This window comes from Larimichthys crocea, chromosome XIII (assembly GCF_000972845.2).
Source record: "Larimichthys crocea isolate SSNF chromosome XIII, L_crocea_2.0, whole genome shotgun sequence".
NCBI lineage: Eukaryota > Metazoa > Chordata > Actinopteri > Sciaenidae > Larimichthys > Larimichthys crocea.
Window position 1 is genome coordinate 1,613,705 of NC_040023.1, and position 72,089 is coordinate 1,685,793.

At 40.4% G+C, this 72,089-nt stretch overlaps 2 protein-coding genes across 10 annotated transcripts in view; both read left to right on the forward strand.

The window, feature by feature from the left end:
- Nucleotides 1–8,916: 8,916 nt before the first annotated feature.
- tshz1 (teashirt zinc finger homeobox 1) lies at nucleotides 8,917–38,950 on the forward strand. Of its 3 annotated transcripts, XM_019254834.2 has the most exons (4): nucleotides 8,917–9,405; nucleotides 9,572–10,240; nucleotides 11,488–11,505; nucleotides 34,339–38,950. In XM_019254834.2, exons 2-4 carry the CDS (start codon nucleotides 10,201–10,203, stop codon nucleotides 37,680–37,682), a joined length of 3,402 nt encoding a protein of 1,133 aa, XP_019110379.1. In that variant the 5' UTR covers nucleotides 8,917–9,405; nucleotides 9,572–10,200; the 3' UTR covers nucleotides 37,683–38,950. The 3 variants fall into 3 exon arrangements, with proteins under 3 accessions (XP_019110379.1, XP_010729818.2, XP_019110381.1); XM_010731516.3 differs by lacking the exon at nucleotides 11,488–11,505; XM_019254836.2 differs by lacking the exon at nucleotides 8,917–9,405 and having other exon boundaries at nucleotides 9,431–10,240.
- A 26,428-nt stretch (nucleotides 38,951–65,378) lies between these two features.
- Nucleotides 65,379–72,089, forward strand: part of LOC104931635 (relaxin-3 receptor 1) — a 75,383-nt gene continuing 68,672 nt past the window's right edge. For 6 of the 7 annotated variants that reach the window (XR_003463559.1, XR_003463558.1, XR_003463560.1 and 3 more), the window contains exons 1-2: nucleotides 65,379–65,427; nucleotides 65,527–65,598. The gene's annotated coding sequence lies outside the window, so the exon portion shown is untranslated. The other variant, XM_010746681.3, reaches the window with a different exon arrangement.

The window sequence follows — 72,089 nt, forward strand, 5'->3', positions numbered from 1 at the left end:
GGATGATATCTGGCGGAGGGGAACGAGTAGTTAAAGGCACATGTTTAACAAGCTTCTCCAGCATTTCCCAAAATTGTCACATAAAGACTTTCCATTATTATTCTGAACAAAGACAGAGTCGTTTTCTATCCCTCAGATCTGTCTTTTGTCAACTCATCCTCACGGGCAGATTACTATTCTTAAGAAACAGCTTTTCCTGGATCAGACGAAACATTACTCTCAGACAGAAACAAGGCCACATGCTACACTTTGAGGTAGGAATTAGCCCCTATTTAGTTAAAGTGTCTTAATAATGGTTGAGTTAAACCATTTCTATAACTATCAGATGCACGGTTTTGTCCTTGTTCCTTTAAGACAATGCCAACATGCTGAAAAAAAAAAGCAGGAAGACCCGAGCCTCCAATAAAACTAACATTAATGGCATTGCGATATGCAAAGCTATGCTAATTTTATGCATACTGTCAACCTACATAGTGGCCGTTCTTCGTTCATTTCAAAAGATATGACTGCAATTAGACGACAATTGATTGAAATCATTTGCGTTTTATGATTCGGTTACTTTTTAGAGCTGACAGGGTGTTGTACAATTTGGTGACAGTATATTTTCACTGCACGAGGAGATTAACTGCTATTATTGACCCTGATGCAAACCAACGGGTAATACATTTCAAACAAACTACTCACTATCTCGCTGATTTGCATGTGGTGTGTCATTTACCATATTCCCTGATTACCTAATGATTTATGCTTTAATATAATGCACAGGGGCCTTTCAAAGCAATACGCGTACCTTACCTTTACAGTGACTTAACATGTCGGAGACAGAGAAAAATTGAAATGATAGTTTAAGGGCTGCGGGGAAAAGAGAAGTCTTATCAGTTAAGACTTGCTTTGTATGTAGGATTTTTTTCCCTTCTCTCCTTGGAAGGCAGGGGTGCAGTTGATGAATTCTTAAGCAGATCTCACTGATAATTGTATTTCATAACTGTCATGCGGAGAGGGACTGTCCGCTGAGAAGCTATTTGTGTCACTGCATCTCTCTCCCTCTCCGTCTCTCCCTCTCTCTCTGCAGCCTCTTCAATAAAACTCAAATCACGACAGAGATTGTTAAGTCTACCTCCAAGATTATTAAATCCAAATGGAGAATTTATGGGTGACACTTCATAACAATTAATCTGAGATGCTTGATTAATAAAGTCCCCCCCCTCGTCTCTCTCTCGTTCTCTTCTCTCTTCACCCTCCCCATCACTAAAGTTGTCCTGTTTGAGTGGGATGAAGGAGGAGGGGAACAGACAGGATGGTTGTCAGGGACGACATGAGTGTCATTCTTTTTGATTAATGGAGCATTGTGACCCCGCCCCTAACCCTCCTTCTTTCCCAGCATGCCCACTCACCTCTGCAAAGCCCCCCCACCCCACTCCCTCCTCCCCCCAATAACAGGTAAAAATAGATGTGGGCCAAGTTATGCTCTCCATTTGGATTCAAGGTAGACACCATCTGATGGGAGACGAGGTAAGGAAGTAAGAAAAATAAGGAAAAAAGAAATGTGGAAAGAGGGAAGGAGAGGAAGTAAGTAAGAAATGCAGCAAAAGCTGCAGAAAAAATGAGGAGGAATGGAACGAAAGAAAGCTGGAAGTAAAGGAAGAAGAACAGAAAGAAAGTTGGAAAAAAAGAATTGATTAAAAAAGAAACGGAGAGAATCTGAGAGGTAAAAAAAATTACAAACCAGGGAAATGAATGAGAGAGGCTAGAAAGAGAAAAGAGAGAGAGAGAGAGGAGGCAGAAAGACAGATTTTTGGAGAATGTCACCTACCTAACCTTGTCACCATGTTAAGTCAGCTGTGATTAATTAGTTGAGTGAGACTGAGCAATTAGGTCAGGAGTTTGCGTGGGTGTGTGTGTGTGAGAGAGTACAAATGTGTGTCTGTGTGTGTTCATGCACAACTTTTTTTGATCAAGATCCTTTCATTAACAAACAACAGTACATACAACATATTAAACAAATGTTCCTTTTTGTTTCCTGTAGCCACAAGGACGAGAACAATTCAGCCAGACAAGGAGACAAACAACGGTTAAAATATATATTTATAATAATAAATACGTAATGAGTAAAAGAAGATGAAGACGAGACAAAATAGCAGCAAAAATAATCGTCAATAAATACATACATAAAAATAAAAAGTGTGTTGGAGGCCAGTTTATCTGCTTCAAAGGTTAAAATGGCTGCCAGACATCATAGGTTTCAGGACTGATCCTTTAATGAAATCCTGAATCTTCCTGAATGGAATTTATATCATGACCTCCTTAATCTAATGTGTGCATATACTGGTGGCTCCTTACACTCGGATCAGAATAATCCTCCAAGCACGTGGTGAACACAACTCTCATATTGACCCACAATGTGAACATCCCATGGGGCAACAGCAAACAGAGCAACAACAGTGTAATTGATGATTGTTCTTCTAGTTTTCGCACATTTTCCAGAGAGCGTTAAAGATGGCTTCGCCAACGTCGTGTGGCTGTTTCCTGTCTGGTTCAGTCACATGTCCATGCACTTTAATCTTACACAAACCTGATGAAGACGATGCACATTTTTGAGCTGAACGTCTGCATATTTTAGACAGGTTGTGGATGAGCAGACTGCGTGCATCATTTAAGGCCTAAACTCATCGGAGAGCTGTTCATTTATATCGTCCTCACATTTATTTTGAAGCTGTACGCAACTTTTTTCTTTTCTTTTTTTTAACTCCTAATGTACAACCAGTATGCGACTTGCAATTTGAATGCCACGTCAAATCTGAATTTAAAACCAAATGCAAATTTATAAAACCGTATATTTGCAGTTTTTGCTTGGCTTGCAATAAAGAAAACCAAGAGATGTGAAATGAAGCATTTTTTAAAAAAGGACCCTGTGGTGTATTATCGCAGAAATGTGGCTCTAGATTCCTCTGAAAGAATTTGAGGATAAGAAACCCTTAGACAAATCCTTGAACCAGTAAAGGCTTACAAAAGATCATATTTAACAATGATGGCTATATATTTTCCTTTTTGCAATTAAAGAGTCCCTCTGTGTAATTTAATGCTTCTTTTCAAGTGTCGGGTCCCCTGAGACTTGGCCTGTAGCTATGCCATCGCTCTTGGTGATTATCATTAATGAATGTCGGCGAGGACCATCCCTCAATGTGACTAGGGAGGAAACACAAGCCCTAATTAAAGGTTCCTATTCATAAATATATGCCTCAAACTGCATGGACCGACATGCGCTGTGCACACAAGTCATTTTAATGTCAGAAAAGCACCTTTTTAAGAACGTTTTCTTCCTTAATGTACAGCACAGCAGCAGCAATGACAGATTTTTGCAGCCAAAGCCCGCAGCAAGGGATCTGTGTAATTTAAGATTTGCAGATTTAAATTTAGAAATAAAGCAGAGATTAGGATGCACTAATTTGACATGATAACAAAATAGCTCAGCTGTAAGTTTCACTGTATAACTGAACGTTAGGAGACCGTTTTTTGCATGTAATCCTCGAGAGACTGTTGTGTGTTTTATCGCAAAAGGTTATAGGGAGCTCCTCGTGTTGAGAAGTCATATTGTGCATGGAAACGCATTCCTCCATCTGCGAAATGGAAATATTTACAAAATGAAAATGTTTAACTGATTACAGGATGTCACCGAGGAAGAAAATAATCCTCATTGCTCGTGTTCTCATGAAAAGTAATTTTAATCATTTTAATTGCTTCAAATGCAGACTGACAACGGCTCTCATAAACGCCAGCGGTTGCATTGTCACATCAGTTTCCCAGACAAAGCTACTGGTAATTGTTATGTGAAGAAGATCATGTTAACATTGAGGATAATATTGAGTCTGTCTGAATGTTTTTTTTCACAGGGGCTCAAAGAGTCTTGTCGGGGGGGAAAAAAGGAGCTCGGTGAGACAAACATTTGGCTGCGTCTCTCTCCTCCTTAATGGCTGAAAAATGCTAATTGGAGTGCACGTGTCAAAGAAAACAAAAGGCAAGGGAGGAGGAGAGGGAAGGAGTGTGCATGTCAGAAAGGCTGGTATTTTGAAACGTGAAATGTGTCACTTTCTTTAGCCCGAGTTGGTAAGGATTTTTTAGCAAGGTTGTTCCAAGAAAGCAGAAAATCTCAGATAGAGTTCTGCCTGTGGTGGTAATGTGATGTAGCTCGTGGTTAAAAGAAGAAAAGAAAACAGCAGAAATGCATTCTGATACTGTATGTATTATGCTGAACAATTATTTCATAGTTCATGTAAACAAGTTTCCTCTCCTCTCTCTTGTTGCTATAAAATAACACGTCGACTCCCTGTAAGACTCCAATCCTTTAATAAACTTGCATCTGTCACCGCTGCACACCATTTCATCACATCCGTCGTCCGAGCTGACAAAATCAAAAAAAGCTCTGATGGGGATTACAAACCTTTAATTGCATTGTCAGAACTACAGCAACATATTGTTCTTAAAGTCCACACATTAAACAAGTCATGGAAAAGTAAATCTCTATAAAATATCAAAACCCTGCTCGCTCGCTCTCTCTCCACACTCACACTTGGCATTTTAATTATGCAGTCTTATCTGATAGATGTGGAGATATAGCTCATGTCAAAGTTAGAGCCTCTTCTTTATTAATTTTTTATTATATATTCTTATATTCAGGCTGTCAATGAGTGTCTGGAATCTGATAGGAACCCATCATTGATTGAAGATTACTCAAGATTATGAAGAGAGGCATTATCATAAGCTGTAAGCCTTCATCATTCCAAATGTTAACTTATTTGAATGACACTAAGGGAGAAGATTACGCTCTATATCAGTCTACAAGGATAAGTTTAGAAGTCCGGCGCTGTGGCAGATCTCTACACAACTAACACTAAAATATATAAGAGGTTTGTCAGAAAGCTTATCACGGAGACGTTAAACACCACAGACCTCTGACAGCAAATTTGTGGTGCACTTCTCGCACTCGAGGAGCCCATACCTTTTGACATCAGAGGTTTATGGCAGCAAAATCGCTCGTGTGGTTAGCCACAGGCCAAAATTGCCAACACAACATTAATTATTTATGAATATTAAGAGGTGGGGATTAAATTCTCGGTTTATGCCATCATAATTTTTGTCGATTTATATTTTGCCATGAGCATAATAATACAAAATGTATCCTTAGACTGAAATGTGTCAGTTTACAACAACTTTAAAGGATCGTCTGGCACAACTTCTCTTTGCTGCAGAGCAAACAGTTCCACTGAAACTACTTTTCAGCTTGTTAACCGCTGTCGAACACGAATAACTGAATTTAATCATGCTACTGTGAGGCTCTGACACAGATTTTATATCGTTTTAGTTTGTCTCAAAAAGTAAAAGGATCATGTGATGCTCTCTGTGGTGATGATGGGGATAAAACTAGAGGAGGAGAAAGATAGAAAAGAGTTAGAAACAGAGAAGGAGACTAAAGTAGTAATTATGATATTATAGTAATGTGTTCAGATGCTTTTAAAGCTGCATATTTTTGTGTTTCATGTTTGACCAGCAGGTAACACACCATGACCCGTGTAAGAATTTCAACAAAATGTGAACACACAAAGCTCGTCATGATTTTGGCTTCATTTATTTATTTTTTAAAAACTGCTCATTAGATTTTACAAATAATTTCCAGAATAGTCAGGAGGCATACAGATAAAAATGTAGCTCAGTAGGAATTGTAATGTAATTGTAAAACATGTGATACAATTACTGTGAACAACATTTATATTTTACATGTACATATTATGAATGGTGTTACTCACTCACTATAAAACTTAGAGCATATAAATCTGATTAAATATCTCAGAATAAATGTAGATTGGTGGCCTATCATTCACAATATTTTGTTGTATTCCTATATGTGAACCACAAAATGTTATTCAAAGTTGAAAATGAGTATTATTTGGTCTGATTCGGTCTCATGACTTTAAAAGTATGGACTTTTTCAAACGAGGTCCCTCACCTGATTTGACAACCCGCAGCACTCTTTTGCAGCCTCTCTGTAGGCGATAATGTCAGACCTAGAAAAAAAAAATAGAGACAAAGGAAAAGTAGAGGATGTATGTAAATACACACTACATGGATGTTCTCACTCGCTCTGAGGGGAGTTTCATCACACAGTAGAGAAGGAAACAGGACGACATGTCAGCACGCTGTCACAGTGCCACAGTATGTGGAAGAGGGGCGTCGTGTATACAAGTTGGGGGTTGGTGGGGAACAACTGTGTATGTGTGTGTGTGTGTGTGTGTGTGTGTGTGTGTGTGTGTGTTCGGCTTTTGTCATACACGCGCATGGGCACGGGTGGTTGCATCAAGCGTGGTGTAAATACTGTAGCAAGCAATTTGGATCATAGAGTCCTGATCGAATGTGGCTGGTTGTATTTAAAGTCACTGCACATCAAATATATTGTAAGTACAGTATATAATATTAGGTCATAGGTTTAAAGCAGGGTGTAAATTCCCAAACAGTGTGTTTCTTATCTCAGCAGTAGTTGACGTGGTGTGTGTGTGTGTGTGTGTGTTTTAAAAGACTGCTACAATTTAAATATAAAAAAAATATATAAAAGTACACACATTAAAAGTACACACATTATATGTGTGTGTACTTTTAATGTAGTTGTGTGTACACTATAAAAAAGGAGAACAGAAAATTGCTCATAACAAACAAACCTTATTATTTTAAGATGATTTGAGCATTTGTGATCATTTGTGCTCGTTCTGTAGAAGTCCTGATCATGCACAGATATTCCAATGCACAGACGGTTACTACCCCTGCCTCGTGGACCACATGTCCCCCCCTGCTGGCCTAGGATCAGATCCTGCACAAGCTTGTCTGCTATGTCTGTGTCCCCTAAAAACCTTCAACCTCTAGAGACAGAACTGATTCCTAACTCACTGAACTAACACCAAAATATAACTATACTGCTACACCAATGTAGTTTAGTTTCTGTTGCATATTTGTGACAGACGGTGGCTTCATTGTATTTGTAGTACAATGTATGTATATTTGTAGTTTTTAGTCACTGACCTTTACAATTTTCTGAATAAAAGTATGATTTCATTCTTGTTTTTCTTTCTGTTCTGAATCAATCAGAAACTGCGTATTAAAAAATGTTCTTCTGAGGCTGTGGAGCATCCATGGTGTAATTACAGCCAACCTTTGTATGTTTTTGTTTCTGTTTTGTGCATGAGACACTGCAGTAATAACTACCTTTCTGAACACAGTTCTCTGCTGTACAGTCATCCTGGAGTTACCTCACACAAAAGCACTTCATATCCAGCCACTAAGTGAGACAGCAGGCTGCAACACGAAAGTTACAGCAAAACCTCATGTTAGACCTACTGTTAGTTTAATATTTTAAGAAATTAAAGCTACGCATGATCAGCCTGCATACGCAGATATACATTTTAAATGTTGTATAAAGCGTCTCAAAGACAAGCAGCAATCATTTGTGAGCTGCAGCTCTCCTCCCTGTCTGTCTGTCTGTCTGTCTGCAGAAAATATTAGTGACGTAAGTCGGTTCCATCAATCAGCGGGCAGGCCGCTTTGACGGACAGGGACAGACAGATGTTGGGGCGGTACTTGGTATTTCTTTTAACACATAATAGGCGACCTCAGACACCTTCTCTGCGCAGATCTCTTTTTTTTTTTTTTTTTTTGAGCAGACAGGCAGTGTCTCAAAAATACCGAGCGTAAAGACGCACGGCTCTTCTGATGAGCTTCACTGCTGTGCGTAATGAGGAAGGAGACGCGTCTTCTTTTCTATTAGCTGTTCAACTGTTGGAAACGTGAAGCTGGATGGGGGTAAATTCAGAAACTCACCAGAATCACTTCAAACCAGGAGAGGCTGGACGGGTTTTGCAGAAAGTTTGTAATCCAGTTTCTTGTAAATGATCCGGTCGTAGCTGGAGCTGGAGCTGGAGCCCGGTGCAGCTCGGTGTCCTTAAGAAAAGCGCATCCAGCCTGAACCGAACCACTTCTAATGCCATCCAAGTTATATTGTGATTACCACCGCACCCTCTTATCACTAAAAAACAAAACAAACTTTAGACTTTTTATCCTCCCCTCGTCTTCACTCTCCTCTCCAGCAGCTTGTGCAGTAAACGGATATATCATGCTGTCTCATTTGAGATAACATTAGCCTAGTTGTGTGCCCTTTATAAACACTTTATGGTGGATAATAGTTAGGATGGAGTGTAGGCTATTAATGGAGCCTCTTGTGGATTCAGAGCCCCTCCCCTTCACCAGAAGCCTCGCTAAAAAGGTGTAACGAATCGATCTGCAGCCTCCTTTGTCCCGCTAAAGAGGTCACCGAAAAATATCCACGTTTGAGTAAACTTTGAAACAGAACGAGGAGCTGATCTGCACCGCACACATCAGACTGTCTCATCAACTCTTTATTTCTCTTCTTATTTTCTGCTGGAGTGAGAGGGGGGGGGAGAAAATGAGCAAGGGGGTGTTTAAAAATGATGTTTTATCCAAGGTAAACTTGTGACAACAATCAAAATATTAAGCCTACATGAATTATTGGTGATTTATGTTTCAGGGTGTAATCCCAAATAATCAGCCGAGCCTGGTTTTATGTGCTTGTAGCAAAGATTATCCTCCCTGTGTGGGATCAACAAAGTCTAATAGGTTTATTAGTTGATTTGAGCGATTTTATATGCAGATCTGTTTTGTTTTTTTATTCATTTATTTGCATATATTGGAGCATTTTATTGTCTATGGAGAAATGTGACTGCAAACAGCAGACCCTCACTGACTTTCTGTGACTGTGAAACGCTGTAGAAGCGACTATTGAACCACATCTCATTTCAGAAACCTCTCTCTCACACGCACGTAGGCTGCACGTCAACTTTTTTTTCCTTCTTCTTCTCATTCTGTTGTTTTAGTGCAAGTTTACAAATCGGCCACTCGTTACGTTTCACGCACGGGACGCGCCTCTCCTGTATGTATGTATGTGTGTGTGTGTATGTGTGTGCGGGGGAGGACAGGACGGCGTTGAAATGAAAGCCATCCCAGTGAACAATTAGAGCAGCAGATTGACAGGTGGGCTTTGACTGTCAGGGTGACGCTTGTGGAGGGGTGGAGTAAAGGAGAGGCCGGAAAGGCAGCTGGATGTGTCTGTCTATCAGTGGGAGCTGTCTGAACGCACCGCGCATCACCAATGTGCGCACATTTCACTGCGGAGAATATCCAGGGACGCTCGATGCGCTCGTTAGAATAAATACCAATAAACACAAAAAGCAGGGAAACAACCAGACACAGTCTGCGGCTCAGAGGGCGGGTCTGCTCGCTGTGTTTTCTGATGACTTTCTGAGGAATTCGTCAAGTGTCCATGTTGACAATCGGACGGACAGCGTATATGTGAGTATTTCATTATCCACGGGGGTGTTTTCAGGGGACAGACGGGGTGTGAGCGGATTGCTGCGGGCTTTCTCCGCGCACACACTTGACTGATTGACACACACACCCAGCCCGGCTAACGTGTCACTCTTTCCTCTCCTTCCCCCCCCCTGATTTCCTCCTAAAGATCGTAGCCGGAGGTTGGAGACCGGGAGCTGGCACCTGGACGGACGGACGGGAGGGAAGAGAAAACACTAGAGCGGCGCAGTTTGGACTCGTCTCCAGAAAACGCAAGAAGAACAGAAGGAGCTCCGTTTTCTCCACTTTTACCCGTGAACAGAGGTATGAAACAGTCCTGTGAGGGGGTGTAAACCGATTTTGATGGAAGCGCGGCGAGGCGAGGGGCTCCGGCTGCTGTCCACAAACACCCCTCGATAGACTGAGATCGGAGCTTTTCCGACAGTTTTTCACCCACCCAGCCCGCGATGAGTTTCTGTGATCGGCAGAAGTTAACGGACGAGCCCCCAGTTTGCTTTTAAATAATCTGTAATCTACATTTTCTCAGCGGACATATCGAGTCTGAAATGATCAGCAGAGATTAAACCTCCACTTGCATCGATTAGAAAAGACTTCTTTACCCCTGCGAGGGATCTACACTTTGATTCAGTCATCCCGCTGAAGAAGAACCGAGGAAACGCTGCTGGCTGTTTAATTTTTTTTTTTTATTATCTCCTCCCGTTGCACCGGTTTCCTCTCCCAGCTTGTCCGCTATTTTGATCTCTGCATGAAAAGTCAAGCGGAAAGTCTTACAGCAGCATGCCGAGGAGAAAGCAGCAAGCACCGCGGCGGTCAGCAGGTAAGCCCCGGCTCTTCCAACAAACACCCCCCCTCCTCCTCCTCCTCCACCCCCTCCATCAGAAACACACACACACACACACACTTTACCACCACCACCACCACCACCAGCAGCAGCACCATAAACAGGCAGGAATCACACTCACATATGCTGACAAGTTTCCACAGCGGTGCACAGGCCGGATGCAGACACAATACAAGGACAACAGGAGCTCTCATAGACGCTCAGTGTGTGGAGCAGAGCGTGCGTCAGGTTCATTCAGCCTGTGCGGCCTGTGCACACTTTACAAACAGCCCCACAATAAGTTGATTTCAGCTCATCCGAGGCTGGTTTGACTGGCAAACTGCATTGTTTCATTTACGCAGAGACGCTTCCGTGCCAATTCTTTTCCTCTCGAGAAACGAATGCGCTCAGCTGCGCTTCACTTTCAACGCTTTAAAGCTGATCCCCCCCCCTCTCTCACTGGTTTGCCAGCATCCAAGTTCTCCAAACAAAGCTCATCTTATCTCGTTTTTACAGGCTAACGTGTTTGATGTGTTTGGTGCCAGTAAGAGAAAAAGCAAGAAGGAAAAAAAAAAAAGTGGCATATTTTCAGCTTGTGTTCCGCTCTGGGATTGCCATCCTTGATTTGATGCTTGATTGATCGCCTGTCATGCGACTGCCTTTGATCTATTCATTCCTGATCAACATCAGTAAATCATTCACCATAGAGACACGCATGCGCCCGGCAGCTGGACTCCCTCAAAGGATAACTTTTTGCCCCCACCGAGGAGCAAAGAAAAGACAAATTGAAAGAAAAGTTCTCAAGCGGGATAAATACTTTGCGATTAATACCCGAGGGGGAGGGAACAAGGGAGGGGGAGGAGGAGGAGGGGGGTGCTGGGGCGTAGCGAGATCACAGAGGAGCATCTCACACAGAAATAGCCCTAAAACACTGCAGGGTCAAGAGGATGGGGGGGTTACCTCTAATGGTCACTTAAAGCTGTTGACCTGACCTCTGTGTTCATCCTGTAGAAACAGGAAGCGAATGATCAGTGTTTGCATCTCTAACAGCAAACATGAATATAAGAGTGAGAAGAGGAGATGGTGTAAAATCACCTTCAACAAATCATATAAAAATCCAGCTTGGCAACTTTCTGCGATCACAAAGCTGTTAATTAATCATGTGAATGATGTCAATTTAAATATTCAGATGTGTTTCAGAACCAGATATCTTTTTAATGGCCACTTTCTTTTGTGTTTTTCAGAGCAAGACCTCAGCAACAGTAAATAAATCCATATTTTCAGAGCTACATTTTCCATCCCCACCTCCACATTTTGCCTTTTTGACAGTCGTGCTTACATGTCGCCGTTAAGCTGACCAGATGTGTACTGTTGTGAGAGAGCATCGCATGTTTGCCTGAATTCATTTGATGTCCCTGTGCGATGTGTGTGATTGACATCCATTTTCAAATGACGAGGAAGGAGAAGAAGAAAAAAAAAGAGCAGCCTTTGAAGTTAGTGCAGTAATGACCAAAGCCGAATAAAACAGCTGTAGAATGTTAAGCAGGCGGTGGAAATGTGAGGTTAAGCAGACTTAATCAAGGTTGTGACAGAAAGACTTTGAACTCGGTGGGGCTGTAATTTCTAATTGACGTGAGGCTTTAGTGATGGATAGAGAGAAATGTGTTTGAAGAGGCTGAACGGTGAAAATGAATAGTGCCGGTTTATACCTCTGCCACAAACAGTGGTGAAATCCCCAAAAGACGGCGTGTTGGTTTTCTTGTTTTCCAGCCTTTTCTGGTCGTTGAGCCGAGCTCTGAAGTGGCCCCAATCCGCTTCAGCTTTTGAATATTGATTTAATTGTCTGTTTTTGTGACAGACACATGCATCACAGGCAGTAATGGTCAATCCCAGCTTGGCAGGCTTTGTCTCTGTATTATTTCCAGTGCATGACATATGGACAATTCACAAACTTTAACACCTCTACTGATGTGTGTGTGTGTGTGTTTCTGTGAAATGGTGCACACACCTATAAAGCTATTTTTTACAATGCATTACCAGATATTTCCACAACCTCCATTTGTCACTTTGTAGTTGCACTAAAACAAAATGTTGCATACGCTCCTCAGAGAGAGAGAGAGAGGCTTCAATGGCTCTTTGTATGCCATTTCAAATGGGCTCTGTTTCATCAGTCACAGTGATGATTTTAGACCCTGTAATGGCGCTGTACCCTATCTAGTTTATGACCAGTGACAATACATCAGTGTTCTTTCATTTGGAACCGCATTACTGCATCTGTTAGTTTTGGCAGTTGAGTTCAGTGCAGTGCAATTTGAGCAGCAGAGACTTTTGCTGCAGTCATTTGTCGTCATTTTCAGGTTGTTGAGGGTTTTTTTTTTTTGTCTCCTCACTGAAGTGCGGTTGTGTCGAGGTATTTCTCACAGGACCTCAAGTAATAAACGAAAGGTACACAAGGCAGGAATATCAGATCATTATGATGATAATGATAATGCATGGGGAGGTTACATTTAAAATAACAGTGCTGGGATAGCCACTGAATATTTTTGTTTCTCTCTTTCTGTCCTGAATTTGATGTATAACAGCAAAGTGTAAAGCTAATGTCATCGTGCCAGTGTTGCATCTGAGCTGGTGCAAGTTAGCTCTAAAACGATTAGTCGATCCACGGACAATTGTCAGTTGTTGACATCAATATTTATTCTTATTTTCTGCTGCTACCCTCTCACATGTGAGGATTTGCTGTTTCTCTGAGTGATATTATCGTAAATTTAATATTTCTCGTTTTTTTGGATCATTGGTCGGAATGGAAAGTTTTAAAAAGCATTTTTCAATATTTTCTGCACAGACTTTACACCTATAGAAAGTTTGACAGTAACTGCAGTAATCAGCACCACTCAGACTGACATCAGACTGTTTGCATTAGTATTACCATTATAGTTTAAATATGGCAACATGCTTTGCATATTATAGCTAGATAAGTAGTAATTAGTTTAATTAGTGGATGTGAGATATTGTATAGAAGATGTACAAAGAAGCTATAATTCTGTATTTTCCTTCATGCAGAGGTCACACTTTGATCGCTGCTGGGAAATTAATGGTGTTGCAGCACGTCTGCTCGTGCTTTTAGTTTGCAGCCGCAATATCTTAAATCAAACACTGTCACTCTAAGTAATGAATCTGTCAACTAATCATTCAACATGTCAGTGTGATTACAGTGTGACACTGTGTCATATTTATTCCACAGAAAGAAAATATCATTTTTTATTACCTGTCCTGACCAAAAAAAAAAAAAAAAACATTTAGTGTTTTACTGAGACAGAGGAAGAGGCGGAGCAACCCACAGTGGGATGCACCAGGATACAAGTGCATCGGATTAACATCTTTAACACTCGTGTGCTGTTGTTAGGTTGGATCAGGCAGAGAATCTGAAATCTTTTCACTCTCAGAAGTAAAAGTTTAGAAACATTTGATCCTGAGTTGGATTCTTATCTCCACTGACAGCCCAGAGAGAGAGAGAGAGAGCAGATTCTGGACTGACAGAATTAGTGCAGGTCATGAAGGGAGAGAAAGTGACATGCTGTGATGCTGTCAAACGTGACCGTGTGGAAATGTGTTCCTCCATAGCTGAAGACGGTAATTAGTTCGCCTTTGTCTGCTCTCTTGATAAAAACGTTAGGAAACTCTCTGGGTCTGGCCACTCACACACTTGATGCCACTAATTAAAAAGTTTAGCACTCGAAACATAAATCAAGCATCCAGGTTACAGTGAGAGATGTTGTTAATTTCTTTAATATGTATGATTCAGTGTCTCCAATAAATGAACTTCAGAGCTACGTTTTAATGATCTGTCTGTATAGCTTAGCTCAGCACATGTTTAATTAAAGCGCCCTGCAACGTGTCCATGTTGAAGCCACAATGAGCCACACACTGATTGAACAGGATGCACAGACAGTGCCTTGCCTTGCCTCACGAGCTTCTCCACTGACATCAGCGGCTGCCTTTGCCTCCTCCTAAACAGATATACCACCGCTATTCATGCCTCAATGCAAAAAAAAAAAAAAAAAAAAGGAGTCTCTTAATTATGACTTGAGGGTGGGCGGGTGGGGGAGAAGTTGAGCTTCCCTTCTTCCCGACGGCATCGTTAGCCGTGGTCCCTAATTATCCAGGTAGCTGACGGATCAGTGACAGGGCCCCACCGATTAATGCTTACAAATTCAGCAAGGTGTCAAGTCTGCAAGCTGCCTTGATATAATCAACTCTTCTCATATACGCACCCCCAGTTGTTCCAGCGTAAAGTCAACAGCAGAGGTTGCATGCGGTGTGATAAATGTGACGACAACAGCGTACTGGACACAAACACCCCTGTAATGAGGTTACACGTTTGGATGTACGGTTATGCTCAGGACACGAGCTCTCAGTGGAAACAGTCAGAGAGCGTACGCACTGCAGGTAGTTTTTTAATAGTTAAAGCATAGCTGAATAGATGTTGCTTCCAATGAATAGGAAAGATTTTCTCAATACGTTCCCTCTGATCTTTCTGGTAACAGCTTTTTGGTTTGTTTGACAGAACAGGAACAAAGTTCTAAGCTGAGCAGCATTAATATATTTTGTTGTTGTTACTCTGCATTGTGTTTCCTCTGGAGAAATTTAGCTCACGGCACCTGTCAGCAAAGAAGCCAACACCTTGAAAAACTTGTGTTGGTTTTTATCAGGATGCTTCTGATAAAGTATTTAATGACATTTGTCAGGTGCTGTGAGAAGAAAAAATATGAGAATGAATTATGTGAAGTATAGATGAGAACAGAGTAGGTCGGTGTGTGTGTGTGCATGAGTGTGCATCACCGAGCAATCCTGCATGTGTGTGTGTGAAATATTCAGATCCCGTGATAAGGCAGTGTATGTAAAGTGTCATTAACAGGTGACATTGACTGAAGGAGTCAGTGGATATATTTGCTATCCCACACTCCGCTACACCCGCAGTTTCATTTGCATGTGGTGTCAGAGTCAGTAGGCCTCCAGGAAATCAAAGACACACACTAATACACACACTCGCACAACTAACGCTCTCTGTCCTCATCTTCGTGGAGGTTAAGTGACAAATGAAGATCGATGACTGCTCTTATGGAAAAGAGAGGGTCGAATAGAAAATATGTGGGAATTAGGCTCGCCAGCAGGGTGACGATGTAAAGGCATTCAGCGCTGCGTCCGCGAGGTAAAACTATCCCAGAGCTTAATGAGGTTCAGAGGAAGCAGGAAAACCTGGATTTTCACTCAAGCACAACACGAGGAGCCTTGACAAAGAAGTAAAGAAAACATTTTTACAGGAATGAAGCTCACGAGCATCCGCGCTCCTAAATACATCCTGCTTGTATTTATTTATTTAAAAAAAAATTTTGTGAAAAAGTGTCTGTTTTCCATTCACAAAGATATTTTGGCTTCGATTCAAAACAGCTGCACAACAAAAGCCACAATGTACAGTGGGGATGTAAAATAATAACAGGAATAATAACAAGAATGAAATCATCCACATGAATGTCCTTGAGGGGTTTAGGGAGCTGGCTGCTGATTATTGTTAAGCATACACACTGTATTGGCAAAGTTCTCCTGCTGATTGAGTCAAACAGGCAGTTGGGTGTGAGGAGTGTGAGATCACATGCAGAGGTTTATTAAATAAATTAAATTGATTGATTTATATGTATACACATGATTAAAATGTATTATTCATCCTTGTATCCAACATAAACATGGATTTGACAAAGCACCATGGATTTACAGGTAGTGCGCCAACTAACAATTATTTCATTATTGTTATTTCTCAATTATTTGATAATTCTGTCCATAGGATGTCAGAAAATAGTGAAAAATGATTTTTATTGTTTTGTTTTGTCCGACCAACAATCCAAAATAGATATTCAGTTCACCATCATGTTTGACCTCACATTTGACTACTACTACAATTATTAGTACTACAATTATTTGATTTAAAAAAAAATGTTTCCAATTCATTTCTGTATAATCGATTAATCAACTAAGCGTTGCAGCTTTATTTAGGGGTTAAACATAATCCATTCTTTACTTTATGCATGTTAACAAACTGGCAGTTCAAGTTATTTAAACTCAACTGTAGGCAACTGAAACAAACGCTAGAAGCTGCACACTTTGGCATATTCTCACTATTTATTTAGGCTCTAGCAAAGCAGAAAAGAATTGTGGGCAATTAGACTCCAAAAGTGGGCCAACTGCATTTGTTTCTTCACACACACACACACACACACACACACACACACACACACACACACACACACACACACACACACTGGACTGACAGTTTCTCTAATAATTCAAGCAGTTTAAGAATTGGAAAAAGAAAGACAAAGTGGCTAAGTGACGAGAGAGAAGAGAAAGATGCAGGAAAAAATTCATGCAATTCATGATTTAAGGCAAGAAGACGGGAGGTCCAGAGTACACTCAGAGGTCAGTGTGTACTCAGGAGAGCTCCTGTCTCGACCGCCTCCAGTCTAGAGTGTGTTTTCTGTGTGTGTTATGTTGCTTTGTCGTAATTTCTTTTTCTCCTTTGACGTACAGCGGTCTTGTATGTCTGTCGTCTAAGTATGTTAGCATAAATGCACTTTAAGTTTTTAGTTACCAGTTCCAGTGTAATGTTACATCAGTGCGTCTGTGTGTCGGTGGATGATTGAAGCACCGTACACCAGACAGACGCCACTGCCTTTTTCGAATTTGTCCGAAGCCAAGAAGACGCTGCTCTGATTCGGATATTTTGTTTCTGCATTTTCCTCGGGTGACCGCAGTAATAATTATTCAGTATCCATTTTTTTTCAGTGCCACACTTGATGTATTAGAAATTGCCACTGAGGCGGCGCTTGTTGCAGTAATCACGGTGATCATGCTAGAGATAAAGCTTGGAGATACATGGCCACCAAAGCAGAGTGAAGTTTAAGTTTTCTCGCTCTCTCAATTCACCGCTACTCGAGTCAAGAGCTCAGTCAGGTGAACTTAGACTGAAAAACCGCCTTTGATCAGCAAAGTAAACGGTGTTGAGGTGAGTGCGTCGCCATTAGAGGCCCTGTGCGACCCAGCCCTGAAGTTGTGTTGTGTCTGTTAACCGGCCTTGAACATCTGGATCGAAGCAGGGTGGGTAAAGAGAAGGTGTGGGTGAGGGGAGGAAGGCAACACAGGGGGCTGTGAAGAAAAGGTATTAAAAGTGACAGATGAACAGGACTTGGGTAGACGTTCTCCTGCAGCAGCTGTGACTGCTGCCATTGCTCTGACAGGTGTCAATTAAGAATTACTGCCGAGGCCCTGTAGTCATTTTTTCCTGCCCAGCTGTCTGTCTACGTGCCTTTTTGAGAAATAACACTTTACCCTTGTCACTGCTTTAGTGCTTAGCCGCGGTCACCCTAGAAAATGAGTGCATGGCGGGCACGCTAATCGATAACCAGTGTATTAGCAATTATTTTGCCCATTGATTTACGGTGGGGCAGCGACTCCCACTGTGTTGTTATTAGCCACTGATTATATGTGACTGTGCTGCACTGCAGACACGCACACCAGCACATACGCGTGCTTTGCTGTTACCAGGTAGATAGTATATTTTTATGTAATAGTATATTTTATATTTAGAGCTAAATGCACATGCAGGGACAAAAAGAAAGACATATTATATTATATTTACTTTAGTCCTTGAACTTGAGTTCCCCAGATAATAAAAGCACTATAAGCACTATAAGTCAAATTTCTCGTGTTTGAAATCACACCAAGTCTGGTTTGTCCTTGGCCGTGTCACAAAATGAAACATTCACTCATGAAATGATTTCCAACCATTACTTTCCAAAAATTACTCTAAAGGCTGTTAAATAAAAAGGTGTTGTCCAGTCCATCCATCCATTGTCTGTAACCACTTATCCTCATCAGAGTCACGGTGGGGCTGGAGCCTATCCTAGCTGACTTTGGACAAGAGGCGGGGTACACCGTGGACAAGTCGCCAGTTGATCACAGGGCTGAGTTAAAGTCACGTCAGCAATTCTCAGCGTCATGTTACATCACATAAAATTAATTACATGCAATATGATATAGACGTATAAATGAAATTTAAAAAAATGGAATGGCAGATATCCAGTTCTATCAGAACTGTATCTCAAGAAAGAACAAGTTGGGTCGGTGCATCCACAGTTTCATCAACCTCAACTTTCAATGTACTTTTCAATTCTTTAACAAACAAACCGGAACGCTCCTATTGATCTCAAAAGGGAACACTGACATGATAACAATATCTACGATTTGCAGGACGGCTTATAACAGTTGTAGCAACTGTCTAGTGAAGAGAAATAAGAGTCACTTCAAGGCACTGAATGCTGCAGTACTTTTTTTTGGGCTGAATGTTGTGTCTCAGCAGAAATTCCATTTAAGTTCAGAGCAGGAAAATTAAAACTTTGTAATGGAGACCTGCATCAATTCTTCACGCCAAACTATAAAGCAACCCTAACACTGCCGGAGGCGTAAAAATAGAATTAGTGCATTTTGTTTTTGTTTTGTTTTTTTTGTGTGGCTGGATATGGTATATATGATAACTGCACACTGTTGGTGTTTGAATATAATCCCCCTGTAAATATCAGGAGAACATTAACATTAATTAAACGTATGTAAACTAAGCAGCAGCTTGTGCTGAAGTTTTCCCTTCACAGCCCTAAAGAGAGAGCCTCATTGTGATTGTGCTGCATGCAGAGTGAGAACCAGTGCTGTATATCATGAGAAGAAAGGCATTTGTTTTTATTACATCAAGACTGATAAAAGCTGGCCTCAGCATCTCCAAACAGCAGTTGGTGCAAGTGGACAAAAGTCAGGGGGTGGAAATTTCTATCCCCAAAGGAGTGTTTATTTAACTGATAAGGTGGGTTGAGAAGCAATGAATATCATTTTTTTTTTTGGACACAAGTTTACTGCAGATAAGCCACCTGGGAACGGATACAGTTAACAGATGACACTGTGTCCTTGAGAGCGGACGCTGGGGAAGGTCGTGCTGCAGCCTGGTGTAGTGCCATCTCTCTTTCCTCCCCTCACCTCTTCATCTTTATCTCAGTCTACTCCCTCTCTCCCTCCTCCTCTGTATTTTTTTTTTTTTTGGGATTACTGTCCCCCTCTCTCTCTCCCTCCCTATAAGCCTTTTCTCATCTTCCTATCTGTCATCAATCTCTATCTTACCGACTCTATTCTCCTCTACCCTACTCATATTTTCTTTCATCTTCCTCCCTGTCTCTCGCCCTCATCTATCGCTCTCTCACCGGATGCTCAAGAGTCAGTGAACTGGTTACAAGAACATGAACTCGACGTCTGAAAAGGAGAGTGTAGTACCCTTCCAGGCCCACTGGCCTTGTTCTCATATTTCAAAAAGTTCCTTTCTTTTTTTTTTCCTTACAAAAGTCTGATTTCAGCGCCATCCCACGGTCACACTTCTCAGTTGTAAAAAAAAAACGGAAAAGGTCGCAGGGCGGTTCGGTCTTGTGTCATCTTCTTTGAAGTCTAAACACATGACTGTCACATATTTTCCAAGAGCCATTTCCACAAGTAAGCACACAGTTCATAAAACATGTTGCACAGAAAGAGAATCAAAGCACATTTTGTTGTTGGGTTTAGTTTGAGTCTTTGATTCAAAAGAAACCATTGACCAGAATTTGCTTGAGGTTACACAAAGTAATCATTTAACAGTCGTGGGTTTGATGGGCAGTTGAAAGGGGATATATTGTCTCGGGATCCCAGTCAACTCAACAACACCACATGCTTAACCCTCTCCTCCCCCCCCTCAAAAAATTCCTCCCAAATCTTCCCTGAGCCGCCGTGTTGTCTCAGACAATGACAGTCACAGGGGGGTATAAGCTCAGCTCTGTCCCTCTAAGTCGTCTGTCTCAGAGAGAACAGCGGGAGGCCTCCTCTCATCACTCAGTCCCTCACACAGCACAGCAACTCTCTGTCCACCTGAGCATCTGTTTCTGATCACCTGTCTCTGTTTGTGTCTCTGTCTGTCTGTTGACCCAACTGTCGGCCTGTTTACTTGTCTATCTCTGGTCCATCTGCCTCTCCGATGGTACACGATGACAAGACTGCCACTACATCAAACTAACTACCCTGAAAACATTTTGACATTGAATAATGTTTGTATGAAAGTCTGCAGCAACACTGAATACTGATTGTAAATGCAGTGTAGCCAGTAGTGGAATGGGACTAAATATCTTTACTCAAGTACAGTAAGTACAATTTTGAGTCTGACAACATTCTGTTAAAATTTCACTTTAACCACTAACATAAATGACCGTGTAATGTTCATTTAATATGGAAAAGGAGATTAAACTGTGAGAGTGAGAGAACAAAAGATGACTAGAGGTGCTGGATTATTTACACAAAATTATCATATGTGCATTATTAACATCTATCAGTGTTTAATTTTTTAAAATATCACAGAGAAGTGCTTTTGCAACTCCACATTATGCAGTTATGCATTACTACTTTCTCCCCTTTCATATAGTAATCAGACATGTAAGTGTTCATATACACATGTGAAATGTAGATTCTTAAACGTATATAATTTATGTACAATTATATTTTGCTGGCGATCTCTAAAAAACTATCCTCCAAAAAAGAAGAACAACTGAAATATAATATATTAATTACTGAGCTTTAAAGTTGCTGGTAGGATGATTTTGTCGAACACAGCCAGGCTCGCTGTTTCCAGTCTTTATGCTAAGTTAAGCTAAGCCACGGTACAGTACAGACAGGAGTGTGGTATTAATCTTATCTCACTATCCATGAACGGAGTGAATATGTGTATGTCCTCGTATGTCATCTGTTCCTTTTTCATTTAACATATCAGATCAGACCAGGAAATACGATAGCTACGATAACTTGTATTTTTTCCTGGACCACAGAATGTCTTTCCTTTCCAAGCCGTAAACAATTTGTGCTTGTTTGTGTTGCTCATCATCGTGGTTCCCTCCTGAAATACCACCCATGAAAGGCTCCTGGATCCCGGCTAACTGGTCCATTTATGTCCATTAAGTAGCATTTTCTTCTACCTCCCACCTCACCTTATACTTTAGGTACTGCTTGCTGTTTCACCTTCGTGAAGGTCTGTGTAATATATCTGCCATCTTGCTGAATACTTACAATATATTTGGAGTCTGTCTGGCCTTACATTCAAAGTCTAAAAATGGCCACATTCCCAGTATGGATGAGTCATTTCTAGATGAGTGTGACATACTTTTTTTTACTTAACTAATCTGTTTTTCCTCTCCATCTTCTCAGTTTGTCACTTCTCTATTTTCCTGCCTTGCCTCATAGTTGGACGCTCGTTCTTGAAATTCTCTGCTTTAACAATAACCGCTGTCCGAAGAGATGACCCAGGGAAAAATATTTACATCCAACTGGACAGCAACCGTCAGCTGAAAATATACTTTACATTTGCCAAAAACACACTATGCATGATGTCAATAATAATTTATAGTAGGGCTGCAAATCTCTTTGTCCATCGCAATTTAAAATTATTTCAATGATTGTTGTTAGTTTAGTTTTTGATTATTTTCTTGAATACTCAACGAATCATCAGCCTATAAAATATTACAAATATTGAAAAATTTTGAATAGAATTGACTAAAACTCAACCTGATGCCATGATTTTGTCACAAACAGATCTATTTAGTTTTCTCTCACAAATATTAAGAAAAGCAGCAAATCCTCACAATCGGGAAGCAGGAACTCAAAAATCTTTGGCGTTTTTGCCCTATAAAATATGTATAATATATTACATATGAGAGGTGTGATACATCAAAATGCATTTTTGATTTCCATGTTTCCCAACTGTATGATTCATAAATAAACAGCATGAAATATCTGTCATGAAAAAGGTCAGATCAATTCACTTTCGCCATCATTTATTAACACATTTATTACAGAAGTATATAAACTGATAGGTTAAAGTTCAGGTTACATGTCAACATGATTTCCATTTTTCTTCATCCCAACAAGCGAAAGAAAAATGTGCAGCTCTGAACTCATAGTCATTTATCAGTGTGAGAAACAGACACTGGAGCAGCAGTGTTTGTGATTAGTGTCCACGGTGTGAGAGCAGCTTTGGGCTGACTGTAAAATAACAGCAGCATAATCATGTTAATATGTCAAGTTACTTTATTTCATAAGAAGAAGCAGACAATATCCATACCATTAAGTTCCTTTTGTGTGCACAGGGTGAAGCTTTTGTCAGTAGGGAGAGTGTTCATGTCAGGATTGGTTAATTAAACTTGGTAAAAATAAACAAGATCAAGGAGCAGAATGGCTCGCGCTGATTAACATTAACAAGTTCAGTCAATTACCTTGTTACACTCTGTCCTCCACTGACTCCTCTATTGGCAGGAGAAAATCCAAGTCTCCAAAAGAACTTTTGTACATCTGTGCTGAATTTGATCGTTTTCTCGCTCCCATTTTTCTAGCCGTCATATTTTTTTTTACATTTCTTCAGCGTGATGCAGAGTTTTGAATGGGATCACAAGGCCACATTATTGTCAATCCAGGACACTTTTGGTGCATCACTGGCTATTGGAAGCAGAAGAACAGAGATCTGTCACTCTATTTCCAAAAAAAGATGTGATGTGACATTGTGCCGTGAGGTGAAATCAAAAGTTTAGAGCATCTAAAAGCTTGAAAACTTGTGCTAAGCTCTTATAAGTGGTCTTCTGGAGACAGGAGATTAGCCACATGACTGGACAGGCCTGTCTGAATAGAACTTTTCCCATATTCATAGGAAGCCTTAAAACTATTTTAAAACTACAGTTGGACATTTTTAGCCTCGCAGTGCCAGACAGTGAAGCTACTGTGGAAGCAGTGCTGATGGCACAATCCTGAGCGGGTGAAAATGTTGCACCCCCCCCTCTCAATATTTGGGATCTATTATGTATGGAGGAGCTGAGTGTCTACATGACCACGACCAGAGAGCTCGACAGGACTGAGCGAGGCACTATTGTGTGTGTGTGTGCGTGCGTGTGTGTGTGTGTGTGTGTGTGTGTGGAGGGGCATAAAGGGGTGAAAAAAGAGGAGAAAAAGAGAGTGACAGCAGACAAAAAAGAACCAGGGAGGAAAGAGCGAGGGGGTGGGAGAGGGATGAGGGAGTGGAAAAAGAGGAGGCAAAGCAACAGAGGAGTGAAAGAGAAATGACTTGAGGGGTTGAGGGATGGAGAGAGAGGTGAATAAAGCAAGAGAGAGAGAAAAGTATCAAGGCAATGGAGAAGAAAAAAAGAGAGAGGGGGAGAGAGAGGGAGAGAGACAGTGAAAGCAGTTGGATCATGTAGGAGAGAGAGAGAGGGGAGGATGTCACCCATGGCTGCCACTCATCACTCACAGCTTAATGACGCTGTTTTTTTTTTTTCTCCTTCTCCCGCTTCTTTTCCGTGGGAGAGGAGGGGGAGGGAATTCGGCCGGCGCCCAATCAAATGGGGTCATACAGAGTTCACAACGTCCAGGTGGGACTGTCCTCCACCAGGGAAATGTTTGTGCATAGCCGTAAGGATCGTCTGGACAGAGAGATAGTTTGGCAAGGACGTTTTTTTTAAAGAAATTCTTCCGTGCAGATCTGGTGAGGTTTGAGGATGAAAGTTGGAGTTAGGATTAAGGTTCAGTGAGTTATGGTGAAGGTGAACAAACAAAACAATTCATTCAGATGTGAAAGCTCATGCAGGACACTTCAGTAAACATGCTTACAGTTTTGTTTTGCCGCCTGTCAAACTTTTTATTCTGGTTAAGGTGCAAATGCCGTGTCCAAAGTTTGAATTCATGTGTTTACATGTGTGTATGCTTGAAGCATGTGTGTTTGTGTGTGTGTGTGTGTGTGTGTGTGTGTGTGTGTGGGTGTGTGTGTGTGTGTGTGTTCACATGTTTGTTTTCAAGAAATAACACTCTGGCTGTCTGTTGCTTCCTTCTGGGATTGGCCTGATTCCTATTCCAGCATTGGAGTTTTGATTCAGTTTGTGGTTGTGTGTGCGCGTGTGTGTGTGTGTGTGTTTGTGTGTGTGCTTAGCTCCACTTGTCCTCTCACTCATTCCTGTTTCTGGGAAGCATCAGTCGTTTAAAACTCAAACGGCAGGATTTTTTCCCCCCTTCGCTCTCCTCCTCGCACCAAATTTGGGGAACAGCTGGGGCGGCCATGACGATGATTTGTCTCCCTCTGCCCGTCCGCCTGACAGGTTGAGAACATGCACACACACACACACACACACACATACACACTCACTCGGGGAGACACAGACACTCACTAATAGGCACATACACACACAATTAAACATGCACTCAGTATCGCAGACAGACAGGCACAAACACACATACACACCGTAGACACATACCCCTTATAAGAGGCCATGTTCTCAGGGCGCTGCCAAAACACTCTGATTTCCTTTAGCCCAGGCGGCCATACATCAGCTCGGGGCCTCCCAGCCCGGATGGCAGGGGCTGACAGAATGACATGTGTCATTTATCAAACGAGGGGCGCCAGGCCTCAGGAAAAGAACAGACCGCCGCGTGACAAAGCCCCCCGAGAGCTCTCCTCCACTCGCAGCGAGGGGAGTGTGTCATGGGATAGACACTGACAAATCTGCGGAGATAGAACACACATGGATACACGCTGACACCGACACACAAGCAGAGGAAACACACACTGAGAGGCACTTCCAGCACAGATACAAACCCAGCGATCACACACTATATCCAAGATACATTGTGGTTTGAAAAGCCAGCGTTTAAAGAAAGAAAAGTCTCAACTAAATAAAAAAAAAAAAAAAAAAATTTTCTGGATTTTTAACGTACTGGCGCTGGACCTACAAACACACATACCCACACATACACCCACATATATGTTTCCCTCGCAGCCACAGAAGCCACAGCCAAAGCTTCTCCTGTTGCCAGCAGCAGGCCTGTCTGTGTGCCCATCCTTCTTAATGAACGGTCACTGGCTGCCGAAAGGAACTCTCTTACTTGGCAACGCCGCTCCATCTCCTTCCTTTCATATCCATGCAACCACATACTCACAGTATCCCTCTTTTCTCCTCCATTATGTTGCCCTCCTCTTCATTCCTTCCCTCTTCCCTCTCTCTCTCACTCTCTGTCATGACACTCCTCCCCCTCCCTCCTCCCCTTCCACCCCCGTTTACTCTTTCCAAAGCCTGTTCATTTGTCTTCATAAGCCTAATTTATTTTCTCTGCCAGATGCAAGCTGACAGCCATCAGTCTCTCTCCCACACACACTGACACACACACACACACACACACCTGACCTCCCGACACACAGACGGCAAACACACTAACATGTACGCACAAATGCACACAGCTCTATTGTCGCTTTTTATTCATTTACTCTGTCTTTATTACACACGCGCGCACACACACACACATCCTGTATTACCTCACACTGCTCTGGGGTCAGCTCTGCAGTCACATACCCTCTGTTTTACCCCTGTCCTCCACCCCCTCCAACCCCCAAAACCCTCCCATTAACATTACTGAAGATGGATGTGTCTTCATAGCGGAGATTGATTGCGGATATGGAGTTATGGTGCCATTTATGTGTGTGTGTGTGTGTGTGTGGGTGTGTGTTAGTGTTAGATGGAGGGCACTTTGGGAGGCGGCGTTGGGAGCTGAAATGTGAGGGAGGCAGGCTTTTCTCTCGTTTCCAGAACCTTCCAGCCGTTAGTTGTCTGTCCGCAGTCTGATATTGTGCTCTGTTGAAGGATTGCTTCCTCTCTTCCTGCCTCTCTCTCTGACTGTGAAGCTGTTCATAGCCATTGTACGCTCTCTCTTACACACACACACACACACACACACACACACAGGCGTGCATAGTCGCACACAGACGCAATTAGGCTGAGATGGCTACTGATACTAGTCCACTTTGAGAACCCAGTACATAATTTACTGACTTTCTCCAGGGACCCTTTTTCAGCCCCTAATCCCTCCTCCCTCCTATCATTTCTTCTTTTGTCACTTTATTGCCATGGTCATCAGGAAAGGGGGGGGGGGTGCACACTCCGAACTGCTGTGTGGTTCTAGCTTATGCTTTTGTTATATTTTTTTGTTACTCCCCTATGCTATTCATCACGCTTTAAATCCTGAACTAGTGTTGAAATGAAACAGTAGAACTTTGTTTAATGGAGCGCCAGACTTCAGCACTAACTTGTCACAGAATGAAAAAGAAAATGTGGCGATGCATAAAGGATAACGGCTTCGATGGTGCACAGTTGCAGGAATTTCCCTCGTGACACACGCAGTTAAAAGCACTAAAATGTTTAGGGACGTTTGGTTTGTCCTGAGCAGCCTCCTGCCCGGAGGGTTTGCGGCTCTAATTAATTTCCCTGAAGTGACTTTATGGTTTTTGAAGTTCTGATTTCTTTGTCTGTCTTTGTTTATGTTGGGAAAGGGATGTGAGTCAGGTCTCTGAGGTCCTGTGCTCACAAAGTCCCCTGCATTCTTGTGTGTTCGGGCATATCTGGTGTTTGTTTCATTTTTGAATGTCGTGCTGAGGAGATAAGGGTGGAGGTGGAGAGGAGCTGATGGAATGTTTTGATCGAGAAAGACAAAATTACATGTGTTGGTGTATGTGTGCTGCCTTAAATCTTAAACAGTTCAGTAGTCAGTGTTAAGTAGGTCTAAGGCCTAACTGTAAACTTTGTGGCCAAATCTGTTTCTGATTCACTCACATCATTTTTTATGTCAGCTTCAGCTTTGGGGAACTTTGACATGAATTTACACTGTTGCCAAATAGCAAGCCGCCTTGACAATGCTGATCTCAGAGACCAAAATGGAGGAGGCTACCAGAGCTTATTAGCTCTGTTGCACCTTTAAATAGAGGAATAAACTTAGACACTTAGCAAGCTCGGTAGCGCGGAGAGCTTTTTATTCTCTCTTTAATAAAACTCTGTATTGAATGAAATAATGTAAAATCTTGAAAACAAAATGCCCAGAGGACTAAACGAGCTAACGTGACTCACTGACCGGCTGGTTTGTGAGCAGGTAGTGGTCATCACCAACTAACCCTGGAAGTCTTAAGCTCGTCACAGAGCTGCTAGATCCGAATATTTTACAAAGACACGCGGCTGAATCTCACTGTGCTATTTTCTGGTGTGCGTCCTTCTTTAGAGAGCTTCCTTCCCACTGTGTGTGTGTGTGTGTGTGTGTGTGTGTGCTTACATCTGTGTATGTATTTTTTTCTCTCCCTGTTTCTCTTTTTTCCTTCTATGTTTTGTTCCTCAGCAGTGTACAAAGTGGATGGCCTCTGTGAATTGAGGGGAGGTCTGACAGCATGGAGAAGGTTGATTGATGGCTTATTGTGCAACCGGACTCGGCTAGACCGAACTGGTTAGGTTGTGACCCTGTTTTAGCCCCGTGCCCTCTCATTTTCTTCCTTCTTCCACCATTTTTCTCTCTCCCTGTCCCTGTATGTACCTTTGTCACTCTTGCACCCACTGAGACATAAACAGAGCATAAATACATGCATGTTCAGACTGTAAACACACTTCCTCTTTGTGCTTCTTCTCCCCCCACTAAACTCATCATTGTTGCCATCATTCATCCTTCGCTGTTTCCTTTCTTCCTTCCTCTGCCCACTTTGTTTTCTTTGTCACTGCTCCTTCAGGACAGGTTTTGTCCCATGAGTCAGTTCATCAGGTTTCGTTTTACAGCCTCTATTCATTGAGTCTAAAACACTGGCCACTTTCGAGAAATGCTCCAGAAAACCCTCCCTAATAGACAAAACCAACTGCACTTTTGATTCTGCTGAATTTAGGGGTCACCAAGCACTTCTTTCCAGCCGGAGAACCTACTCACGACTACAATTCAACAAATTCACAGGGGACAAAGTTAGCCTAAACACCAGGCACACTAGTTTAAACTGTGGTTCAGCCTGTTTTTGCCTACAATGATTTTCTGCTTCTATTCTCCACACAACCATAGTGATTTATGGTAATTATCCATCTTTGGGGTCATCCATCAACTGGTTGTTGCTAGGCGATGGGAGCAGCTGTTGTTTAGTCGGAGGAAGCTCCACTGTCAGGGGCAATGCAGGTGAATTCAAAAGACGGCATCTCTGAGGAAAGGAGGAAACCGTGTTATTTTGTTAGATTTGAGATTTATTCTTTCACAATTTAAACAGAACCCCTTTCTGTCAAGTGACGGACACTCATGATTAAAGAACAACTTAATTACTTGTGTTTAAAATAATGAAAGATCTATACAGTCAAACCAAAGCGTGAAACCGTAACAATACATCTATTTAAATCTGAATCTAATAACTTTAACGCAAACACCACAGTGTTTCCATGACAAAAATCCTTATGGATGGTAAAGGAAATGACAATATTTGCACTAAAAGAATCTGTTTAACAAATGACATCTGTCTGATGCAGCCTACATTGAATCAGTTCTTGGCATGGGTTGAGTAAATCTCACTCACATCATCTTTAATTAGCATTAGTAATGCTTTATCTGTACTTTGCCTGAAAACAAACCAGATGGTTTGAAATGTCTGTGCAGCACCAGAGCAGTGTTCGATTGTTGGGCGTGTGGTGTGGGGGGGGGGTTGGCAGGAAAGTCGAGCAGAAAAGGGCTGGAATCTGCGGTGCCGATGATCTAATGGCTGTTGTTTCATCTCAGAACAAGCAGGCACTGACAGTTCGGGGAAAAGGTGATTTATAGACCACAGTCACTGTCATGGCGTGTCAAAACTGGCTCACGGCAGATCTGAACAAACGGGCAGAAAATGAAAGAAAGAAAGCAGAAAAAAAAGAGAAATAGGAAAGACCTGCAAAACAACTCAAGAAAGAAACCTGGAAATTATTTTTCTGTAGAAAGAAGATAGCTGCAGTTCTCCACGTTTGTTTCTTTTCCCCGTCTCTGATCTATTCAGTGAGCAGCTATCATTTGGTCTCTGTGATTCACGCATACTGTGCTCGTAGTGGCCTAATGAAGCTGAGCCAGAGGTAAAATGCACAGTCTATGTGACCCATTTAAAAAGGCTATTAGCATAATATGAGTTCAAGTAATTGCAAATTACTTGGAACATATGTGAAAGCCCTGAGGACTGTCAAAAAGTTTAGGAAAAGGTAATTGAACGTAATTTATCTTTTTATAAAGAATCCAAAGCAGTGACACAATTGCAATAACAGAAGATAAAATGTAAGATGATGTCTGCACACGTAGCTACCAGCATGAAGAGCAGACTGCGCTGGCTGTTTTGTTTTCCCCAACCGGAAAGAGTCATGGAAGCTGAGAAGGTGGATTTGTACGACACACGAGCTATTAGAAGCCCCGGAGCTATTGTGCCATATGGTGGACTATTCCATGTGGGTTAGAGGAGGGTTGGGGCCAGGGTGAGGAGGAGGAGGAGGAGCAGGACGGGAGGGGCTGTTAGGTAGGCTTTCACATGTCTGGTCAAGCAAGCTGCGGGTTAAATTATGGCTAATGCGTGGTGTCTGTAGCTGGTGACATAAAAGATTTGAATTTAACCCTCCAGAGTCACTAGAAAGACAAAAAGAAAAGCTTGATTAATCTGAGTTTAGCTAACTGGGGTAATTTTTTAATAATCTGGCTGAAGATGTAGGTCTCAAATGATTTCTCTGGTGGCAACTCTTGGTGAACACTTTATGATACAGCCCATAATTTATTGTGTAATAGTGCTGTATGAATTAGGTACCACAATAGGATACTTAGCAGTTCTTACTGCTACTTAAATGTCGGTGTCAGAATCAGAATCAGAAATATTAATATATTAAGTATTTCTGATTCTGATTCTGATTCTGATACAGGTGACGAAAACGGGACTATTTTTGTACTTTTTAAGGAACAGTACGGGGAATGTCATTGTACCCCTCCCCACAGTTTTGATGCACATTATAATTGTACATACATGTAATTATTTCATAGGTTCCTACCTATAATGTCTACCCCATAATAAGGTATAATTTATTCATCCTTTATTCCAAAAATACAAATACATGAATTTATCAATAGGTACTTTACTACTGCCTGATTCGTAATACAAAATTACTCTGTAAATCACAGGCTGTATTATTAAGTAGAAAAGCTGTTAGTTTAATGGTTGTGAGGCTGAGAGGGGTCTGTTTGCCTCGCTGTGCGTTGTCCACAGTGTAGTCCAAAGAGAGTGTCAGGTCCTATGAAACCACAGCCACAACACGAAGAGAGGGAAAAAAAGAGCAAGAATGAAGAGGACGGGGGAGAGCAGAGAGAGACAGAGATTGCCTGACATACTAAGCATTACCATAATTGGCTTTTCTACATGATAGGACAGAGGAAATAATAATGTCATTTTATTTACAGCCTTCTCTCTGCTGAAACACACACACACTCATGCACGCCGCACAGGTCAATGACACACACTGATCAGGCCTGTCCAAAGCCATCAGAGGTGAGTGGCAGGGAATAGAGGGACCGGTGACAAAGCGAAACGGGAGAGAGAAATAAGACTGCCACGCCAGAGCTCCCATTTTGAAGGGCCGCTAAACGGTGTGAGGGAGCCTTTGCTGGCCGCCCCGCTCCAAAGGCGACGCTCGGCCACGCGAGGTAAATCAGCAGGGTGAAAGCTGGCGGAATTGGACATTAGCACTGCAAATGAGAGCCAGGATTGCCCTCTTCTCCAAGACAACATGAATAAATGAAGAAGGTTTAGAGGGGAAAGTGTGTGTGTGTGTGGGTGTGTGTGGGAAGAGTTGTGTTGATTGTACCAGTGCCATGTCATACTCAAGTTATCTCGCCCTGTCTCGTGTTATCTCGTTGAACTGGTCAGGATGTCTGACACCAGCCGAGATGTTGAATTTGTCTCTATAATAAAAACATGTTTTAATATTTTTTGCTATTGAGCAGACAAAGTTTTGCTTAATGTTACTTTAAATAATAAAAAAAAAAATCAATTCAGGATTATGTGTTTTCACAAAATTCTGATTTCACATAAATTTCATTTGAGAATATTAGAGAAACATTCAGTGCTAACTTTTGGTATTCAACAGTTATTCAGTCTGAAACAACACATATTAAAGTTTGATACCGAGGCACAGTGTGTGTACATGTTTGCATTATTGATGTGTGCTACATGTGTTTTGGTAGCAGGGAAATCGTTTTCTCAACTAAGCCGCATCCTTCTTTTAAATGTGCACAAAAAACAAGGTGTGTGTGTGTGGACCTCACACAGATTCCTGCCTTGAGGGAGGGTTGTAGTTTGGGGGGGGCATGTGTGTGTGTGTGTGTGTGTGTGTGTGTGTGTGTGTGTGTGTGTGTGTGTGTGTGTGTGTGTGTGTGTGACTGGGGGGATGTCCTACTGTGGTGTCACCTGTCTGCAGCAGGAAATCCTGGACTCTGGGCACAACAATAGTGACAGGCTCCTCTCCAGACGCAGATGGCTTCGCTTTCCCCCCGCCAGCCACATTGCATCCCTGTATGCACCTGACACACTGTGACACTTGACACAAACACACACACACACACACACACATACACACACGCATGGAGAAGTGATCAGCCACACCTATCTTAGACAAACCTACAAACTCGCACACAAGGCAGAAATTTCAGTGCTTTCTCACTCTCCCGATATCTCGGACTTAGTTTGCGGGATGCTGTTTAACTTGTTTCCCTGTCATGTTATTTTTTCGCAAGATATGCGCACACACACACACACACACACACACACACCTCTTGTTCGCTGGCCTAAACACATCTTTTCTCCTCTCTTTTCAAAACTTCCCCTCTTTTCCCTATCCTTCCTGACAGCACAAAGTGGGCTTACGTTTTTGACTGACAACCACAACAGACACCCCCCACCGCACCCCCACCCCTCCCCTCCACCCCCCGTTTTAATCCCCTCCCTATCCCTCTCTCCCTCCCTCTCCTCTTCCTCTTTTGTTCTGAGTGACGCTCGAAAGCCGCCGTGTCAGCATCTTTTCCATCTCTGATTGCCTTATTAGCCGGCGGTGGCACCCGCAGCTTTTCTGACACAGATGGTGAAGGAGGAGGCTCGAGCAGGGGGAGAGAGAAAAAAAAAATGGCTGACTTGTGTTTGTTGTTGTTACTTTCCCCTCCCACCTCTTCTCGGGCTTGTTTGCGTGGACACTGACACCTCGGGCTGACACTGACACACTCCTGACACTGATGCCTGTCAAGGCAACATACGGAGGATGGCAGGGGAAGACTAGAATTTAGTGTTAGTGTGCTTCCCGTGTGTGAATGTGTGTGTGTTTGTACTGCTGTCAGGTTTCTCTCACTTTGTCAGCTAAGCTGGCTTTGTCTTTAACTACTCTCACCACATTGACTTTGAATAGGTTCAGTTTTGCATTTATTTCAATACAGTGGGCTGCATCTTGACAGGGACGACGAGACAGGGTGAAAGAAAGCCGTGCAGCTGCATTTGCAAAAGGTTAAAATCTACTAATTTAGTGACTAACTGAAGTGAATGATTTCACCCGAGTCTGTGTATAATTAAGAGCTTACAGTTAAGAGCCAAACCAGCACAGGAATAGTTTAATTAGGAAGAGGAAGGTTGTACGTTGAGCATGTACGTTCCTTCTCTTCCTCAAACACACACACACACACATACACACTTTCACACACATACGAGGCAGAGAGTTGCAGCTGTTGGACCTCCAGCTTTTCCCAGGCAGCAGTAACTGGCACCTCACAAACATCAGGTATTATGTCCATTCCGATTATGGGATAGAGAGCTACATGCTGTTTGAAGCTGACAGCACATCTGCCTCCTCACTGGAGACTGATTCTGGCACCTCAGACAAGCATCTTACGAGGAGTGAATTGGGGGAGCTGCCTTAGCATATTTAACCCTCTATTTTTCCCTTTACCTGCCTCTCTGCAATATTTCTCTCTTCATCTGCTGCCAGGATGAGATGTAAACCTTCTTATCTTTCTACTATTGTAGGAAATTATTCTTCTTATTATTACTTAAATGATTATCTTTAGATTAAAATGAATTATATCTAATAATAATAAAGATATTATAATTTACAAAACAAATGATTTGTGAAAATCGTAGACACTAACAGAGAGTGAGCAGCCATTTTCCATTGATACCATAAATCTCTCTCTGTTCTTTTAAAATGGCACACTTGAAGCTGTGAGTACTCGGGGAGCATAGGCAGTAACAACACAGCTTGTCATGTCCACTGGCCGTTTCCTAGCATCACGCTGTGAGGACTTCCACAGCCGATGCCAAGTTGACTCCAGCCAACCATGGCTTGGCAGGGCTGATGCAGCTGGCATCTTCCTCCACTATCTCTTACTTGTGAATCCATAGTATGTGTGGCATGTTGGACAAATAGAGCAAATCAAAGTCAGGAATAGATCTATGGTTGCCATACAGCGACAAAATAGACAATGAGACACTCTCAACAGTCTATGTGGCTGTAGACTGCTCTGGCATTTCAATTTGCTGATAAGGAAAAAAGCATTACATTTGATGAATATACTGAAATGTTTGTGCATATGCAGTAAATTCATCTCATTAATTCAGTGTTGCCACTCAGTATATATTGTGAAGGCAACATCAAAGTGAGTCTTTAACACAGCGATCAATGAGGCATATTTTCCTTTTTCAAGTTATTTTTTTTTCAGTCATGAGGAGAGAAAAATGTCTTCTATTTCTATTGTGAAGATCTCACCACATGATTAATAAGTATCGTCTACTCTGAGGATTTGTAATTTGAAATCTTGCTTGTTTTTTGTTTTTTGAACTAAGCAGAAACATTTCTGTAGCTCATCTTTGCTCTCTACCCTTGCTGAGCTGTAGTGTTCAATAGCTTCATTAGGCAGTGCAGTGAAGAGGACTATCTGTCATTGTCAAGATATGGATGTTTGCCACTTTATTATCACAAACGTGTGTCCTCTGCTGGGACTATTGACAAAAGTCTCTTTAGGATTATTGCACATACCGCCTTCATATAGTAAGGGTCGTTGATGCATAATTGGTGTCATTCTAATATATCAAAAATATATGCAAAGGATCTAATGTCACCTTTCCCTTCTGTTTTGTTTTCCAGCTTATGGACCTGAGGATGAATTTAAACTGGATAAGACTGATGAAGAGGAACATCTACAAGATGACGGCCTTTCTCTGGATGGACAAGATGCAGACTATCTTTTCAATGATGATGAGGATGCAAGAGATCATTTTAGCTGCCAAAACTCTCCACTCAGCAATGGCACTAACCCAGATGCTGGGTATGCCTCTCCACTCAGCACCACCAGTGATCAACTGGTGGACCTTAAAACCACGTCCTCCTTTAATGACCAGGACAAGGTAAAGGAGAAGCTAGGGGAGAGTACAGAGTCCATCAATGGCCTCTCGCTACAGGACAGTCTGGCACAAATGAAAGCCGTCTATGCAAACCTGATCTCTGATGCCTCCTGGTCCAGCATTGCTCTGGATATGCTTAAAAATAAACAAGGGAACAATTACGCAGCTAGCAACAGCAATGGGAGCAATCACAAAGGGAGCAATGGGTTCCTGACCAGTCACAGCCCAGGCAGCATCCATTTGAAGAGCAGATGTAGCACTAGCCATGCCTCAGCCACTACTAATATTACCACCAGCAGTACTACCACCAGAACAGTGTCAAGCAACAGCAACAGTGGCACCAGTGTAAGCTCTGGCAGCACAGGAGGATTAGCCTATGACTGGCACCAGGCAGCGTTGGCCAAAACCCTACAGCATACACCATACCAACTCCTTCCTGAGCCGAGCCTTTTCAGCACCGTGCAGCTGTACAGGCAAAACAATAAGCTCTATGGCCCTGTGTTTACGGGTGCCAGCAAGTTTAGGTGCAAGGACTGTAGTGCAGCCTATGACACTTTGGTTGGCCTGACGGTGCATATGAACGAGACAGGCCACTACCGTGATGACAATAAAGATACAGAGGATGATCGAAGCAAGAAGTGGTCAAAACCACGTAAGCGTTCCCTGATGGAGATGGAGGGGAAAGAAGATGCCCAGAAAGTTCTTAAATGCATGTACTGTGGTCACTCTTTTGAATCCTTGCAAGATCTCAGTGTTCACATGATCAAAACAAAACACTATCAGAAAGTGCCTCTAAAAGAACCAATGCCAGCCCTCACCTCAAAGCTGGTACCCCCAACCAAAAAAAGAGCATTTCAAGACTTGATGTCCCCGAGCTCACCAGAGTCTGTCTCATCTGGCATACTCCTGGGAGAGTCTCCCAAAGACCAAAAAGTGGCCAATCCTTATGTCACTCCAAACAATCGATATGGTTACCAAAACGGTGCCAGTTATACTTGGCAGTTTGAGGCACGCAAGGCACAAATTCTTAAATGCATGGAATGTGGCAGTTCACATGACACCTTGCAACAACTGACAGCCCATATGATGGTCACAGGGCACTTTCTTAAAGTAACCAACTCTGCCTCTAAAAAGGGTAAGCAGTTAGTTTTTGATCCTGTTGTTGAGGAGAAAATTCAGTCAATTCCTCTGCCACCAACTACCACACGACTCCCATCATCCAATGGGAAGTCACAGCCTGGCTCACCGCTGCAGCCGACTAGCCCTGATGAGGAACATGAAGACAAGAAAGATGAAGAAGCAGAGGAAGCAAAAATGGAATTCAGGGAACCAGAGAAAAAAATAAAAGAGGAGAAAGAAGACCCCCCTGAAAAAGCTGAAAAACATGGAAAAACGAGATCTTACCAATATCTGAGAGAAGAAGACTTGGAAGAGGCACCTAAAGGTGGCTTGGACATCCTAAAGTCTTTAGAGAATACTGTTTCAAGTGCAATCAGCAAGGCCCAAACTGGCACACCAACCTGGGGTGGATACCCCAGCATTCATGCTGCTTATCAGCTCCATGGATCCTTGAAGTCTACCTTGCCTTCATGTGCACAGGTTCAACCTTTGTTCAGCAGCAACAGTTTAAAGGTACTTTCCTCTGATATAGGCACTCTGATCCATTCACCAAACAGCCCCTCTCCACCCCCAAGTCACAAGAACAACGTGCTGGCCATGGAGGAGCTAGTTGAGAAAGTGACAGGGAAAAGTTCAGTAAAGAATGAAAAAGAGGATAAACCTCTAGAGAATAAGTGCAGGTCTGCAAAGTCTCCATTGCCAAATCCTAAGGAAAAACGGGCTTCACCCAATCCAGAACACCTCTCAAAAGGAGTGAAAAATACTGCAGTAGAAACCCAGACTGAGTTGAGAAGCAAAGAAGGAGAGCAGACAGAAAGTAAAGTAGAGACACAGATAAAAAGTGAAGTTGATTCACCAAAAAGGCCTGTAAGCAATGGCTGCAATAACCTGAGCATCATCACAGATCACTCACCTGAACAACCACTTGTAAACCCTCTCAGTGCTTTGCAGTCTATCATGAACAACCATTTGGGGAAAGCTGCAAAAGTGGCCACCCCATTCATAGACCCCTTTGCAATGCTTTATAAGATCAACAACAACTCTGCTCAGATGAAGTCAGCAGAGCCTGTGAGCCATGATGATGATGATCAGCCCATGGACTTGACAAAATCCAAAAATACCAATGGAAGTACACCTAAGGGTATTTCGTCACCAAACAGCAATGAGAGCGTAAACAACAGCAAACCTGTTTTCAAAACCTTCTCACAGTCTTCATCTCCACCTCTGCGGGAGAATGCTTTGATGGATATTTCAGACATGGTAAAAAATCTGACGGGCCGTTTGACACCAAAGTCTACGACCCCTTCTTCCATCTCTGAAAAATCAGACATTGATGGGTGTACATTTGAGGACAGCTTGGAGGAGCTGTCTCCCATCCAAAGGCGAAAAGGTCGACAGTCAAACTGGAATCCACAGCATCTCCTGATTCTTCAGGCCCAGTTTGTCTCTAGTCTTAGGGAGACTCCTGATGGAAAGTTTGCAATTAGTGACTTGGGACCCCAGGAACGGGTCCACATCTGTAAATTCACTGGTCTCTCCATGACTACTATCTCACATTGGCTGGCCAATGTAAAATACCAATTAAAGCGGACAGGGGGAACAAAATTCCTAAAAAATATTGACTCTGGCCATCCTCTGTTTTTGTGCAGTGACTGTGCTTCCCAGTTCAGGACTCCCTCCTCGTACATTCATCATTTGGAGTCCCACCTTGGGTTTACCCTTAAAGATCTCTCAAAGCTTTCCATAGATTTAATAGAGCAGCAAGCAGTCAGCAGGTTAGAGGACAAGACTTTCATTTCCTCTGGACTTACAGAAGAAGACACTGGCTCAGTTTATCAGTGCAAACTGTGTAATCGGACATTTGTGAGCAAACATGCAATCAAATTGCACCTTTGCAAAACACATGGGAAGTCTCCAGAGGACCATCTTATCTTTGTGAAAGAGTTGGACAAGTTTGACAAACAATGAAGATAAAGCTGATAGCATGACAGATTAACTGTTGCACTATAACTCTAAGCTACAATTTGTCATAACGGATAGTGCCACAACTGTATTGAGCATTGTTATAACATATATTATAATGAAAACATGGTAGCTTTAATACCACATTCTGTAATTATTCAGTTATTCATAAATGAGAAAGCCTCGCATTGCAGAGGCGCAAAGCTACGTTGTAAAAGTTGGTGACATAAACGTACCAAATTGGTGCATCAGCCATGGCACTATGTAGTCACTGACTGATTGTTGCTTTCCTAATGCACTGCATCTTATCTGAGCCTTTGGAAAAAGTCCATCTGTTGTTTTAAAACTGGACCATGCTCTTATTTTGATCACTGTTTTTGAATGATTTTTTTTTCTTTAAGATAAATATATTTCAACACAACTTGCATATTATTTATGAGACAGTCTGTGCATGTTTTATGTAAAACCGTGAGCATATTGTGTCTAATGAAATTTCAACCACGATGAGAAAACTGATCCCTGTTTAACAAATTGCAATTGTAGATGTTTATATGAAGGTATATGCTAAAGAAAGTAGCCACATGAAAGATGATGTTTCAGCACTTTAAGGAAGTGTAAATTGATGAAGAAATGTATGGGGAAAAATGACAACACATCGCCCTTTTGATTTGAAATTACCTTGATCAACATGGCAATTTGGGGGACTAACTATGATATTGTTTTGTATTTGCCATTAAATCACAGAAATTCTTACACAATGTTTAGAATATTTGTTTCTCTAGTAAAATATCATTTCCTGGTTGTTTCAACATGTACAGTATTTGCGTTAGTAGGCTACCAATTTTATTATTGTGAAGCTACAGTTGTAAAATTAATGAAGTTTAAAACTTATTGTATGAATAATCAGCAAGTATGTATACATGTATGTCAGCATATCTTGCTCTTTACAGTTCAACATTATTTGTACTGTGTGCATTTTTATAATGTTATTTTCTAGACAAATATGGGGGGAAATGTATAAAAGTATAGAATATTGTCGGACCACAAAGTCCTTTTTCAGTGAAAAGTAGGTCCTTCAATGTGGTTTACATAAAATGACAGAACTTTACTGGCATCTGCTCTGATGTATGGTACTGTACATAACATTGAAAAAAAAAACAAAAAAAGAAATTCTCACCCAGTGATAGATTTCCAGGTTTTATCATCAACCTGATTATTCAGAATGGCTTTCTTTTATCCTCGGTTGTAAAATAAACTCCATGTCTTGGATTAAACTTGTGTTGTTTGAGTGATTTTAGGAGAGTGTGAGATGCAGTCAGGTGCAACAAAGCCTGAACCATGAAACACAATATGATACTACACACTTTTCCCAATATTGCTTCAATATGTTTTGTTCTTTTGTCTCTTCTTTAAAGGTCCAGTGTGTAACATATAAGCAGAACTTGAATATTCATACATGTTTTCATTTATATGTAATTACCTGAAAATAAGACTCCTGTTTTCACCATTAGAATGAGCCTTTTATATCTTCAAAGAGGGTTCTCTTACACATGTTTCAATGCCATGTAGCCCAGAACAGATGAACTTAATGCAGGCTCTACATAGAGCGCCAGGTTCAAATCCAGTGTTCGCCCTCTCACATTTTTAAGGCAGGATTCATTGTGATGCACCAACAGAGCCACCTTTTTGGCCAGCTTAATTGGGGCAAACGCAGTGACAACCACATCAAATCGTTTTTTTTGTCCTCAAAGGGGGCTTGCTGTAGCACAATCTGGGGCATGTCCAGGTCCCACTAAAGGAGCAGCATCTTTCCCACTGTGAGCCACAGCTCTCCTTAATCTGAGCAACCTCCATATAACTGAAGTGGGTTTGAAATAGTGTCCCTTGCAACAGGTCTCAAAGGTCCTCCCCACTTGATCACCCTGACTCTGACATGGCTACAAGCTCACGTCTCCAGTGCCAGACAGACCCTTAGTCCCAGCTTCTTCCAGGCTGGACTCCCTTAAGGGATAACGAGGCTAAGGATGAGAAGCAAAGTGCAGGTTTTGTGTTCACTGCTATGCCACTAAATCAAAACTGAGCAGGGTGGGAGGTGAGCCAAAGAAGTATGATCCACATCTGTCAGCTAAAGATACAATTATTATTTCAGCGTTGCAGATTTTTGACAAATCTCAAAAAGATTTTCTAGTCAAGTTTCCAAGTAATTAACAAAACAACTTAATAATAATAATTAAATCATTTTACATTGTGATTATTTAGCTAATATCCTTTATACCTTATATCTCGATCATAATTTAAACGTTCACCTTACAAAAACAAACTGAACTTGAACATAAAATAAAGCAAATAGTTGCAGTATTACAGGATGTTATGTGCTGGGCTATTAGCCAGAAAAACTTCGATGAACGCTTTACATCTCAGCCTTTGTACAGGTGAAACAAACAACATACAACATGTTAATCTGTAAGCTTTGGAGGGGCCGGTAGCTGTATTTCCATGTCTCCAGGCTTTATGCTAAGTAAGCTAACCAGCAGCTTACTGTAGTTTTATTTTAACCAAACAGACAGATGTTCTCTTCTAACTCTTTGGGAAAAAAAGCCAATATGCATCCCAAAATTTTAAAGTATTCTTTAGTGCAAGTGCAGTTTTTTTGTGTAGCAGCTGCTGCAGGAAGAAAGCCAACTATGCAGTTTATGTAGCAGACATTGCTTGCTGCATTAATGAATAAGCAAAATGTTTCCATTTTTGCTTTTATATATTTGCATATTTCGTTTACTACATGGCACCTATTAGTATGACATGTTTTCATATTGTGTTAAATGAATGTGACCTCATGATGAGCCCCAAATCAGTGAATGTGTATGAGCAATTTCAAATAGAGACATAATCTCTTTTAGAGGGGAAAAAGGTGAATCAAACATTGTCATAAAAAACAGGATTTGAATTTATGGTTCAACATAGAGCTTAGCTTTATAGTTTAGCTAGTGAGACACCTGATAAAAGAGGCCATGGCATGTCTCCACTGAAGGTATTTAAGTCGACATGCTCCCACCCCACGCAGCTCTTGAACACTAGCCTGAGGCATTTTTCCCAAGAAACAATAGAGTTCCAGTGCCTCGCAGCATGCTCTGTGTGACGGGGGAAACATAAGAAGCAGCAGTGAGAAATGCAGAGAAGAGTCACATGCAGTGTGATGACTGATTAAACAGCAATACATAATAAACAGGATCTGAAACCATTTTTTAACTTCCTTTCAATTGATAATTGTGTCTATTAAGTTTATAAAAACTTCAGAAAAGGGCATAACTGAAAGTGGATTGCAACGTGCAAAGTTTTATCAAAATGTGCTTTGCAGTGAACCCACATAACTGGCAGATAATATACATTTCAATACTGGAATTTCTCATAGCAAAATATATTTGATTATCTGACATACCACGACATAAGTTTGACGAAGCTAACCAAGTGGCTGAGCTGTGTCAGTTAAAAATACAAAATTTACAACACGCACATTACTCTTGTATTTGTTTCTGTTCAAAGATGTGTGTCAATACATCCATAGTCCAACAGACACACTTTTTAATTTTAGTGATTGAGTTTTAAATAGGAAAAAACACGTTTTTCCTGATTACAGTTTTTTTCTTAAATCTGTTTGGTTATTGCTCACACTGTGTAACAGACCTTTTGACATAGGTTGTGTCTGATGTGTAATTGTAATTTTTATCCATTTAAACTAAACAATTAAGTAAGTATTGAAACAACAGATTGACAGATATTGCCTGTAATTAAAATAAATGTAATTAAAGGATAGGTGAAGTCAAAGTTTAAATACACACACATGCAACACCAGTCCATATATCTCACTGCTTTTATAGAGTGACTTCATCAGGGTGTCCCATTTAGGATCAATCAGTCAATACAGTTTTTTATGATGTTATAAATATGGTCTCTAAAACAAGCCATCTTTGTCTTGTCACAACAGATGCGAAAGCTGCACGTATGACTTTGTCAGGCAGTCGATGTTTTGTTTGTTCTCTCACGACTCTTGTTTGCTTTAAAGCAAACACAAAATAAATTGGCTCCGTGTCATCACCATTACCAGGTGAGTAGAGGCTCACGAGACAGCAGCACAAATCTGATGTTAAACAAAAGGGTGTTTATGACAAGAGGCGTCCTGATGCAGCCTGTTATCCATTTATAATAATCAGAATGGAAAGCTTCGAGTCGCAGTAAGCTGTTCTGCTACTGAGCAGCAACATCTGTACATCCATGAAGTATTGCATGTCAGCGAGATGCACACGATGGTGCAGGCAGTGTTTGAATCCTTGTGACATGCATATCAGGTGTACTCATGCCGACAGCAAGGATTCGGTGAATTAACCTAGTGCTCTCTCGTCCCTCCTCGTCATTTTCCGTGCAACCTTCTGTTGCTCACAGCTCTGTGCGACAAGACCCCGCTTTCAAAACATGTGCTCTGTGGAAGGAAGAATATCTAGAAAAATCTCTGTCCCCTGCAGTATTGTGGCTGAGCTGGAGAACGTGCCGCTGAATAGTCAGTAAAAAAAAAAAAAGAGTTACGGAAAGCATGTTTCTGTTTTTTGTTTGTTTTACGGCTATAAAGAAGAAAGTGCATATACACAATGAAGTTTTCCTAAAAATATACATTTATATTAACATAAGTGGTTATCATGCTTTTATTCAACAAAATACAAAATGGTAGATACATTTTTGTAAACTCAAAAATAATATTTTAAAATTAAAAATTGAACTGATGGCCTCAACAAGCTCCACCAAAACGTTATACAGCCTATATGTAGCTTATTGCTAGTTAGTCAAACAGAAACAATGTGATGAGTACCACTCTCTAGTAAGGTATCCTTTATTACATGTTTGCGAGTTGTAGCTAATAGCTTTATTAATGGTTAACAAATCATTTTCTAATGCTTTATAGATACAGAACAGAAAAAAATCCCCTTTGTTTCTGTTTGGTGATAATGTTGCTATAAATGTAGGTAATAATCAATAAATGCATAATAAGTTGTTAATAATGGGTTTTGTCCTTCACTTTATACAGTCAGAGATTTTCTAATGGCTGCCTTATTAGAAAAAAATGGTACATGACAGCTGATACCTTCAAATGTGTTTTGTCTAACCAACAGTCCAAAAGATGTTTCATTTGTAAGCATGTAAACAAAGAAAAGTAGCCATGATTCACATTTGACCTGTATGTTTGACCTCTTGCTTTTATCTGGAAGAGTTCATTCAGTTATAAAGACACTTTACATGTCTCATTTAAAATAAGCATTTATCTTTGTGACACTTAGATGATTTTACGGTCAGGTCTGCTTGTTTCCTCCCTCAGAATAGTCTAGTGGTCAAGCTAAATGTGAAGAATATTCAGCTATTATTAAACATTCACACCTTCAATTATTAGTCACATAAATGATAATTTCATCCAAAATGATGACTACCTTGATGGTGTCTGAGGTTGTAAGGCATTAATCACAGGTGAACCCACATGTTTCTCACGTAACAAATAAATATACTTGAGGTGGCAGACTCATTTCTTTCTGCCGCAGCTGTCGTGACAGCGAAACAATACAGCACTTACATTTTTGTAAAAACATTAAGCCTCGATACAGGATTTGAAGAGAAGCTGAAGGTTTAAACTCACCCGAGACATCTCATCATGGACAGAGAGTTCAATCCGATCGCTTGTTGACACGTTTGTCCCCGCTGAGATCTGCAGGCAGTCAAAACCATCTTGTAAAGTGTTGTGTACCTGTCAGGAATGAGCCTTGTTTTGGAAGATACACACGACATAATTCATCAGGCCGAGGGAGAGGCTCTTGAAGAATGGAGAAGTGACAAAGTCGATTCTTTCGAGAATAATGACGGCTGCCAGCGTGCTGAATGGATGAAGTGTCTTTTAGGATCTATCAAACCTCTTTTTTTCCTCCCCATTGCTGTAAAGCCCACAGGTGTGATGTGAAGCATCGTCACTGTTCTGTCAAAGTATCTGAAACATTGAGACATTCATATATAAGAGTCTCATTTTTTTAGAGGATCCTTTAATTTCACCATTGTATTATTTCATTTATTTAATCAGTGGATTGGACCTACTGCAAAAAGCGTGCACACAATATGAAAGCACTTGAGAGGAAACATTTATTTGGTTTCCGTGACAGGGATAAACAGAAAATGAGTTTTACTTCCTGCTGTACTTCTTCAGACGAGCTAAAGCTATAAAAATGTTTTATTTCATTTTATGCAATTATCAATCTGATTCTATATCAGCTGTTGTGGATAAATCTCTCTAAACTAGAAAAAAAAAATGTTTTCACAGAAAAATGTTGGGGCAGCAGGATGTGTGTTTAATAACGGACTCTGCGTGGTCTTATTGGAGTTTGGATATGTGCTATTTAGGACCTAAGAAAAGGTAAATAGGTTACACTCGTGGTGCTGTGGTTCCTCTCGCAAATTCCTCATTATTTTGAACTATTCCTGGTATTGGTTGCCAGGTTTGAATGTCAAATGTCGTATTTATTTCATCTTGAGCTGTGCGGAGAGAAACCACTGTCATGTGGTTGGGTTTAGACCCTTGGACAGTGTGACGAGTCTCATTCACATTCTGTCCAAACCTGACATCATTTGCATGAGAATAAGCCCAAACTCTGCAAACGTGACACGTCCCAGACAAGGGATCACAACTTGGCTGTCATATTAGGCCGGTAAATTCAGGTGACACGGATCCTGTGTCCTCATCTGGGCCAACCTGACAGTGGTTCATGTTCCCTGCTGTCTTTTTCTGAGGGGCTTTGTGAGGGGGGGGTTGCTTTTAATCAGCATGACGAACCCTGCCACCCCCTGCACACACACACACACACACACACACACACATTCTAGCACTCACACATATATGTGAGAGTGGGCATATGCTGAGGGGCAGTGGGCTGGCCGCTGTGCCATCATTAGTCCAAGCCTACACGGCAAGCTTCTGACACATGTCGAAGGAGCTTCATTCGACCTACAGAAGGTGCATCCGCATTATGCAAAGGTAGCAGTGTCTTTATGTGCAGCACTACTGTCAGAGGCTTGAAGGAGGAACTGAGGAAGGAAGTGCAGGGGCCCGGGGGCGGGAGAGAGAGGGGGGAGGAACAGACATGGAGAGAAAGGAGCTGAAAATCAATAAGAGAAGTGGAGGAATCTGTTTTAAGTAATAATTATGTGCTGCAAAGTCGTTTTTTTTAAATGAATGGAAAACTAGATGAGATCATATTTCAGGTTTCTGATTCAAATAATTTCTTGAATCCAGCAAAACAAAAAATGACACCTTATATAAAGGTCGTTATTCAAATAACAACATGTGAAATGATCTGTCCTCATTGTCTCCAGTGTATTCTTGTTTTTTAAAGAAAACCAGATGTTTTTTACTGGATATGAGACTGAAGGCTGCTGCAAGGAGACGCTTTACGGTGGCGAAGTGGCATTTTTATCTCACCTGTGCCCTCTGGCATTTTGATGAATCACTCCGGATTGGACTGTGTTCAAGTTAGAGGCACAGTAGGACATGTGTCAGTAATGATCAAGTGCTGCAGTGCAGCAACGTCCGTGTCATGAACTACACGACACCTGCCTGCTCAGACTGCTGAAAAGTGCACTGTGTTGTGTTTATTGTGGTATTTTGGGGGGTTTTAGCGTGTGTGAAGGAATCCTACCTCACACAGCAGGTAAATTACCATTAATGCATACAGTGTCTCCTTAGCAGGTATTGCCATGTTTTTCATGTGGCTGCAACAATTATCATTTCCTATGACCAAATATTGATCTTCTATGATCAGAAAACAGTTGTGCAATGCAATACAAGGCACTTGAAGGTGCCATTCATTCCTCATCCTGCACATACGCGTATGCATGGCCCACTGCACCTTGTACACCTTGACGCGTGGACTGTATTTTGCACCCTTCCCAACTAATTTACATATAAAGAATATATTTTTATGATCTTTTGTAGTTTGCAAATGTCACTGCACAATACGCAACACTGTATCACTCCCTTAGAAACTCCATTCCATTTTGATGTATACATTATTTTCCAACTGTTCTGTTTACTTTGTACAGATTATTAGCTCAAAAAGAAGATTGCTTATTTAAATATCATCTTACCAATGAGTGCCTTTGTTATATATGTATAAGTTGTCAGAGTGAGGCTGCATTTTCTTGTTGTCGACACCGATAACTACAAAGTTTGTTTGTTTGTCTGTTTAAAGTTTCAAATTATTGCCTGATTTAAAGGTTAACTGCCATCCCATCTCATGCATGCACATTCTGCTCTCAGGCCGGAATCCTCTCATGTTGTACATATATAGAGGTAAAAGTTTGAAGGTACTGTAAATTATCACGTCACCTGTTTTCTTCTTCCCCACGCTTCAAACAGCTGCTCAGAGTCTTTAAGAGATGTGTTAATAGAAGAACCAACAATCCACTTAATGCCCAAAGTGAAGGGTAAAGTCGTTTTTACAAGTCCAGAGATGAGATTCAGCTTTCATTGCCCACGTCAGTACAATGATTTAGTACCAGGCCCTGCCAGTCCTTTGTCACTTGGGCACTGCAATCTTTCTCTGTCAGTTGCCAGGGGGGAGGACTGAGATTCAGTTTTTCCAATAACGCTAAATGCATCGCCAACAGCGCATGGTCCAATAGCTCATGAATATGAATATACATATAAATAGACAAGTTGAGGAGGCGGATGGATGTTGCCCTGTCACTTTTGCCTTGCCTAACATCTCCACTGAGGGTAAGTTGTGTCCTGGATCCACAACACAACCAGCTTCAGCCGCAAAGTCTCTTGCACTGTGCTCAAGACGCTGCATGTATCGCTGCTTGATTTTCTAGACCCAAATTGAGTCGCTATCATTAGCAAGAGTTTGACATGTCTTTAATTAACAGTTATCCAACAATCATGATCATAGTCAGAATAGAGCGACAGAAAAATGACAGGAGGGCGGTGGAGAAGCGGCAAGCATGGTGACAAGTGTGGACTTTGCACTAAACTGTATTAATATGATGAGTTAGTTTGATGAGCCAAACACACCCAAACAGCTGTTTTCATACAGTGGGCTGCCTGCATCTGGGAGGTTTGAGATGAGACTTGTATTGTAACTTAAAAGGGTTACTCCATTTTATTACAGCTCAGATCTGATTAGCTGTACCACCACAATTGGGGGTTAGCCCTGTAAACACCAAAGTCTGTCCCTGACGTGACAAAGTTACACCTGGTATAGCGTTGGAGTTTCCTCATTGGCTGGCACAGTAAGTTTTAACCTCAGCATATTAAGTTCCAGTTTCACCTCTACGGTGGTTTAGATATGAACTGTATCTTACATGTGTTTGTCTGAATGCTTTTAACCCTGTTGGACTTCTTAGCAATGACTTCCTCTTCAGTGAGAATGTTATTCTGCCACCAGCAGTGAGTTTGCAGTAAATTGTAAACTGTAAATGTCCACTGTCACAGTTAACTGAACTGTTAGTCCTGTTTTAATCTGTAAATATTGACAGACATCTTTGTGCTCTCCCTTGTTGGACCTCATTGGAGCGCCATCTGCAGGTACACCTTTTGTTATTGCTGTCATTGGTTTCCAGCTAACTAAGCTAGCTATTACACTAGCAGCCACTACTGTGTTGCTAATTGAATATTCTTAGTGTCTGTTTGATTACTAACTGTATATATTTTATGATTTTACTTTAAAGGACAACTGTGGAAACATTGTGGTTCAACATGGTGGACTCCATTGAAGAGGACTTGCGGTGTCTGTAGAGATAAGAGGATCAATCAAGGTAAAAAAAATATTCTCAGGTGATTATATAATAATAAAACCTGTTCATGCATCTGACATTCCATTTCTGTTATATTCTGTAAATAACATTTTATGGGAAATTCATGTTGATACTTCTTTCTTCCTCCCATGAGAGACAATGTTTTAATTAGTCTATAGGTTTTTGAATCCAGTTTAATTGTTACTATACTAATGTAACACCTGTGGTCTAATTGTTGTTCATTGTTTCTCATCTTTTTCTGATTTGTATTCACTATGGTTGAATTTGTTGTCTATTATTATTGCTTCCAGGAAAGATTTCCAGGGATAATTCCCATCTTCAACCTTTACTGGAAGTATGTTTAGCTCAATGCATAGCTGTTTTCATCACATTTTCTACATCGTTTTCCACCATTTGAGGTTGAGTCGCACTCCTTTAACTTAATATTCTCGCAGTCTTATTTAATGATGAATCATTTAGCTACATTTGGATGGAAACCTGGCTGCTGTAAGTTATATACCCAAGTTCTAACAAACCAGAAGTTCATTCAGTTTCTTCTGCTCAGCTCTATCTATCCCCCCAAATTGCAGCAGTGTGTCATTTAATGAATAAAAGAAGATGTTTCCTGAAGGTCTTATGAAGAGGTATTGGAGTCATCTTTGTTAGATGGTCTATAAAGGCCTCATTTGAAGCTCTTCAAACAACTTTGTTCAATGTAATGTAATACAGTCAATTCAGGACACACACTCCAAATTTCAAATTTATCATCTCAAAAGTTGACAAATTACTGTCAGCTGACCTTTGCCAGGAAGCTCTTTGAAAAATGTGTGCAATAATTTGTTCAAAAACTATACTGGAGGACAGGATGAAGAGTTCAGACAACTAAATAACTTTCAAACAGCAGAAAATACAGCCAGTTTCTCTAAAGATCATATGTTAAAACCTTTATTGAACAGAAGGGGATCTACTCGTCTTAAAACCACTCAATCCTCTAAATAAGAGAGGAAACTTCATTGTGAAATTTACCTGTTGTGCACCATTCCAAGCTCTTGGTTTGAGCATTCTTCTAGTGCAACTACACATATTGCTCTTGTCATACCTGTCCAGCACACAATGCAAGGAGTATCTCTGCTTTGTTTGTCAAGACACTCACCAAACTCAGCTCTCCAACTCCTGGTTTAACTCCCACACTGTCACTATCTGGCTCGCTTCTCCACCGCCGTGGGAGTATTAACGCGTGACATCTACAACGGCCTTAACACAACACGCCGAGATTGAGTTCCTCATGCTGCCTATACGAGTCTCTTCTTACCTTCACTCTGAGTTAAGCCAACCCCACTGCTGGGAAAGAGATGTGACAAAACCAGGGGGAAGGGAAGTGGAAAATAAGGCAGAGCCAAAGCCGAGCTGCCACTCACTGACAGGCGTTTTGACAATCATAGGCTGTCATCACTTTCTGATCAGACCTGTCAGCTAGAAATGCAGCAACAAGACAGTGCTGCAGGAAGATGTCCCCCTCCTTACTGTACACACACACACACACACACACACACACACACACACACACACACACACACACACAGACACATATTCAGAGTTGTGTTATTGATGTACACACACATCACACCGAGACATGCAAACATATCAAACATGTCAGAAAGTGCTACGTACAGACACTAAGAATAAAACAGGTTTGGTTACACAGTGAATTGGCTGCGCTTTCTGCCAGTGCTGCAGGGATATCCCAAATAAACCCTAAAAAGGCAGCGTGCACTGGCCTTGCAAGCTGACAGCTGATGGAAGAAAAGTATTTTTGATGCAATTGGAAAAGTAATGTCAGTATTATGACCTGCTATCATCTCCCATGAATCTTTTAGGTGAAGCTCTTTCACTGGTGAAATCGTTAACTAAACCAAGTGTTTAATGCAAAAAAGAGAAGAAAAAAGATTTATCAGCCCGGAAACGAAATGTAGCTGAAGCAGACTATGAGGAAAACCGAGAGAGTCGTACAGAATTACATTCAACAGATCCAATTATTATTCTTTGTCCAAACAGAGGAAAACAAGAAACAGAGAAATGAAATAACATCTGTCATGTCATCTGAGCCTAACTGCCAGTCAGAGGAGCCAAGCTGCCATCTGCGTGAATAATGGAAATAAAAGATGATCTCTGAAGCATTATTTATTCCAATTATTTAAAGATACAAAGTGATGAGAGGACATTGTCTTGCTTGCATGGACGTTTTTAAAGAAATATCAATTGGCATTTTTGAGTAATCTTGTTTTTGAGACGATATTAAGCTTTAATGTGACTTTGTTTTATCTAATATTACCTGAGTTTACTGTTTCAAGTTCACAGATTTTTTTTTTGTTTGTCTGTAGAAAAAGGACACAAAACACTGCTTTAATACTATCTGATTATTACGTAAATTAAATTGTTATTTACTACAAATTCACCCGATACCAGAATAAACGCATATAAAAACAATAATTATAAAATGTTTTTTGTAACTTTAACATTTTTACAGTACTATATATCTTAAAGCTGAAATTGTTGTACTGGCTCTGTTTAAGACCAAAGTTGACTTGTTTTTTGCTGGTAATAAAAAGTCTTTTACAGTTAATGTTCAGCTCGTCTTCCTCACTCACTCAATCCTCCTCATCCTCTGTGGGACATAAATTACATAAAGCAACAGCACACTGTCTCACAGCTGATGTTCAGCTGTAAAGCAGTGTGTCTAGCTTTATATAATTTGCTGTCTTTGCCTGTTCCAACACATGAAGAGTCCATCATCACCCCATAGTGCTTTATTGAAATATGACATCAAGAGAGACTCCACTCTGCTGCATGTTACATATTTATTTGTGTGCTGCCGCTGCTTCTGTCCGACCGCTGTGTTCATTAGCTGTACATCTGTCAGCGCTGACGATCATTATAACACTAACTGCCACGAGAGCTGGAAAAAGACTCTGCAGCACTGAGAGACATCAGAGAGGATTGAGTGGCAGCTGTCGGCTTAGCCCAAATATGATGTCTGAAACGAAACAATACCGTCTGACACACGACTCATATCTTTGGTTTAGTCAATGAATACATTTTTTAAAAACCAGAATATGCTTTAATCCTTCAGCTCAGCGCTCTTTTTTATGGTTGAAATGGCAATTGAATTATATTTGAACTTATTGTACATTTATACCGCATATAAAATCAGTGTGACTTGCAGGCCGAGATTCAAGCTTTCATTAAATCTACATGAAACCTCAAACTGAAGTTACCCTGATTGTTTCTTCAACTAGATCATTTGAAATAAAATAATACAAATACACAGTAAATAATATTTTCCGACTTCTTGGCACAACACATTTTCATCCAGCCATAAATGAAGACAGTAAATCCGCATAACATTTTAATGTAATGCAGATCATGCTGTCAATATAATTTATAACACTGACAATCTAAGCAGTGCTGATTAGTCCTTGTATTGTCATGAGGCATCAATAGTTTTCAGTTTGATGGAAATGTGCGAACCCATCCATTAGATTTCTCACTTCTCTTATTTTCTTTATTTAGCACACCATACGTTAGTTATACGATATTTTTTTGAAACAGCTCAAACCTGAATGACAGAAATGTCCCTCAATCAGACAAACCTATAATAAAATATTATTTGTAATATAGAGCCAGATGTTTTTTTTTCTCATTTTTTACGCCCTGAAGTATTCCACCTCTCTTTTTCAGCCCGTCTTGCACCATTTCTTTTGTCACCTCTCCGTCTCTTTTTTCTTTTGTGTCCGATGTCGTATTATTCCCCTGCTGATCTTGTCATTTGCACGACCTCGACCTCGTTTAGAATCTATCATGGACGTTTTATAAACTGGCAATTTTACTCTTTCAGTCTTTACTCTGTAAAATGTGGAATAGTTAATGGAGATTAAACAGGGAGCAAATTTCCCACCAGAGGTTAACAGCTACAGTATATGGAACTCAGAGAAAATGAAAGCAAGTAGCAGTAATGAGTTTACAATTATACAATTTCTGTAGAATGTGTGTGCTGCATAGGAATACTGCTGTTTTGAGCTGTGAAGTGTATTACACTTTGTGCAGATAGAAACTCAGTGTGTTAATTGTATAGTCACATCCAAGAAAAATGAGAAAGTGGAACATTTAGCAGCTTCAGTATCCTGGTCTGAACTGTCATGTTCTTGTGCATTGAGTCATCAGTGTTGCTCAGGTGTATCTTTCCTTTAAATATGTTTTCTTTGGACTCATTATAAATATGATTGCAGGCTCAGAAACAGTGTTTACTCTTGCATACATACATTACAGTACATATGTTTTCTTATTTAAGCTGCTGGAACTATATGCTGGAAAAAATGACTTTTCTCTTCAAATCAACAAAATCTTCCTGCCAACTTCACATAATTAGAACCATCTTTTCCTGGGAGCGACGAGCCCGCCTCGGCCCGAAGCTCCACAAATGAACAGCGGTGTCCTGAAGCACATACATTCTCATTTCACACAAAGTTTACTGAGCACCATTGTCCTCCAGGATAATTATGACAAGAGAAAACAAGGGAAACGAGAAGGGATGGTCCGGTGCTGCTGTGGCAGGCGAGGACCAATAAGGACGTCTTCCCCTGTCACCTTCTGAAGCCACCAGTAGAGAATAAACAACAAACAAGACAACACACTAGGATGATCTAAATCAGGGCTGCTCCAACAGCTTCCTGTCCTGAAGTGTTTGTCTTGTTTTTGTTCCTTACACTAACAACTAAACAAACAAACAAACAAACACAGCTCCCACAACCCTGTGAGTGACTGTTAGCCTTCATCGTGTTTCTTCTTCTTTTTTTCCTTCTTCAGCTCTTTTCCTCCCACTCACACATCACTCCGACACACATCACTGTTGTGTAACTTCCCCGCTGTTTGATGAACCCAGTGTTAAGTGCGCAGCAGCTGAGGATGCGTTCGCGGCAGCTCTCGGTGTCAAGGTGTTTTCAGATATTAAGTGATTGTTACACACAGACTAATTAAAAAGGTGAATTTCAAAAGCAGTGAATGAATATGTAAATGGTCTGTGTCTGCGCCTCGTTTTCTGAAGTGGTGATAACAATGTGGCTCTAAGCTCTTCTCTTAACTGTAATTTTCTTGATCCACCGTGACAAACAAACAGAAACGATAATCCTATTATATTTTTAATGGCACAGTTTTGTTTTCTCCAGGCAGCCTGTGAGAGATGTGGTGTGTGTTTTTTTTTTTCTTTCTTGTGCACGCCATGTTTTCTTCACCGTCACTGACAGAAGTTGAAATCAATTTTCAGCCACTTCTGTTTCAGTCTGCACAGTTTTACGGATAATTCTCGCTCCCTTTTTGTTTTCGTTGTTGTGATGTGTGTATGTCCTTGTACCGGTCAACTAAAAAGAGCACAGTTTTTCTTCTCCGGGGCAGAATTTACATTAAGTAGCTTAGCATCATTCCGGCTTGTTTTATGCTGCCATTTTTCATTACTGTGGGAAAGATACGTCCATTTGTTTTGGAAGGTTTTCCAAACATTGACATTTGGAATATTCTGTTGTCTCTCTCATTAAAGCATTTGAATTAATGTCTCTCCTGTGAAATGTTGAGCTGTTTTATCCACGAGGTGCACTCTGCTTTATTAGCCTCAAACATAACAGGACTGTGTTGTGTACTTGTGGCTGACAAGAAAGTCAAACCAAATATAATTCAACTACTTCCCATGGTTGTACATTAGAGGCAGAAGCAAGCCATCTGTAATATTGGTGGGGTGATAATTTATATATTTGAACCTGCACGGACCATAAATGATCCACTTATAACATTATAGCTCTGTCTCAAATCTGTTTACTTCATATTAAAGGGATACAAATTGAATGTTTGCAGGTATTAAAATTTAGTATGTGAAATGTACTGTATGAATATGCATACTAAGATTTATGTGTTGAGACAGTCAAAACATATAATCCAAGTGTGAACTGTATCATTCCCATAGCAACAATCCAGTAAGAGACATTTTAATATACAATATGAAAGTGCAGTAATAATGATGTTTTGTTTTATTAATTATTAGCTCTGGGTCTGGATGGATGACATTTGTTGAGTCTTCAAAATCATTTGTATGTGTTTTATTTTCTTTTGAGATATGCTTTAAGCCCACATAAATAATAATTCTGTACTCATTTCTAATTGAAAACTTTCTTGTTTATATATGTTGATTTTTTTTGTCTGTAGACAAATATCACACTTTGTCTGTTGATCTGACCTGCTGTGCACTGACTTTTTAGTTTACGCTAGCAATTCATTTGGATTAATTAACTGGAAGTGTACTAATTGTAATTGAACTGTCTCTATTTTCCTTATAATTAGTGCCAAATTATGTAATTATTTCCAGGAAATGTCTGAATAATTAGGAAAATGAATTGTTTTTGTTAAATGAGGTGATTTTTTATATGATAATGGAATCTTTAAAATGATTCTGCTAATAAGCTTGTAGAAAAATATCCCGGTGTGAAATGAAGTTGTCTACAGCTCTGGTTCTCAAACTGTGGGTCCCGACCCTCACTTGGGGTTGGTAAAGCTTCTCAGGGAGCTCACAAGGCTTTCTTGATTTTAAAGGATGTAAACAAGCTGCAGCCACCATGGTTGGGAAATGAAGACAATGTGTGAAAAGCTGTAATTCCTCGAGCAGCCACTTGAGGCTGGCTCCAGAAGTCCCCATGTTCAAATGTCCAACTTGACAGCAGAAATAAACATGTTCAGAGCCTGGTACAAAAAACTATTTTGGTCTCTGTAGCTAATTTCCCCGTTCATGACAACTGTACTGAGGGTGAATTTTTATACAGTAGAACTCACCAGTTCAAATGATATTAAGGATTAAAGTTGCGCATAATTAACAACACGGCCGCTTTGATTCACAGGTAAGTGTCGTTACAGATGACTTATTAGAGCACCCAGGCTCTCACTGGGCCACCTCTTTGCCGAGATATAGATTAGCAAGCAGTACAGCCAACATGGCAGAGCCCAGTGCTGCATATTTTCAGCTTCAAAATGATACTTTGGACACCTGTGGGTGATGTCACTCATGCAAACCTTTTACAATTGACCTCACATATCAGCATTTCATTCATTTCTGTGAAGAAAACTAATTGAAATTGTTATTTTTTCGGTTTTATTGACATATGAACATATATAACAACAACATATAAACTTTAAAAAAAAGCAAAGTGAAGATCTGAACACAAGCTATGCTCTGTGCACCTCACTCTCTGCTATACAGCCGCTTCCTGCATTAGAATAGTACGCAGTTAAAACAACCACAGAGCTCATAGAACAATGGCCAAGAGTCAGAGAGAATAAAATAAACAGATGCCTATTAAGTGTGTATGAAGTATGCATAATTCAGACAGAAATTTGTGTAACCAAGTTCCTCAAAATATCAAGAAAAGTGATCTGCAACATTCACCGGATGTAATCTGCTCATACAAACATGTTCACTTGTTGGGTTAATTGTACAGTTTATAAGTTGTTCTGTTTTGTTATTATCATTCCAATTCTATACACAGTAACATATTAAGCACTCATTGTTACAAGAGGAGGCCTTTCGTCAGAACAAATCTAAGCTGGGGTTTGCTCAGACCAGTAATAGCTTAAGCGGACCTTGAGTCGTGATTGGTTTGTCAGTCTTCTGTTTTAAAAGTCAAGACACGGTCAAATTACAATGAAGTGCTGTCACTTTTTGTCTGTATTTTCCCTGAAGAACTTTCCAACACACGCAGGAGAGGTACCGTATGTGCGTCTCTCTCTCTCTCCTCAAACCATGTTTTGCCAGTCACCCCTCAGCCTGCCAAGTTCATACAAATGGCCACTCATGTTTGCATTCAGCAGCACCGGTCACAGCTGCTTGGACGTCTGACAGGCCCGTCTAGAGTTCAGCCACCCTGTCTGTGTTGACAGCTTCTGCTATTAAGGACACCAGCAGTCTACGGCTTCCCACTGAGCCACTGACTGGTTTAGAGAACACACTGCGTGTGTTTTCTCCCTTTTAAACATCTTGAATATGAAACCTGAGCACGGTAATAATGATGTTTTGTTGTATTGATCATCACAGAGATACTTTCTATCTGCAGCAAGGTCAAAGGTCATGGATGGATGGAGAAAAGGAAGAAGGAGAAACACCAGCATGACAGCGAGGTATAAGTTACTTCCAGTGCATTTGTGTGTGTGTTAAGCCATAAAGGAGCTAAAAAGTGCAAAGTGAGCACAAAATGTCAACTCTATAAGCAGGATATCTTCGAGAAGCAACTTTAGCATGGCTGCCTATTTCTTGATGACAACCAATGGCACATTCATTTCCGAACTAATACCTGAACTAAATACCTTATTCCTGCTGAACTCCAAAGGCTTGCAAATGTGCTAGCATTATGTTTTCTATGCCATGTGTCCTAATCAGTGAATAATAGTTTTTCAACTTCAATAAACAGCGCAGCGGACTTATGCTGACAATGTAGGAGTTTCATTTGAAAATGCGTTACCTTCTCCTCCAGCAATGAAGAAAAGTCAACTTGTAATTATTGTGGAAGTGTTTGTTTGAATCTTAGTCGACAGAGGTATTTAAGAGTCTGAGCCAAATCCTCATGCAGTCTCCCTTGAACCCGACAGAAGACACCGAGACCCCTTTAATCTTGGCGGTAATGCACTGACAAGCTCTTCTGACGCACCTTTCATTTGAAATGTTTTAATGTCTCTTCACATTCTGCTCCTGTCGTCTCCCTCTCCTTTTGCTTCTTCAGTCTCCTCACCCTTCTTCACGGAGGTAGGCGTTGTCAAACATTAAAAAAAAAAAAAAAAAAAAAAAAAAAAAAAAAAAAGAAGCTTGAACTAACTTCTGAGGAACATCAGTCCAGCTTAAATCAGAATTTTAGTGCAGCTTTTTGGAGAAGTTCATTTATTAAAGTGATGGCATTTGTAACATCTTACACCTGCACCTGTTCTTCCCAAAGAAGGAAAAATCTGGTCATTCCCAGTTCTTATCTGTTTGAAGCTGCGTACAGTACCCCATCCATTCAGTCAGTCATATTATAAGACAATGGCCACATCAGTGTAAAAGGCCTCATCACCTCTCCTACATTGGAGCAAGACCCACAGGCTTTGCCTCTTTTTGTAGTCACTTTACATCTTGATGATTCTCTTTGAGGTTGTTTTATCTTTTGTTAGTTACTCTGTTTATCTGTGTGTGCTTTAACCCTTGTTGTAGTTGTTTTGTGTCTTTGTGTCTCTTTGTGGTCATTTTGCATCTTCCCGTGGTCATTTAGTGTCTCTTTGTAGTCACTTTGTCTCTCTTTATAGTTGTTTTGCATCTTTTTGTGGTCATTTAGTGTCTTTTTATGGTTGTTTTGTGTCTCTTTAAGTTCATTTTGTCTTTTAGTAGTAATTTTGTGTCTTTTTGTGGTCATTATGTGTTTTTTTGTAGTCTGTTTGTGTCTCCTAGCAGTCATAATACATTTTGCAGGTGACCCTTTGGGCCCCTGTGTCTGTGGCTTGTTCAGTAATTCATTCATTCATCATTAGGGTCAGGAGGCTGGAGGTTTTTTGTGATGCACAGCCTCATCTCTTGATGAAGGCCTGGCATTGCTTTGATGCAACGCAGCCAAAGATTTATCACAATTTCCATTTTCACCATGTATCTATCCAAGAAGCTTATCATGTATGGGGGTGATGATGGCTTTTGTTTGGCCATTGCAATCTTCTGTCTGTTTCCAGTTATACTTTTATAAAAGACTCAGAGCAGTAAGAAGCTTTGAGGAGGATTAGATTGTTCTATGATGAAACTATGAGCAAAAGAAATTTCAAGGTTGCACTAATGAAGCTGTAGAATGGACCTATACCATTATTTACCTGCACTGTCTGCTCCCAGAGGCTACAGAATGGACTTCAAAGAGTGTTCATTAATCTCATGCACTTTGTTGATTGGTCTTTCTAATTGTCTCTTTCTTTTCAGACATCAGACTTGTGTAAGAGGATTAAAATGCTTCAATACTGTACTTTTATAACGATATAATGATTTGTCTTAATACCAAATTAGACAGCAGAATCATTCCGGGAGCTGTTTAGCTGACGGTATGAGGGGTTATGGGGCTGAGACTGTCCAGCGACCCACTGTGTCCACCACGGGGGTGCACAACCTAACCATATGGAGAGGAATTCAGATGTTAGATGAATTCTGCTTTAATCCAAAGTACATCACAGTATTATAGTGTTATATAAGAGAACTGAAATAGAGATGTAGCTGCAGCATCCTGACTTCATTCATCTTTCACTCTCTACTGTAAGAGAACTGTCATATTATACATTCTTGTAAGTGTCTTCATTTTATGAGCCCTCATTTTTTTTCAAAGTCGGCATTCTTTTTCAATAATTGCAAAAGTTTCCTGTAAAAAGAAGAAATAAATTAGAATTAATGATTCTTACTTGAGTTTAAGCAAAGGGTTTTTTAAGTACATTTATATTGTCCCTATTATTAGTGCCAACTACAAAGGATTTAATTAGGATGAATTATACAACAAAGCACATTTACATATTACTCAATTGTTGTGTTGTACAGTATGTGGTGCTTGTGTCATAGTTTAGGCGCTGATTTTAAGGAAACATGCTAAATTGAAAGGTTTGCTTTTTGACAACAATACTACAGCCAGAATGTTCTTATTTTGAAATTTATCAGCAAAGAAAGAAATCTGTAGCACTACAACGATGGAAGAAAGCAAGCGCAGTGGATCAACAGAGTTGAAAAAGGCCCATCACTCAGAGCAGATTATATTGCAACATCAGATAATTTGTTAGAAAACAAATAAAATGCACTGTCAGTGAACATATTTCTGATATGTTCAGTATCAATATGGTCTTTTTTATGTTGATAAAAAAAGGATTCTGTTTCCTTCAAATTTGTTGCTGTTATCTGACTGTTAACTGACAGCTCAGGATGTTTTGTAGCTTCAATAATCAATAGGAATATTATGTTAGAGGACAACAGTCACATCAGCTACGAGTCAACACTGCTCTGGACCCTCAGTCATACACAGAGCAGTGACATTAACTACAAGTGTTTTGAGCTTGTAGACATTAAATTGCTCCACATTAGAACACTTTCAGCCACAAGAGTTCTGATGTGGGCAGAACCTTGTGCTACAAATAGTCAAATCACATTTCATTTCAAGAGCACAGCTGATTTGAGGATTTAATACTGCACAATAAAACTTGTTTTTACAATGCTCCCCGCCTTGAGAAGTAGAAGAAATATCAAATTTTATGTCCTGAAGACAAATAATGACTGTAGCGCGGATATATTTTAGTGACCATTCCAGGCCATAACCTCTTGGCCTCCTCCGCAAATACACACACACACACACACACACACACACACACAAATCCGTGCACACACACCTGCACGCATCATTAATGTATTTCACTTCAAAGTCTTGGCAATTTTCTGATGACATTCACACTCCTCCAGGGTCAAACAACATCTTACTGCCTCCGTATCAATTATTAAATATTTTAAGCAGCATCCCCACCTCCACCTCCGTCACCCCCTCGAGACCGATGCCGTTATCATTTTTGTCAGAGTCAGTTTCCATCTGCATTTGTCATCCCCGCACACATTTACGAGTTATCAATCGCTGTGTCAGGATGCAAAATAACTGATGTTCTTTGGGGCGGGATTGGATGGGACTATCTGGGGCTTTCAATCAATGCATATTCTCTCTCTCTCTCCCTCCCTCCTATGCCACTACTCCCTCATAAATCTCAAAGCATTGTGGGGCTGTAATGTATTTGTGGGGGGTGGAGGCTCGGCTGTGGGTGCAGATGGGGTGGGGGGTCCGGGTGACAGAAGCAGTAGTTATATTATCAAACATTACACCTTAGGGCGAACACGGTATCAAGGGCTTTCAGACTGTGTAAGCTCGGCGCGGTGGCAAAGGAGGAGGCACGGCTACAGCACGCAGGACAAGAAGGGATTACTTTCTGTCATCCATAAATCAACTCTCCAGCTAAACTAATCTTTCTGGCTGGATGGCAGAGTAAATACTCAGGGTATAGGGATGTAATGTGTGCTTGATGCATCTGGTTATGGCTGCCTGGATGCACACAGGACGGGTGAGAGGCACTCCGCCAGCAGTTACAAGTTTGTTAACGTACACTTTCCTGCCTGCTATATCCTTCTCTATCTTGTTTCAGATGATTGTGGTGGGTCGGCCAGCTGCACAGTCGTGATAGTGTGTGTTTACAGATGTGTGTGTCAGCTCCTGTTACTGAATATTGGGAATAGGGAATCATTAACAGAGTCGAATAAAGCATTTAAGCTGTCTAATGAGCACTTCTGTCAGTCGTTTGACAAGGCAGGCAGATGAGTGGATGATGATGAATGAAATTAAAGTCATTTATGGAAGTGAGACTCGTGATGTAGTTGATGAAGGTGCCAGTTTATGCATTCATTCTTCTTAAATCAAATTATCCCAACACATCATTAATGGGGGAAAAGGTCAAACAATGAGTGACACATAGCTAACTTGATTTAAACCCTTTCTTTCCTAATGGAGCACAGGTCATCCACAACTCTTCTCCATCGCCCCTGGTCCAGAACCGCCTTCCAACCTCAGGTTTTCATGGCAACCATAACGGCCTGGACAGAAAAGCTGCCCGCCATACCTCCTCCTGTTTGGCCGGTTTCCATCTCCTGCGGCGTGGACGAAGTGTTGGACACAGCCTATTTCTTGGCTGGGTAAGTGACTTCCTCTAGTCTCCGCTGGTTGCTTGGCAACCTCACGGTGACCACGAGACTCCAGGAAGTCACTCCATTCTTTTTGCTAAGCTAAGCTAATCATCTTTTGGCCGTAGCTTGAATGAAGACATGTGAGTGGTATGAATCTTCTTCTCTAAGTCTCAGCAAGAAAGCAAATAATTGTATCTGCCAGAATGTGGAACTATTTCTTTCAAACCAACGGGTGACCCATGATGTAGTCAATTATGTGTAATTATTGATATAGGTTATTCAAAACATATCATTTTTCACAGGATAAACTGATAATGAGTGTTTTTTATTTATCTGTAAAAATGTTCAGGTCAGTTCAATTATGACAAAAAATAAACAATTTCAAGTTCATTTAACAACCAAGAAAATGGAGAAATTGTATGAATTGAATTATTTATGTTTTTGCAATAATGATATCAGCCAGTATGATGTAAAATAGTCATTTTCTTTCAGACTTGGGCTTCTTTTGCTTCTCGTATGCTTTATGATGACCTGGACTTATAAAACCTGTTCTGCAGTCTGACAGATGGTTACATGGTGGTAAAGAATGAGGGCATTACCATTTGAGGATACACTTCAGCGCAGTATGAGGCTCCTTAATGTTTGAGCAGTAGGAGGGGCAACATAATGAGAAGCCAAGCCGAGTCTTCGCAGAAGCAATTTAAGTTCAAATCAGACCTCAGGGAAACAAAGAAAGCCCCGGTGACATGTAGCCTGCTCAGAGTAAATCACCTCTTACATTGTGCCTGGGCTCACCTGATAACTTGGTAGGTTTTTACATTTCCCTTTGAAAAGGATTTTGTCACTCAGGTTGAGCACACCACTGGGGCCTCAGTACCGAAATGACTAGTTGAAATTGCAGCGCGGACAATGTGCATCAACAATAATTGATTCGGAAGATGCATAAATGGCAAAAAAATTTAACAAGGCATGTTTTGGGGAGAAATGATCTGAACAGATGAAGAGTATTTAAGTAAGCAAAATAAACTGAAGCTCCACCTTGTGGCATATTGCAAGGAGCAGAGCTGAAAGAATAATCAATGATCAATTAATGATATTTCAAGCAAAACATGCCAATAGTTTGCTGCTTTCATCCTCTCATCTATGTGTATGTGCTGCCTTTTCTTGTCATACATGATAGTAAACTAAATGTCTTTGGGATTTGGATGAGTTTGTCGTGTTAGCCTCTGGGAATTTTTTGTCATTTCATAGACAAATTGATTAATCAAGATTAATCACTAATAAAAACTTTTTTGAAGGTACAGTGTGTAAGATTTAGACATTATGTGGCAAAAATATAATATAATATGATGAATAACAATGTTTTCATTGGTGTATTTTGGTTACCTTAGTATGAGCCTTTTATATCTACACATGCTGCAAAGTCCTGCTATGCTATGTTAAACCTCCAAGCTCCTACCGTTGCCCAGAATGAACAAACTTAAAACTGGCCCTAGATAGGGCCTTTTGTGTTTTATTACATTACCTGGTCACCATTTCTCTGTCACACTAAAGAAGAGATTAGGTGAGGGGGCTACAATCAGTGAATGCACCACTAAATGCTACACACTGGTCCTTTAAATAATTTTTTTGATTCTTAAGCAAAGTTAGGTCAAACATTACCTCACTGACATATCTTGAATGTATTTTTCAGCTGCTGTGTAGGTTTCGGTCCAAAAAACAAATTATTATTATTATTGGACAAATAAAATTGATAGATGATGGTGCTAAAGTTAAACATCAGGGGATCACCAGAGTTATTACAGTTTTAGTGGGAACTTAAATGTCTTTTTTAATTTCTTGACAATCCATCAAATAATTGCTGAGATATTTCTCCTAAAACCACACGTATCACCTGATAGAGCAAAAGTCAAGGGATCATCAAAGTCATTAAGAACTGAACGTTCATGCAACAATTCATGGCAATCCATGCAACAGTTGCTGAGATATCTCCGTCTGCACCAGAGTAGTCGACCATTTGAAAGCTTGTAGACACCATTATACTGCAGGCTCTTGAATGCAACATATGGCTGCAGAATTGCTACACTAAAGTGATCAAATAGACCAGGAAATGAAGCATGCTCATAAATATATTTCCAGAACACTGAGGTCTGGTATGGTACACAGTGAAACCCTAATAGGATCAGTTGACCTTTCTTGTGAATGTTAACATGCATTCAGCTCCTTTTCACTCCAGCAAACAGAGCTGTTTGTTTGTATGTCGACTTCCATGTGTCTGAACACCAGATCCAGCTGGCCAGTTGCAATATTGCATTATTCATAAAACATAAACACGCAAAATGGATTCCACTGGTCCACTCCCCACCAAAGTCAGAAGATTAATGAGTCACTCTTTAGGTTATAATTCAAAGTTCATCCTCACATACATCATATTTTGAAGCACATAGATTATAAGAGAGAGAACATTTATCATATGACAGGGCATACACAAGCTCTCCTGCACACATAACACACACACAGGACTCCTGTCTCCTGCTGCACACACACTCATGCACACACAATTTGTTTTAACACCAGGCCCCACCAGAGTGAACCTCCTCTTTCACATCCAGTTATTCTAATTTTATTCAGACACATTTCCTCTGAAGCATTAAAGTGCCGTTTGCACAAACAGATGAGAGATAATAGTCTAAGAAACTGGTCATTCCTATATTCTGCTGCCCTGTGAGAGCAAGAAAGATGATAAATCATTCATCACAATAATCAAACCATGAAGCACATGCAGCATTTCATGCAGCTTCCTGCAACATCAGACTAATGAAATTGGTACATTTAAGAATGCAAGTACACTGCAGCGTGCCGGTGAAAGAATTTCAAATAAAATGCTACTGTATATTGATATGGAAACAAACAAACCCTTTTTTTATTTATTTATTTTTATCAGTGAGCAATATTAAACATATACACCACACAGTTTTTTTTTTTTCCATATTTCATAGCTTGTACTCTTTTCTTGTGTCCTACAGCAATTACATCTTCTGTTCACACATCTTCTTTTTTATTATGTTTCCATCTGGTTACTTTTTATTTCCTCACTAAGCCAACATAAAGACATTTTTGTTAAAATTCCAGTGTGTCAGATGTAGGGGGCTCTATTTATACATCATGCCAGAATTGTAATACAAGGATCGTTATGGTTTTAGCTACCCTCCATAACTAGAGAGATTTCTCAGCCGCCGTAGTTTTTCATTCACTCAAGATATGAGAGGGTGAAACATGGGGGTTGCAATCCACCACTGCACTGCTAGATGCCACAAATTCCAACACACTGCTCCTTTAAAGGAATAGTTAGACATCATCAGATGAAACAAACATTTTATCAGGTTGATGAGAGTTTTAGAGGTGCTGGTAAGCAGAGCCAGGTTAGCTGTTTCCAGTCTTTGTGCTAAATTAAGTCAGCTGGCTGCTAGCTGTAGCATCATATTTATAGTATAGACATAAGAGCAGTATCAATATTGTCATCTAATTCTTGCCACGAATAATGTATTTCAAATGACTAGTTTAAGGTTGCATCTTCTCAGTGTATGTGGAACAAACTACTTTACTTTTACACTTCTACTGCTACTTTTAAATATAGCAACATTGTGGAGGAAATAAGGTACCATCAGATTTGTAAAAGATGCATTTACTGGATATTATTCCTGCATACTTTTTTTATTTTATTTAGAAAAAACAGCGAAAGCCTGACACTGACAGTTACATTTATGAACTGTATAAACATGCATGAAAATGACGAAAAAAGGATGGCAGGCTCATCAAAAATAATTCATCCCAGAATACAAATCTGGTACATTGGATTAACTGCTGGTCACAAATGAAACACAGACTTCATCAACTTTCTAGCAATTTGTACTGACAGCTGATAACCTCTCAACCATCGTAGCAAACATTAACCCTGCCTCTCAAAATGATAGACTGTATTATGTTCTAATCTTCCCTCAAATAGTTGATAAGAAAGGCTAATTTGAGCGCTGATGGAGTTGAGAATACAGCTGAAGCTCAAGAATAAATACAGATATCGTATCATAATCACAAAGAGGCCTGACTGCACACATTTAGAAACAAATTGGTCTCTTCACAAGACCAATCACAGTTTTAGAGAGTTGATGCCGGCAGATTGAATTCTCTCTAAATTGGCATGGCAATGTCACAGATGCCACTTCAAATGAGGTTTGAACATATATTCATTCTGGAGCTCATTGGCTCATGTTAATCCTCTCCATTTGCCACTTGTCAGAGGCAAGTGTCATTTAGCGTTGCCATCATGGCACAGTATTTCAGTCTTTCAGTAACTCACACAAGACGTGTCAGTCTTTCAATCAGGAAAAGAGGCTTCAGATCAGCTTAAACTTTTCTGCCTACTTGATTAGATAATGAATTATGCCAGAAATGTATCCAATTTGGAAAAATATGAAGGCTTTGTAGAATGATTTATAGCTCAAAAGTTGGTGATGTGTGGATGTAGCTTACAAATCCTCAAACACTGATGGATTTATCCATACAGATATCATAAGCAGCATACATACTACAAGGCAAATGAGGCAACCGAGCATCCTCACTGGCCTATGCTGGTAAAAATGTGCATTACCACAGTGTCACATTGCAGTGAGGGGAGACCTGCTGCAACTGAAAGCTTCAGAACAGCTACTAAATGGACCTTTAAACATTGTAAAAATAAATGCACTCATCACTTTTCATTCCATTGTGGAGAGCACAATATATTGGAGTATAAATATCATAATTTTTAACACAAATGGCAGAATAATGAGCTCATATAAAGCTACTAAATAAATTCAATTTAAGCTAGTTTTAAGCCAGCTTTATGGTTAAGTGAACAATCATTGTTCTGCTCATACAACATCACACCTAGAGTAGGTATAAATCATGCACATGCATCACTGAATGAAAGTTTAGATCAAAGATCAAATTTCTCCACTGGTGAGAACTCTGTGAGCTCGTTCAGGGAGATCATGTGACAAACTCTCCAGCCTGCAACGTAAATCCAGCGCACCCTCAGCTGAAGGCGGTCTATTTAATCTTGTCTAAGCCCCGCCCACCTTTTTGCCATGGTGCTCACCTGCAGGACAACAGGTGAGCTGCATCTGCTGTGAGGCTGCAGCTAACTCCATCTGCATTTCTAACATTTCTAAAGGAAACCTGACTACAAACAGTGGCATCATGTCATTTCAGGATTGTTTCTACAGAAGAGAAGATTTTTTTCCTGTCTTCTGGTGTTGCAAAGTGGGATTACCTTTCATAAAGGTAAGTGTTTGCTGTTTAAGTCAATGTGTATATTGTGACTTGACTTGTTTCTGCTGCTGCTGTTATTTGTATGCATTGTGAAATACTTGTGTCTCAACTCGCATACTTCCATACTTACACCTGCTCCTTTTAAGTACATAAGTGCATTCACACTGTCAATCATGGTAAAATACAGTGCACTGTGAGTAATGGATGGTCCACTCATAATATTAAGAAAGTGAAGTGTGGAACTCTGGACACTTCTTGCCCTCAGTGGCTGCCATTTTGGCTACATAGCAAAGATGGAAGGACCAATATCATTGTGAAAATGGTGGCAGAGGAAGGTACTGGAGCTGAGGTGGTTGATTACAATAAATCAAATCAAATCGAATCAAATTTTATTTGAGTACGTAAGTACACAAAGGCTGCACTGGAATTGAGACAACACTACCTTGCTGAAAATAGTGCCCTGTGCCAGCACATGAGTGTTAATTGGGGTCTCTGTTATGTCGCCTTCATTCTCTTGATCTGTTGCAGCGAAAATGAAAAACTGGCATTTGAGTCCTCGAGACTGACTATTTATACTGAATGGTTTGAAATGCTGTGTGTCATATTTTCTCCTCGGCTGCTGCTGTTGTGTTGGAGTTTCCTGCACACTCGCATCTCGCAGAGGGTTAAATTGTTTGTTGGATTTAGGGATGTAAATGTGAATATTGTTTTGCAGCATTTCCACCCACTCTATCCATTCCTGAGAAACTTTTGTCACTTTCTGCTAAACTAGATTGAACCCATTTCTTCCACCTCATGTTCAGTGAAGCGTGATATAAACATTTAAACTCGAAGCATGTGTCACCGTGCTTTATTATTCTTCATACGCCTAACTGATGAGTTCCTGATCTCCATGCTAGCGCTGAACCACACTCAATCTTACAGTGTATGCATGTTACCTGCTGCTTATTTATAGTTTATGAAATTCATAATTATTCTCTGTATAGTTGATGTGTCTTGGCCTGCTTCTGCATACTGTATCAGGTAGATTGCTGGCGTAAGAGTTTTCCATCTCAGTTTGGTTGACAGCTATTAGTATTTAATGTGGAATCCAGTGTTTTATTATGGTCACTCTTTCAACCTCTTTTACGAGATAAATATTACATGTACAAATATTAACGTTATGCATAATAAATCAGTTCCACATGAGTTGAAAGACTCTGTAAAAACTGTAAAATTGAAGCTTTCTTATGAAGCTATCAGCTATTCATGCACCTCATGCATTGCTTCCTTGTTCTAATCTCATGACCACAAAAAAACTACTCATGACAACTGAAATTAATAAATGTTTAGTATGTGGCCTGAATAAATGAACCAAACAATGAAATGATTAATTTTTCCTCAATCTTTTTAAAACAAAAGCAGTTGGCAGTTGTCATGGAAATAATGAATATTTGGTCACGTTGCAGGATTAAACATCACAAAACTGTTCAGTTTGGCTTCAAGCTGAATTTTTCTTCATTCTCAACACGAGACAATAAACACACAGCCACAGATCATATTTCCTACTACTACAAACAAGTCCGTGTTGTTCTAACACCAACTGTTAAATCTGATCTTATTTTTCCAGCATGTTCAGTGAAAAATCTTTTCTTTGCTCTTGTATTTTCCTCCATGTTTTTATTGGCTGATTCGGCTCCTTAGGTTCCCTTGAGGGGCATTATGGGGTAGGTCATATGATCTCGCACTACCCATCATCTTCCCTTTGATGAACAAACGAGAAGTCCCACACCCTTTGAAGAATTTTTGTGCTGCACGTTCAGGCAATTAAAGCATACGTGAAAAGCCAAAGTGAGAATAGACGAGGAACGATGATGAGGAACGCAGGAAGGAAAAATGAGGAGTCAGAGTTAAAGGGACAGAGGAGAGAAGAGAGAGGCTGGTTTCAGGCTTCATCACCTCTTTCCAGGTGTCTCTGCCCGCATGATTTCATCTGTGAACTGCAATCAACTTCCTTAATGAAATAAGTAATTAACATATTATAATTGTGCTACAGTTTGATTTGACAGAAATCATTTTCCATATCTAATACTATGCTAATTTAATCTGTTCCTCTCTCGCCAACATGACCTTTTGTGATTAAGTTTCATGGCAGATTTCTTCTGTGTTCCTGTGTGAGTTTATGCGTAGGAGGGATTTAGAGTGAAAATATACAGATTTCACTATATTACAGCAGATGATAAAAGAAAACAGGTTCTGTGGAGACCGAGTGGGAAATGAAGCGGCTGAATCTTCCTGTACGTTGAATATTATCTCCTCCACTGAGTGTACATTAATCAAACAGCGGATTAGGAGGTTGGGATGCACTGATATGATGTGCTGGAGCTGTATCTGTTCAGATTCTGACCTCAATAAGCAGGTCAGGTATTAGTCAAATTCAATGCATTTTATTTCTGTCAATATTCTAAAAATTCAGTGTTTCCATTATCAGTTACATTTATTCTGTCATGGCAGGTCACTGACTAGTAAAGTAGTGAAGCTGCAGCTGATACCAGCGGCTGTCTCCTCACAGCAGCTCACAGCAACTGCTTTTAAATGTGGAGGCAGTGTTTGGCCTTTACAGTGAAAACACAAGTACTCACTATGCCGCTCGCTAATGTTCAAAAAATTGGAAAATAAAAACAAAAAAGGGAAAAATGCTTTGGGTTTAGTGTAGCTTAAATCCAATTTCAGGCACTAGACCAGACAAAACATGACATATGTTTACAATAGATAGGCCATATGTATAATACACTGGAACATATTTATTTAAGTTTTTAAATAGTCATAGTTTAAAAGTCATGTGTGACTAGAATTCTATTATTTCACAAACTATCCATGAATGAAGGCACTGCGTTGTTGAAATAGTTGTTTTGAAATATTTCATTTTTAATAAGCCTGATCAAGTTTTTTTTGTTTGTTTTTTTAGCAACTGGAGTACAACAGAAAATCAATGAAGAAGCCATATTTGTTGGTTTTTGGTTTATTTAAATAAAAAAAAAAGAAATTGAATGTTTTGAGTTTTTAAAAAAATCTGATGTCCAGGAAATATGTTGGAATGCTGCTGTCGGCTTCTTGTTTCCTGCTGACAGTCAGGGCTGTTTTAATCATGACGTGATCACTCCCTAATGATTTCATTGTAACCGTGATGACGAGGGGGTTTCCAATCAGGGAATTCTAAATTATGCATTTTTTGCTTGACACATTTGAACAATTCCATCACATACTAGTACTACTAGAACTAGTAGAACAATAAAATCAGTGCATGAATGTCAGACTTGTTACCTGCATTAGCATTATCACAGTCATTTCCACACAGTGAGGAAGTGTTTTAACGGTTTTAGATTTTTAATTTGGGGAAACGAGAGCTCTGGTCTCAGATCAGGAGTCGGTATCAGCAGATTCCTGAAGACAGGGTATTGAAAGTGTTGGATTGAGATACTTTTTCTCTTGAGCTGCTGTTGCACTCCAGTGCAACTGTGTGTTCACATTACTGTTGTTTCGATTCTAGCCCATGTTCTTTGCCGTTCTTCATGCCACTTCCTATCCTAGCAGAAATGTCAAAATCTCAAACACAGTCTCATCCTTGATACAAGAGCAAAAACACAAGCAGTAATCTGACTACACATGAAATATTCTCGGGGTTTGCAGGCTGCAGCAGAGCCCCCCTGCCTCTTTAAGTCCACTCCTCCTGGCTGAGATTCAAACTCATCGTCCCCCTCCAAGAAAAACAAGCTGCCTTTAGCTATCAACACACTAGCAATCATGCTCATGAGAGACCGTAGTTAAGATGATCACATGAGACTCGAGCTATCGTGATCACAAGTTTTCCCTGTTCTGAAGATTTACCCTCCAGAAAGAGCGAAATAAATATCGTTTTACGTAATTACAAAAGGTCAAGCAGTCTGTGAGGGATGCAGGAAGTGGAGAGGAAGTAATCAGAGCAGCAGTCTGGCATTAGGAAGACTGACAGAATATGTGCCAGCCAGTAACGAGACAGCGTATTGCCGAGGTTCTTGTTTTTGCTGTATGATGGCTGCGAGGCCTCGGGGAGCTCTGACAACATTACCATACTCTTCACCTCTTTATACACAATACTCATGTCATCATCGCCTTGGTGTGGCGTCGCCCATTTGAGTCTTGACACTGTTGCTATTTTAGAGTGTCACTTAAGGTTTCAGGCATGAGCTTATTAGTTCAATCAGACTCAGCACGGATGCTTAGTGTGTGCCAACTTAAAATCAAATCGGAGCATGTTGCACTTGAATGCCAACTTCTCTCCGTGTGGCTCTTACAGTCAAGTGTAAAATTTGATTTCTCAGAGTAGATGGTGGTTTACTGCAGTCATGGTGACGGATTTGAGAGGAGACTTTTAATTTAATGTTCTGTTCGTGGGGGAAGGGAGTGTGGTGCATTTTTAGGTATATTTTAAGAGAAGATGCAGGAGCTCTGAGGTAATATTCATATTACTGAGGCACGAACGTGTGCTGTTATATGCAGTCGCAGTGTCCATTTGGATTTTCATTTGTCCGCTTGCCGTTATTCCTCTGGGAATTCCTTTACTGTCGCAATATTTCCTCTCATCTTCCACATTTCTCACTCTGCACATTTGAGTCAGTCACCACCACAAAAGCCTGGTTACTGATTCTCACGTGAATATGACCAATCCAAAAAGCTGAGGTGAAAATAGATTTGTTTTGTGACTCAGGCAATGAGCTTGAACCTGCATGATATCTACCTTTTTATATCTATCTTTGTGCAAGTTTTCAAAGAATTCTAAACATATCAGAAGCTGCATGATCATTTGATAAAGAAAGATGCATCAAAGCTCTACTGCAGAGCAGATCCTTCAGAACCGGAGGCCTTTCTGTTCTTCTTAAAGAGCAGCCAGACATCTCACCAGGTCAAGATTGATATGACAGAAAGAAGAAAGATTTTGACTGTTTTCACATCTTGGTGCTCAGGTTGTCGTGAACTTTTTGTCAGCTCTCTGTAGGTGAGATTGACAAAACAACAGCACACCAGACAAGACTGCAGCTAAAAACTGTTTTTATTATTGACTCATCTACAAATTATTTCCTTGATTGATCGCTTAGCATTTAAATGTTTAAAAATAGTGAAAACTGTTTCTCACAGTGGAATGTTGTTTTATATGAAAACCAAAAGAGATTTAGTTTAGAGAGAAATTAGCAAATCTCTGAATTGAGAAACTGTAAGTTAGTTTTTGTAACAAAAAAAAATCAGCCAAGGAGGTTTTGTTTTCTGTGCTGTTTGTTCCTCTGTCAGAAGTATCTTTGAAAAAGTACTGATCTGATTTGTATGAAACATGGTGTAAGGATATAGTCATAAAATTATTTTCCCCTTATATTATTATTAAATTGTGAGATGTCTGTGGCAAAATTCATCAAGTGTGAACACGTCATTCCTTAAGTGGTTCAATTCTCACTCTCCTTCCATACCTGTAATTGAGCAAGATACTGAACCTCACATTGTTCCCTGTGAATGTGTATGTAAAAAAGAAAATGAATGTCTCTACTGTAAGTACAAAGCCATGTGTCTGCTGCATAATCTAATATTTTTAGGATGTTGTTCCTCTGCAGCATAGAGGAAGTTAAGAAAACACGCCAGCTAAAGTTTGATACAACAGAGCTTAAACTCTTGATTTTGATCTATGATGATACGGACATGGTGTGAAATACATTGGATCTATCCATTTCTATTATTTTATATGTCAGTAAAATAAACCAGCCAGCATTTATCAATGGCAGAGATGAAAGATCTTCTCCTGGCAACTGTAACTGTGTCTGTCTATTTTACTGCATCATACAGGTTTTTAAAAAGAATTATCTGGATTGAACTGTCCAAAAAAAATCCCAACATACAAGAATAGATGCACTGATATAACTAGATATATTGACCATAATATTGCTGAACTCCCCCCTAAACCACCCAATCCAATCCATTTCTCTCTCCCCAACAAGCTCCAACAACATATTGAAAAAAATCAAATAATAAATCTTATTAAAAGAAAGAAATACACAGAAAATGTCAGTTTCATCTTAAATTCCTTCATATAATGAACACTTATTAATCACGTCATTCTTTTAAGCCAAATGTAAGAAAATATGGACATCTGTTAAGTCTATTATTCTAGTCACTTAGATAATTTATTCATTAAAAATGTAAACAACATCAATGTGGAGGGAAAATGCTTATTTGGTGTCTCGTGTCGAAAAGATCATCATAGTCATGCATGTAGTTTCTGCAATGTGTCAGAACTGAGAATCTCCACACGTTCACAAGTTGTTGATGTGTTGGCATCAATCAAGCAAAGCATTTACATCACCGACAGCATGTTAACACAACGGGCATGTGAGTAATCAAGAAGACAGAGTGATGTTTATTAATATATATTCATCACACCTACTGTATATCACACTGCAACTTAACAAAACACTTGTAACACACATGAACACGAGCAAATA

Bases quoted from the DNA above. Each gene is read 5' to 3' on its own strand.
- tshz1 (XM_019254834.2), top strand. From the start codon at position 10,201: ATGCCGAGGAGAAAGCAGCAAGCACCGCGGCGGTCAGCAG.